Source organism: Quercus suber, unplaced genomic scaffold (genome assembly GCF_002906115.3).
Source record: "Quercus suber isolate HL8 unplaced genomic scaffold, Cork oak 2.0 scaffold_179, whole genome shotgun sequence".
Lineage (NCBI taxonomy): Eukaryota > Viridiplantae > Streptophyta > Magnoliopsida > Fagales > Fagaceae > Quercus > Quercus suber.
In genome coordinates, this window is record NW_027069638.1 from 441,314 (window position 1) to 495,394 (window position 54,081).

At 35.1% G+C, this 54,081-nt stretch overlaps 3 protein-coding genes and 3 long non-coding RNA genes across 6 annotated transcripts; 2 read left to right on the plus strand and 4 right to left on the minus strand.

The window, feature by feature from the left end:
* Positions 1 to 1,760: 1,760 nt before the first annotated feature.
* Positions 1,761 to 3,929, minus strand: LOC112016764 (uncharacterized). The gene has a single exon (XM_024049255.2). The coding sequence runs from the start codon at positions 3,927 to 3,929 to the stop codon at positions 1,761 to 1,763; it is 2,169 nt and encodes a 722-aa protein (XP_023905023.2).
* A 2,835-nt stretch (positions 3,930 to 6,764) lies between these two features.
* On the minus strand, positions 6,765 to 8,528 carry LOC112022270 (probable aquaporin NIP-type). Its single transcript, XM_065778310.1, has 4 exons — positions 8,316 to 8,528; positions 7,831 to 8,052; positions 6,938 to 7,135; positions 6,765 to 6,846 (listed from the first exon to the last, which is right to left on the minus strand). Exons 1-4 carry the CDS (start codon positions 8,427 to 8,429, stop codon positions 6,781 to 6,783), a joined length of 600 nt encoding a protein of 199 aa, XP_065634382.1. The 5' UTR covers positions 8,430 to 8,528; the 3' UTR covers positions 6,765 to 6,780.
* Positions 8,529 to 10,102: 1,574 nt separating this feature from the next.
* On the plus strand, positions 10,103 to 32,797 carry LOC136069603 (uncharacterized). Its single transcript, XR_010630821.1, has 3 exons — positions 10,103 to 10,834; positions 11,939 to 12,067; positions 32,241 to 32,797. It is a non-coding gene; the product is annotated as an uncharacterized LOC136069603 (long non-coding RNA).
* On the minus strand, positions 14,546 to 15,514 carry LOC136069604 (uncharacterized). The gene is made up of 2 exons (XR_010630823.1): positions 15,256 to 15,514; positions 14,546 to 14,765 (listed from the first exon to the last, which is right to left on the minus strand). It is a non-coding gene; the product is annotated as an uncharacterized LOC136069604 (long non-coding RNA).
* LOC112029827 (uncharacterized) lies at positions 18,596 to 22,059 on the plus strand. Its single transcript, XR_010630822.1, has 2 exons — positions 18,596 to 19,257; positions 19,342 to 22,059. It is a non-coding gene; the product is annotated as an uncharacterized LOC112029827 (long non-coding RNA).
* Positions 32,798 to 45,861: 13,064 nt separating the features above from the next.
* Positions 45,862 to 49,946, minus strand: LOC112022266 (auxin efflux carrier component 3). Its single transcript, XM_024054834.2, has 6 exons — positions 48,238 to 49,946; positions 47,756 to 48,059; positions 47,587 to 47,672; positions 46,893 to 47,050; positions 46,737 to 46,813; positions 45,862 to 46,636 (listed from the first exon to the last, which is right to left on the minus strand). Exons 1-6 carry the CDS (start codon positions 49,511 to 49,513, stop codon positions 46,570 to 46,572), a joined length of 1,968 nt encoding a protein of 655 aa, XP_023910602.1. The 5' UTR covers positions 49,514 to 49,946; the 3' UTR covers positions 45,862 to 46,569.
* Positions 49,947 to 54,081: the final 4,135 nt, after the last annotated feature.

Here is a 54,081-nt window from a genome sequence, read left to right on the forward strand (position 1 = left end):
AGTGTACTACTAATGGCGACCATGTGTTCGGCGGAGGCGGCTTTGGCCAAGCGGTCGGCTTGCTCGTTTTCGCCCCGGGGGATCTGCATAATTTTGACCTTCAGCTCGTTCATTCTCCTCCTTGCTTGTTCCAGATACTTCTTCATTCTTTCGCCTTTGCATTCATACTCCCCGCTTATCTGGTTAACTATGATTTGGGAGTCACAGTAAACGATCACTTTCTCGGCTCCTGCTGCTTTCACGAGGTCGAGCCCTTCTATCAGAGCTTCGTACTCCGCCTCGTTGTTGGTAGTGGGGAATGCGAGGCGAACCATACATTCTACCGTGTCTCCTTCGGGTGACTATAGTACGATGCTGGCTCTGCCGGCCTGTCTGTTGGAGGATCCATCCACATGTATGCTCCACTACGGGGATTCCTCTGCCCCCTTATCTTCGCCATTTGCGAATTCTGCTATGAAATCTGCCACGGCCTGTCCCTTGATAGCTATGCGCGGGCGATATCGGATGTCATATTCGCTCAATTCTATGGCCCAAAGTGTCAAGCGCCCGGCAGCATCTGGGTTGCTCATTGCCCGTCGCAAAGGCTTGTCGGTTAAGACAACAATTGAGTGAGCTTGAAAGTACGGCTTCAGTTTTCGTGCCGCTGTAACTAGCGTGAAAGCAAGTTTCTCCATGGGTGGATACCTTTCTTCAGCCCCGTGTAACGCCCGGCTGGTGTAATACACAGGTTTCTGTATTTTTCCTTCTTCTCTGATCAAGGCGGTGCTGACTGCGGCTGAAGAGACAGCAAGATATAGAAAGAGTTCTTCTCCTGGTTGTGAGGGACTCAGCAGTGGTGGGGAAGAGAGGTAAGCTTTCAATTCTTCAAACGCTTGCTGGCATTCATCGGCCCACTCGAAAGACCTTTTTAACGTGCGGAAGAATGGTAAGCACTTGTCTGTTGCTCTGGAGACGAACCTGTTTAGCGCTGTTATCTTGCCGTTGAGGCTTTGTACTTCCTTCACATTCTTTGGTGGTGCCATCTCCATTATAGCCCGGATCTTGTCCGGATTGGCCTCGATGCCTCTCTGGGACACCATGAATCCTAAGAATTTTCCTGCCGTCACCCCAAAGGCACATTTTCCCGGATTAAGCTTCATGTTGTAAGAGCGAAAGGTGTCGAATGTTTCCCTGAGGTCTTCTAAATGATCTTCTTCCCTTCGACTTTTGACTAACATGTCGTCGACATATACCTGGACGTTTCTCCCGATCTGCTGTGCGAACATCTTGTTCATAAGCCTTTGGTAAGTTGCACCTGCGTTTTTTAAACCAAACGGCATTACCTTGTAGCAGAATAGGCCTTGGCTGGTAACAAAGGACGTTTTTTCCTGATCATCATCGTGCATCTTGATTTGGTTGTAGCCAGAGAAAGCGTCCATGAAGCTTAACAGCTGGTGCTGAGCCGTAGAGTCTACCAGAGTGTCGACTCTCGGGAGGGGGTAGCTGTCTTTAGGACACGCTTTGTTTAGATCGGTGAAGTCTACACACATCCTCCATTTCCCGGAAGCTTTCTTGACCATTACCACATTTGCTAGCCAGTCGGGGTAGTATACTTCTCTAATGAATTTTGCCTCTCGTAGCTTGCGGACTTCTTCGGCTATGGCTTGATCCCGTCCTGGGGCGAAGACCCTCTTCTTCTGTCGGATGGGCGGAAAGGATGGTGATACATTCAGCCTATGTACCATGACGGAAGGATCTATTCCGGGCATATCCTCGTGACTCTAGGCGAATACGTCCCGATTCTCCTTGAGGAATGCTGCAAGCGTTCGCCGAGTGGTGGGACTCGCGAGGGTCCCAATCCTTGTTGTCTGGTCAGGTACGGAGTCATTCAGAGGTATCTCTTCAAGCCTCTCGGCTGGCTCCGTTGCGCTCCGGTGCTCTTCTATGTTTATGGTTTGGAGGTGATCGTTCATTTCCATCATGGCCACATAGCACTCTCGTGCGGCAATCTGGTTTCCACGTAGCTCTCCGACTCCGCATTCTGTTGGGAACTTAATCATTAAATGATAAGTTGAAGTGGCTGTCTTCCATGCGTTGAGGGTGGGCCGCCCTAGGATGGCATTATAGGCGGACGAATGGTCAACCACGAGGAATGTTACATCCTTCGTGATTTGTTGGGGGTAGTCGCCTGCTGTCACAGCCAACGTGACCGCGCCTAACGGAAACACCTTTGCACCCCCAAAACCGACAAGTGGGGCGTTCGTCGGGACCAGTTGTTCCTTGCTGATTTTCATCTGCTGATACGCTGGGTAGTATAAGATGTCTGCCAAGTTGCCATTGTCGATCAATACCCGATGCAAGTTGTAGTCCCCAACCCGTAGGCTGACAACAAGCGCGTCGTCGTGTGGATGGTGGATACATCGCGCGTCTTCTTCCGAGAACTCGATCACGGGGCTTTCCCTTTGGGCTACGTTTCGCACTGGATCCGCCACTTGGACGTTTTGGACCATTCGGAGGTACGTCTTTCGAGCCCTTTTTGACGGTCTGGTAGCCATCCCTCCTACGATCATTCGTATATCACCAATGGGAGGCCTGGGATGATCATGGTCTCGCCGGGGAGGGTGCTCCTGAGGTGCTGGGTCTGCCTTGTCCTTGTTCACAAATTTCTGTAACTTCCCTTGCCTTATCAGAGCCTCGATTTGTTGCTTCAAGTAGTAGCAGTCGGCTGTGTCATGACCGTGATCTCGGTGAAAGCGGCAGTACTTGTCTCTGGAACGCTTATTAGGATCCCCCTTCAGTTTTTCAAGGAAGGTCAGAGCCCCTTCGTCCTTAATTTGCATTAGGACTTGATCTATTGGGGCGGTCAGCGGGGTGAAGCTTGTGAATCTCCCTCCCGGAGGCTTAGAACGCCTTTCGTCTCTTCGATCTCCTGTTCTGGGCCTCTTTCTTCCTTGGTCTGGTCGCGCATCTTCTTGCCTTTCCCTTTTCCTCGGCATCTCTTCTCGGGCCTGCATCGCGCCCTCAGCATTCATATACTTAGGAGCCCTGTAGAGCACTTCCGACATGGTCTTCGGGTCATTCTTGTATAGAGAGAACAGAAACTTACCCTTCCGCAACCTATTGGTGAAGGCCGCTACAAGTATTTTGTCGTCGGCTTCGTCAACCGATAGTGCTTCCTTATTAAAGCGCGTTATGTAGGATCGTAACGTCTCATCTTCTCTTTGCTTGATACTCATTAGGCATGCTGTGGACTTCTTATACCTATGCCCTCCAATAAAGTGTGTAGTGAATTGGGCGCTTAGCTCCTTAAAGGTACTGATAGAGTTAGGCGTCAGCCGACTGAACCATATCCTTGCGGGGCCTTTGAGTGTTGTGGGAAAGGTCCTGCACATAATCTCATCTGCCACCCCCTGAAGATGTATCAGGGTTTTGAAAGTTTCTAGGTGATCCAAAGGATCCTTCACCCCGTTATAACTATCTATACTCGGCATGCGAAACTTGTGGGGTAGGGGGTAGGAGTTCACGGCCACAGTGAAGGGCGAGTCAGTACGATTGACCAGATCGTCAAGATCATTAGAGACTCGCCCCTTGAGGGCGTTCATCATGACCTCCATCTGTTCCTTCATTGCCTGCATCTCGGCGGCAATGTGTGGTGGAGTCGCATCCGTGATGGATGGTATGTTCACGTGCTGCCTCTCCGGTCCGCTTGGGGCGTGGCTGCCCTCAGGTCTCTCCTGATTCCTATTTGGAGCGCTAGTCCTTTCCTGATCTTCTGGTTGGTCATTTAGTGCTGCATTCTTCTGGCGTAGCTGTCCCTCCAAGTCGAGGTTTTGTTTGGTGAGACGCTCCACGGCGGCACTGAGGGTCTGAACTTGCCTTTCGAGGGCAGTTGTGGGTGGTTCCTCTCCTTGTGCGTCATTAGTAGTTGCCATTGAGCGAGTGAGTACCATGTAATCCTTCAGTCCGGGAAGCGATAGTGTGGCCTAATCCTTGAATCGCGAACTTTCCCACAGACGGCGCCAACTGATGATGCCGAAAATCTTACCAGTGAGTTGCACGATGCTTGTATGCTCAAAACAACACCTGCACAACAAAGAGAAATGACCTCACAGAGAGCACCGGTGTGGTGCCGGCCAAATACCCTCTGAAGGTCAAGTTAGAACTTCTTTCAAAAAAAAAAACTAAACTGAATCCACAAAAAACCCATTTAAAAAAAAAATTAAACTAAACTCAATCCATAAAAGATCATTCAAAACCATTGAAAATAAAATACATAAACAAACCTCAAAGAAAGCATTGTAAGGAGGAGCTTCACAATTCGAAATCTTCTATAAAACTTCCTGAGAATAGCAAAAACGACATAGGAAAGACTGACACTCCATAAATTGTGATATTAAGGAGCAGAATCTGGTGGTAGTAAGTAGCAAGCAATGGCAGAGAAGTGAGGTGAGAGAAAGAGAGAGGAGGTAGACATTTATGGGAGAGAGTGAGTTTGGGGCTTGGGCGGCTGATGAGAGAGTGAGGAGATAAGGGGGTGTTTGGTTTGAGACTATCTCATAACTCAAAAACAATAACTCAAAACTCATCACTCATTTTCATTACTCATATCTCAGCCAAAACTCAAAACTGAAAATTTTTGTTTGGATCATAACTCAAATCTGTGTATCTCATTTTTATTACTCAACTTTTTCACTTTTTGGTAGGGCTCACGGCCTGCACTTTCAGAACGGTCATGTGCTTCCTTATCTCCTTTCACCCAAAATTTGTCTTCCTTATCTCTCTCTCTTTCTCTCTCTCTCTCTCTCACACACACACCAAATGTTAGAAAAAAGTCAATCAGCTCTCTTCCACCTCCATATCCACAAGACCCATCTCCAGCAAACCCCAGTCTGAAATTTTTCAAAGCTCACTCTTGTCTTCGATTGCCCAGTTTCTACCAATGAGTTTCGTTCCTTTTTTCTTTTTCTTTTTTTTCAGTCCGTTTCAGCGCTAAGGCCTTTGTTCTGTCTTAGTTTCCCTTATTCCTCTACCCCGAAAGAACCCCAAAACACAAACCCACTTCTGCGGCTCCATCTTGCCATTTTCGGATTATCAATGATTCTATATATCTCCGGCGGCTCCAAGGAGGTATTTTTGGCCTCTACTCGGCCACCCTTCTTGAAATCTCCTCTTCCCTCTCTCTCTCTGATTCGGGATTTTGTGAATGATGGGTTATGGGGAAATTAAACAATGGATCATCCCTTATTTTCCCCACTTAATACTGTTTGTTGCCTATACTTGTTTAGAAACTTGGTCCTAGCAAATAATTTTGGTGGAAGTATAGTTATGGATCTAGAGAGAAGAGAGGAAAATAGAGAGGGGCTGTTGGTGTATGAAATGTGAAGCTAGAGGAATTTGGTTTCTTTAACATTAACCTTAAAAGCATGGAATAGTTTGGCTTGGTGTTTGCTGCCTGTGCTTGTTTAGAAACTTGGTCCTAGCAAACAATTTTGGTGGAAGTGTAGTTATGGATGTAGAGAGAAGAAAGGAAAAAAAAGAGGGGTTGGTGGTTTCTGTAAGGTGAAGCTGGAGCAAAAGTGAAGAAGATGAAAAAGCTTAAACGGGACTGATATTTGATGTGACAAGTCACTGTAGTAGGGACCACATTGGTTTACTAATTTACGAGAATGCCATGAAACTCATTTTCTGAAAATTGAAAACACCTCTTCACCTGTTCTCAATTTTCATTCTCATAACTCAAAATTTTGAGATATGAGTTATGAAAACAAAAACTGAAAACTCAACCAAACAAAATTTATCTCAGTAGGACCCACGGTTTTTGAGTTTTGAGTTATGAGTTTTGAGTTATATAACTCAAAACTCTTCAAACCAAACACCCCCTAAGTATCTAAGGCCATGTTTGGTTTTTTTTTTTTATCACTCTTAACTCTTCACTCAATTTTCATCACTCATCATTTATCACTCATCACTCATCACTCATCACTTAAAATTTCCCAATTTTCCCAATTTTCCCAACCCCACCGTTTGGCACATATTTTCAGCTTCTTATAACTCAAAATTTTCTACTATTTGTGGGACCCACTGCCTGAGCACATGTCAGTGAGTATGGTTGGCTACCCGCCTCCCTCAACTCTTTCATTTCATTTTCTCCTTCAGTCACCATTGACCTGTTTACTCTCCCAACACAGACCCGAACCCAGCTAAGATAGAAGACGATCGGTGTTGATCTGGCCTGCAACAAAATCGAGTAACAAATGTCAACAAATTTTGTAGGACTGATGTTTAAAAAAATAAATAAATAAATAAATTCTAAAAGTTTCCAAGGGCCCTTTTTTTTTTTTGGCAATAATAAAATGAATGGAATGGAACCCTGCAATTATAATATTACATGCCACCAACTAAGTGTCTATTTAGTTTTGGTTTAAAAATTTTAAGGGTTAGACAATTGTTAATAAATTATTTTAAGAAAATTTTGATACAATTTTTATGAAAAATATAAAAAAAACAGTAAAAACAATTAGTAGTTTTTTTTTTTTCAATAGAAAATTTATAAAAATATGTCCTAAAAGCTAAAACAATGCTTTTTAAAGTACCGTTAACTTTTTTTCATTTTATAATCATAAATGAGAATATATATAGTTTTTTTATAACTTGACTTTTCCTTCATTTTTTAAGTTATAGCTGTATTTTTGTAAAACTAATTTTTTAAGTAAAGTAAATCAATGAAAATAAACTTATACGAAATAAACAACGAGAGTGGAACAATAGTTGAGCTATAATCGACAATTTTCTAATAAGAAATTACCCGGCAACAAGGACGTTTAGAAGTATTGTCATTCCAACAGCAATTCCTGCCAATTCTCCAATCTACAAGGAAAGAAATTGTTTCAAACTTAACCAAAGGAAAAAATAAACTCATTGGATGGGAAATTTTGAAAGCTTTATATATGCTACTAACTGCTCTATTGTCTGTGGCAACGCCGCAAATAACAAACATCAAAAGAAAGGAGATGATGATCTCGATAACAAGAGATTGCAAATTGGATCCAGTCGGCACTGTTCCAAAGAAATTCTCTTTATGCACAGTAAAAATACCACATAACGTGGCGCTAGCAAGAATTGATCCTAGACACTGCGCCAAGATATATAGAGGCACCTGCAAACCAAAAACTAACCAAATTTAGCGACCATATATCTATGTGCATGGCTGTATATATATATATATATATATAGATGGACTAATGGAAAGTGTCTTTGGTGTTGTGTAACGGGTACAAGTTTGAGAATCAATCTCTTCAAAATTAAAGTTTAGCGATAAGGCTATCTACTATTTACCATTTCCAGACTTCACAAAAAATGTGTATTGAATACAATATTTTATATAGAGTTTTTGTAGATGTTTATGTCAAGTGCTTTCTTTAAGAATCCTCAAGAAATATTGGCATAATTGAAACAAATTGTGGAAAGAGGGCATGCGTTGGAGCCATTAATGAACCCGCGAAGGTCCTGATGACCACTATGGTATGGAGAAGGATTTTTTTTTTTTTTTTTTTTTTTTTTTTTTTTTTTTTTCAGTTGAGATAATTGGAATGGACAAAAATGACGAATATTAGACAAGGGAGGAAGAGAATGAGTGGTAGGGGAAGATTTAGGGGTGAGTTGATGGTAGAAGTGTATGAAGGGGAGTTGGAACTTGGAAGTCATGAGGGTTGAAAAGGCTCTGATACCAAATTAAAAGAAGATAGTGTTTTGATTTTATTAACACTCACCCACATTGTTGAGTATTGTATGTATAGTATTTATATAATTTCTTGGAGACTTGAGTATTATGGTGTGGATTTGAAAACCTGCCTGTTTGAGAGGGAAACGTCTAAAGATTGAATGAGTTATAGTCACTGCTGGATTAAAGTGAGCCCCGGATATGTGGCCAAGAGAATAAATCATGACCATGACAATCAAACCCCATACTACACAAATCCCTGGAAATGTTACTGAACCATATATCTTATTGACAACAACCGAACCACACCCAGCAAAGATTAACATGTATGTACCAATGACTTCAGCAATAACCTGAAGGAAAAAAAATCAAAAAATTAAAAAAATTAAATTGAGAGGAATAATGAGTAAAATTTAGACAAATCTTTAAGTATGATACTTTAAGTTTTCCAATCAAATTTAACCATGTAGATGCATTGGTAAATGAACCATATGGTTAAATATGATTGTCACTCAAAAAGATAATATAGTTTTTGCTGAATTGGTCAATACAACTATGTAGTTGAACAAAATCGAATAATCTAAGGAATTGTACATAAGTTTAACCCTTTGCTAACCTTTTGAATGAGCTGAACCATCTCCGATGAAGAGCATATCCTATCGGTTGCGCTGCCACCGGCTTTGCTTGAGGTGCTACCTCCTTCTATCTTTGTTATTTCATGTAAAGACATTCTCTTCCTATAATATCAAATACTTCTTCTTCTCTTGTATGATATAATCTTTTTTTTTAAGCAGCGGATAGAATCTTGGTTTTGGCTTAAGAAATAAATTTATATACAATTATATATATATATGTCAAGTAAAGTCAGGATTGGTGGTTTACCTGTTTTGAGGAGTGGTTTGCGGCTGTATATATGTGCTTCTGCTTTCTCATACAATCTCGACCTTAAAACTGAAATAACTGCCAGAACTGTGAAGTTTTGTTTCTTTTTATATTAACCATTAAGCAGCTAAAAGATAGGTTTTCTTTCCCATTTTAGAAAAAAACTTAAGATAGGTTTTCTTTCCCATTTTATAATTAGAAAACACTTATTAGGTTTTATTTCCCATTTTATAGATCACGTGGCAAAAAATAAGAGAAGAGAACAAAAGACACAGAAAACATACTAGCAACCTCGTTGCAATTTGAATACATTAATTAAACACATCACTTGAAAGCAATAAACAATTGAGAAGATTTTGCAGAAGAATAAAGAAGCTGGCCAGTGCTATTATTGTGCCTCTAGCGAGTATCTTTCCATTTTGATTCCCACCCAAAAAAAAAAAAAAAAACTATNCGGTGTAGCGGCGGCGCCAATCGGTGTCGATCCTCCACTTGTAGCGGCGGCGCCGATCGGTCTTGATCTCCCACCTTCTCAACCCAGTGCCGATCTCCTTTTTTTTTCCTTTTTTTTTTTTCTTTCCCTTCGTCTTTCTCTAGAACAGCTGCGGCAAGGGAGGTCAGCTCGTGAAATCGTGAAGCAGTGGCGGCGAGGATCTCCCACCTTTTCAACCCAGTGCCGATCTCCTTTTTTTTTTTTTTCTTTCCCTTCGTCTTTCTCTGGAACAGCTGCGGCGAGGGAGGTCGAGCTCATGAAATCGTGAAGCAGCGGCGGCGAGGGAGAGGGTGGCAGCCATGGAGGATGTTTGTGGGTTTGTGAAATCTTGAAGCAGCGGCGGCTATGGAAATCGGTACCCATGTGTTTTTTTTTTTTAATAAATTATATTTGGTGTTTTTGTGAAGAAGAAAAGAAAGAAAAAAAATGAAGAGGAAGAAAAAAATGTTGTTGGAGTGAGTCTGTGAAGAAGAAAGAAAGAAAGAAAAAGAAAGAAAGAAGAAGAAAATACTACCATTGGAGCATCTGTTGCTGCAGTGACGGAACAACTCTCTGCTCCGTGGGACCCAATTGTGCCGTATATTACGGAAAATACCACTGAGTTAACATAACTCAAAACTCAAAAAAATAAAAACAGCCCAAAAGGAGTTTCCAAAACTGATAACTCATATCCCACAATTCTCAGATATGTTAACTGAGTTCACCTCTAGAAAAAAAGCCAAACAAACTTTGTGCTTATGGGGCCCACGAATTTTGAGATATGAGTTAACAAAACTCAGTTTTTTTGAGATATGAGATATGAGTTTGGCAAAATCCAAACAACACCTAAGTAATTTTTAGGTTTAAAATTGTGATGATGCTATCGTTTTGTCTTTTTTTTTTTTTTTTTTTTAGCTAATACCAAAACGACGTAGTTTTGGAACTAATATTAAACTTAATGTCAGCTCCAAAACACGTCGTTTTGGTATCAGAGTATATATATATATATATATATATATATAAATATATAAAAAACCCTAAAGCTATTTCTCTACAAGCCGTATATCTCTTTTTTCTTTGCCTTTCTCAAACCCAGTCTCTTGCCGGTCGGATCCTGAACACCCTTGCGCTCTATTGCTTTGTCTTTATCTTGTTATTGTTTTATTTGGGCTTATCATTGTTTTAATTGGGCTTACATGGGCTTAATTAAATGAAAATCACATAACCCACTTCTACATCTTTTCTCTATCTCTTATAGTTGATCAACAGATTTTGCCTAGGGGTGTGCAAATTATCACCGGAGCCGACAACACCGACTGGCACCGACCCTCCCGCAGCGCCATTGGCACCGACCGACGGAGCCGATGCTGGCGATCGGAACGATAATGGAGCTCCGATGCCGGTGCGGTGAGGACATCGGAGACGCAAATCACGCACCGAGTAGAGCCGAACCGAACCGATACAAACACAGAGCAATATTTTCAGTTCAGATTAGGGGTACGGCGTCGTTTGGGTGTGTATCTATTTTAAATTACTTTAGTAAAACGGCATCGTATTGGGTTATTAAAAAAAAAAAAAAAAACCACAAAACGGCACCGTTTATGTAGGTTTTCAGACACATACCTCAGTAACCTCACTATAAATTCATCCTATTCACACACATGGGACCCTTAACTCTCTCTCGCTCTCGCCCCAGTCGCCTAGCCTCTTGCCTCTCGCTCGCGGTCTCACCGGCCTGAGTCGCGCCTCACAGCAGCAGCAGCTCCCCGCGGCAAACCACGGTAAGCCATCAGCTCAGCCCCTTTCTTTTGGTTTTAATGGAAATGGAGTGAGAGAGATTGTGTTTGACTGTTTGTAGTTGTGCGCGTGAGTGTGACTATGTGAGTTGTTGACTTCTTGGGTTCTTGTTGTTCAATGTTCATTGTTCAGTAGAGAAGTGAGTTAGAGACTTAGAGTTAGAGTTAGAGATGGAGATTGGAAAAGGCGTGCGTGTGATGTGAGTGTGTTGACTGACTGACTCAGTCAGTTCATTTATTTAGTTATTTATGTGTGTGAGTGTGAGTTGTGCGTGTGACGGTGTGAGTGTGAGTTGTGCGTGTGACGGTGTGAGTGTGAGTTGTTTGTAGTTATTTATTTATTGAGTTTTTATTTAGTTAGTTTTTATTTAGTTATTTATTTATTTATGGGTTTGTCACGTTTGTGTTTCTACTTTCTTGTTGTCCTGGGTTTGTGTTTCACTGTTTCTTGTTATTTTACTTACATGCTACAAGCTTTGTATTGTACTCTGTTTTAACTTTTATGAGAAAACACGTTGTTGGTCCAACGTGTCTAATAGAGTTAAATGGACCCAACAAATATTAAGTGTTAAAAATATTAAGTGTCTAATAGACCCAGCAAAGAACTGTTAAAAATCAAAATGACCCACTTAATTAGCTGAATTTGTGGTTTATTTGGCAGGTGCAGACAGTTTCAACTTTCAATTGTTATCTCTCTAAGGTTCTCATCTTAAAATTTTAACAAATGAATTTTCGGATGAAGAAGATGTCACGGTTGTTGTTTTTTGTTTTTAGTGTATTGTATTGGAGGCATGATTTCTGAATAAAAAGTATCCTATCAACATAGGAAGATCTGACTGCAAATGATGAGACCCATAAATGTTTTTGTTTCTGGTTTTGTTTTTTTCCTATTGTTACTGTGAATTTCTAGGAGTTTTTAAATTGTTCAATTCTAATTTGGATTTTCAAGATCTTTTTTTTTTTTTTTTTTAGAAATACAATTTTGCCAAGTGATAATAGACCTTCGCATCCACCGTTCACAAAATTGCCTCTTATATATATATATATATATTTAATTAATTGTTCTCTTGAATGATATCGTTGATTTAGTTGTATCCGAAGAAAGGCCAACACACGGCTGTCTATCTGGTACATTCCACGCCCATGCTTTGCTTTCGAATATAAACAAAGTAACAACAACCTCGGTTGAATTTCCAAACACATTCGGTTCTACTTCTGGTACACTCTCATTTCATTTCTCTGCTTCTTTATATCAATAATAGCTCAATTGCTAGAGATCCATTGACCAGACCTTAATCTCTTCCTAATTCTCTTAATACTTCTTCTTTTTTCTGTTTCTATGTTTATGTTACAATCCAAAGATTGTAACTCTTTTATAGTTTAATATAATTGCCATTGTAGTTCAGACTACACTACTGTTTGTGTCGGATTATTAGCAGAGAATAAAGGATCATTTTTCACTATAATTTTCCCCTGTTTGTATAATAATATATTGGGATTTACAATAAAAATTTTGTTGGTAACTTATATAATATTATATGATACATGGTGTTGTCTAATAAAAATGCGTTTTTTATTAGATGGGTTTTTGAGTATAGTCTTAGATTTTTACGTTTTCTGAAGTTTGACCATGAAAGATGTGGTTGGATTACTTGATAGGTGATTAATGTGTGGTTAAAAAAAAAATTGTAATTACATTCCATAGACAATTTACTCTTAATAGAGGTGATTTTCGAGTCTTTCACTTTGTAGGTGTGTGAAAATTTGTGTTGCTAATTTCAGAGTTATTGATTGGGTAATGCAAATTGTGTTGCTCCTATTGGAGGAGATTACTGTTTAACCTTAAACAGAGTTCTTTGCTCCATCTGGGGATTACCTTTCTCTGTTCTTCAATCCAAAAGCAATCTATAACCCCATGGTAGTTGGTGAAGTTAGTGGATACTGTGAAAAAAAAAAAGTGTAGTCTTAGCTCTTAGAACTGAAAAATGAGTCGTGAGTTAGATATTGTTTTCTTCTATTGCATATTTGTTAGTTGAGTTGATTGTGTTGGAATTGTCTGTTGAGCCATGTTTTGAACTGTAGTGTAACTGTTTGTTTTGAGGGGCTTTTTTTTTTTTTTTTTTTTTTTTTTTAACAAAATCTTACTGATTTATCAAAAAAGAAAAGTTTTTTTTTTCCTTTGAAATGGATTTTTTTACAATCCAAAAGCAATCTATAACCCCATGGTAGTTGGTGAAGTTAGTGTATACTGTGAAAAAAAGTGTAGTCTCAGCTCTTACAACTGAAAAATGAGTCGTGAGTTGCATATTGTTTTCTTCTGTTGCATATTTGTTAGTTGAGTTGATTGTGTTGGAATTGCCTGTTGAGCCATGTCTTGAACTGTAGTGGAACTGTTTTTTTTGAGTGCTTTTTTTTTTTTTTTAATGAAATCTTACTAATTTATCAAAAAAGAAAAGTTTTTTGTTTTCCTTTGGAATGGAGTTTTTTTCATGTTGTTTAAGAGATGGGCATTGGCATTGGATGCATATGCCAGATGTTGATAGAGTTTGGAAGGGAAACCTTCTTTTGGGTCTGATTACCTTGCCTATACCCTTGGGTGGAAGCAATTAGAAGAGAAGTGATTAAGCATAATATAGTTTTGACAATAGGTCAACAAATGAAGGGAATTCAGTAGCACAGGCAGAAATGCATAACATGAGGTGATGGCTTCCATGATATGGCACTTTATTTTGGATAGAGGGGGGAGGGAGGGAAAGTACTCTAATTCTTGATGTGTATAACATACTCAAGTGCCAAGCACTGAACAGTTTGTTTTTTTCTTTGTTTTTGAGGCCTTAGTAGAATTCTAATGGTAGTTGGAACTTTGAATGCAGTTAGAAAAACATTCATAGATGCAGATGGATTGAGATGGGTACTTACACTTTATTCTTTCCTCCTTTAGTTTTATTAACTAAATCTTACAATACATTAATTTACCACCCAAAAAAAAAAAAAAAAACTATTTGTGTTTGGCTAACTTAATAATTAGTAGGTTCTAAGATTTTAATTTTGTAAATTGAAGTCCAAAATTTTTGTAATCGTTTCAATTCAAAGTCTCTATCAATATTCGTTATTTCTTTCTTTCATTATGAATAGCAATAAAACAGACTATGTATTAAATATTGTATTTCACCTAGGGTTTGTTTTATAAATCACTTTGACAGTCATTGAACAAAGAGTTAAAAAAAGCTCAATTTAGGGAGAGAAAGCTTCACTTAGAGTGAGAAAGTTGTTGCCAAAAAACAACAATTGATTAGCCCTGTGAAACACAATATTTTATCATTAGTCCCCACCTACCCTTTTGAGTCTTTGTTGCTACTTAGAATAATGAAAATAACATGAGCTTCAAATTGAGATGGTTAAGCTTAGGACTTCAATTGATTATATTAAATATCTAGATCTAATTTCAAACAAAGTATATAATCTTTGAGTCTTTATAAGTAATTTACCTTGTAATATATATATATATATATATATCTATTAGCTATATAAAAAGCGGCTATGCCGCTATAGTGCTTTAGCACTGTGCATTCAGTGTTAAAACACTGTTCATCTATAGTGCAATTTTGGTGAGTTCCTCTATTTTGTTCGTTTGTGGAGTGCCAAATGATGCGTTTTGGCTGCACTTTGGTTTTTTGAGTCCTAATTTTTTGTCCGTTTGTGGAGGGCTAAACAATGCGTTTTGGCTAAATATATGAAACAATGAAAGGGAGAGAGGCCAAAGGGGATCTGGAACTCTCCGGATATCTTCTTTCTCTCTCTCTTTCTCTCTTTTCTCTCTAGAAGAACTCTCTGTATCTCATCTCTATCTTTTCTCTCTATCATTTCAAGATGAGAGGACTAGATCGGCTTAGGAATTTCCAAATTTCGTCAACCACTGCCCAAAATCAAACACAATGTAGTTAACAATTCAAACCCCATCATAATCATTCAAAAAGCCAAATATATCATAAAAAGAAAAAAGAAACAAAAGAAAACACACAAACACAAACAAATTCACAATCTTTCTCTAAAAAATATCTTATTTCAAATCACAAAAAAATCCATTTAAAAAAAAAAACTAAACCAAATCCATATCTATTAACTATATAAAAATCTGGTTTCGTTGATCACTAGCCAAAATCAAACACAACGTAGTTAACAACTCAAACCCCATCATAATCATTCAAAAAGCCAAATATACCATAAAAAGAAAAAAGAAACAAAAGAAAACACACAAACACAAACAAATTCACAATCTTCCTCTCAAAAATATCTTATTTCAAATCACCTTTTTTTTTTTTTTTTACCCATTAAAAAAAAAAAAAACTAAAATGAATCCATAAAAGATCATTCAAAACCATTGAAAATAAAATACATAAACAAACCTCAAAGAGAGCATTGTAAGAAGGAGCATCAAAATTCGAAATCTTCTATAAAACTTTCTGAGAATAGTGAAAACAACATAGGAAAGAGTGACACTCCAAGAATTGTGATATTAAGGGGCAGAATACGGTGGCAGCAAGTAGCAAGCAGTGGAGGTGGAAGCAGAGAAGTGAGGAGAGAGAAAGAGATAGGAGGTAGACATTTATGGGAGAGGGAGAGTTTGGGGCTTGGGCGGCTGATAAGAGAGTGAAGAGGTGGGTATCTAAGTAATTCTAGGGTTTAAAATTGTGATGCTGTTGTTTTGTTTGTTTTGTTTGTTTTTGTTTTTGCTTTTTTTTTTTTTTTAATTTTTTATAAGCTAATACCAAAACGACGTAGTTTTGGAACTAATATTAAACTTAATGTTAGATCCAAAACACATCGTTTTGGTATCAGAGTATATATATATATATATATAATCTATAAAAAACCCCAACGCTCTTAAGATTTCTCTAGCGCCGTATATGTCTTTCTTCCTTGCCTCTCTTAAACCCACTCTCCTGCCAGTCGGATCCTGAACAGCCCTACACTCTATTACTTTGTCTTTATCTTATCATTGTTTTATTTGGGCTTATCATTGTTTTAATTGGGCTTATATGGGCTTAATTAAAAGAAAAGCACATAACCCACGACCACATCTCTTCTATATCTCTTATAGTTCACCAAACGATTTTGCCTGGGAAAGAAAAACAAGTCTAGCGGGCAAAAGTGGAAAAAAATATGTTCTTCTGGCAAACTCTGACAGAGAGATAAGCTTAGCTGAGTACGTGTATGGTTCTGTTGCAATCTGTACATATTTGGGGAGATAAGGCTCAAAGACAGAGGGCTGTAGGTTTGTAAGGGTAGAGGATTGTGTGGTTTAAAGGATGGCCATGGGTTATATGCTTTTCTTGAAAGTTCAAATTGTTGGTGGAGATTGTCAATGTGTATGGGTTTCTTAGAAGTTGAGAGGGAGGAGTGGAAGATCACATAAAACTTTTTATTGTTCTATGGTTCAGCATTCTCAACTAATCACAATACATGTATCTCTCTCTAAAGTTCTCTTCTCTATGATTTGATTGATTTTTTTAAGGCTGATTTATCATTCTTTTTTTGTTCCGTTCTCTTCTCTATGGGTTGATTGATTTTTAAAAGATTGATTATCATTTTATTTTAGTTCAATTAAACATTTGATGAAGAAATATGGAGTGGTTGTTGAATATTTATTTTTATACATGCATGTTATTAAAGTTAGCTTTGTTTTCTGATAGTGTTTGCTTTGGAATTTGGGATGTAGAGCGACCAAATTGGGATGAGTAAAACCAATAGTATATATTCATCATACTTTGTTTTCCCCTTCTTTTATTAATCTGGAGCCTACAACATATTAATTCATTTTTTAACAATATTAAAAAATTAGTGACCTTTGGTATTTTCTATCTCTCTTCCGTTTAATTTTGTTTTCAATTTGGTGATATTTTTTTTTTTAAAACAAATATTTTATATTATTGTTTCATATTTTTTTTTTTATTTGGTATGATAGCTAGTTAAAGGATGTCAGTCTAATTGCAGCTCAACCTGTTGAATTAGGAAATCTTGCTCATTTGTGAAAAATGTAAGAGAAATATGCATGTTTTGCTCAATTATAAAAGTCATAAACTATCATGTTATTATTTTGCTCAATAGTTCTTAAAGATTATTAATTTTTGGCAGCTGTTAATGAGTAATCCATACAAACTCCATTGTTTAAGTCTATGAAAATTGTCTATACATATGATTTGTGTGTGATAGTTTTCTATTGTGTGTAAGTTCTATAAATAGCTTTCTACAACTGTTATTGTATTCTTGGTGTTAATTGTGTAGTGTGTGAGATTAGTCTTTGTTGTAATTAACTTAATTTGGACAAACTTTGACTGTATGTGTATCTCTTGGTTTGTCTTAATTGCATGTGTTTTGATTCATAATTTTTTTTTTTAAATGCCAACCTAGTAGCATTCTTTGTGAAATAGGTAGTGTATATGGAGAATGATGATTTAATATATTAAGAAAACAACCTATGGCACAATAGCAACATTTAAGCATAAATTACAAAATAGCTCTTTCATTTGCACTTTGTATGGCTAATTTTAGAGGTTTGATTGTTTTAGTTTGTAAATGGTCGAATATTGTTTTTCTATTGTTCTTGTGAATTTTTCAGAGTTTTCAGAGGTAATAAAGTTAAATTGTTCAATTCTGATTTATATTTTCAAGATTTTTTTTAATAAGTACAATTTTGCCAAGTGTCTAATTTTTATACTTTGTATCACTTATTGGTTCATTCTAGGTCTTTGTGTGATTATTTATTTATTTTTTTCCTTTGTAGATTTGTAGAAAGTTTAATTCTTGATATGTATAATATAGATTAGCTACCAGTAGAATTTTCAATACAATTTGTGATAATATTGTCGTGCTTTCACTTGCTATGCCTTGTAAACAAGGTACATAATTGGCTATACCTTAGAAATTTAATGGGAACGTTAATAGTAATTGTATGGAGTTACAAATTTTTTTTTTTTTTTGGCTTAAGCTCAAATGGCCAATATTAATGTATTTATCAGTATAGAAAATAAGTTTTGATTATGTCATTTGCAATCTAATTCATGAAATTTGACTACCTTCTCAATTTCACCATTAGTGGTTTTATTGAAACTAGTTCAAAATGCTCTACTCACTACACAAAAAACATAGTATATCTTTAGCTTGTGTTTTATAGAGATAGAGAATCAAGAAACTTTGAATCATTTATTTTGCTTGATCAATTTTCAATTGCCAGAGCAATGAGGTTTGCTTGTAGTATCAAGGTTTGATTTGTTGCAACCTCAATAACTTTTTAGCGATTACCAATTATTTTGAACATGATTTTAATAATTACTTCTCTGTAGTTTTGATGAAATGTGTCTTATTCCTTGCCTTATTTTGATTATTTGGTTTTTTAGAAACAAAGCTGTGTTTGAAAGATAATCTATATTACCTAAAGAGATGGTTGAATATGGCATATGGTGGACTTATACATGTAAAGAAATGCTTGTTGTTGAAGTTAATCTAAAAAATGATGCAAGCCTTTTGTGAAGAAATATAATTAGTTTTTAAATGATGCATTTTTCTGGTTTTTATGTTTTGTTTATCCTTTGTTTATGTGTGTGTGCTTTTTTATTTTATTTTATTTTATTTTATTTGTAAGTTCACGATGTTATCTTCATAAATGTTGCCTCTTGTGTTGCAGTTCATCTGGTACTTTACTCTCTAGATTGTAATAGTACTTGATCTCCAAAGCAACAAGTAAGTACAATTAATGCTTCAAATTACATGAAATTGTTCTCAATTTGTGAACTTTCTATTTGGATAATGATTCTATTGTTTATCGTTTACTATTATATGTTATGTTTTTTCTCTTTGTATATTGCTTTTTTCTTTTCTAATTCAAAATTTGTGGATATTTGTTTTATCTTTGTCATTGATTTTGTTGTTATTGTTTGTTCCCAACTTTGTTATCATTTATTGCCCTCTTAATTTCCACGTTTTTCTTTTGAATCAAAACATGGTAGCCTAGAATTACATGGAGAGTGAAGAGTTAGATGATACCTCAATTAAGAGGAATACCTATCGTTCTAGCCAAAAAAGGAAAAGCAAATCAACATCTGATGAAGTGATAAACTATAACAATAATGATACAATCATTAGAAATCCAGCAGATCTCTTGTTACTACTTCAAAAAAAAGGTAAGTTTAAGTATATGAAAACAATAGTCTTTTAGATTGAATTTTAAACATTGTGCTAATTTTTTGTCACCTTTTATAAATATAAAGGTCTTAGAAAAGGTCCTAAGAGAAAAAAATATTGGTATGGTACATTATCTGTCGAACAAAAAAAAGATTTACGCAATAAAAGGAGAGAAGCATATGCACAAAAGAAAGCTCTTGCAAAAGAAGCAATCACAAACAATCAATGTAAGTTTATATATGTAAAACAGTACACTTTTCATCTGATCTAGACATGTGGTGTTAATTTGTTGTTACCTAATATGAATAAAGGTGTTAGAGGACAACAAAAGAGAGCAGAGTATTGATATTCGTATAGTGCATTATCGGAGGAGAGAAAAAGAGAAATTTTAAAGATAAGGAAGGATGCATATGCACAAAGAACAACTCTTGCAAAAGAAGCTATTAAGAATGTTGAAATCAATTCGATTGCAAGTATGGAAACTTCTAAAGAAGTTGATGGTCCTATAATGCATATTTTAGTAGAAGAAGATATCAGTAAATGGGGATGTAGGATGAAAAGAAAGCAATGTGTTGCAACAATTGATGATAGAAATGAACAAATGCTTAAGAAAAAATCTAAGATATGTGTTGTTGAAAGTCATAGTTGTAGAAAGTTTGTCCCGGTTAGCAATCATGGTATACTGATCAATGATGATTCTTAAACGAATATAGGTAAGAATTGGCTACTAAAAATATTATTCTAGCCACAGATGTGGCATCTTAATATCCTAAAATACCAACTATTCCCCTGATTTGGACTTTTATAAAACTGACGTTGCCACATGACTATGCAAAATTTATCTGATAGAGGAAAGAAGCAAATTAGTGAGTATAGCATCTTTGAAGTTGGTAAGTGTTAGTCAAATAGTTTAAGTCTTTCCATATTTCTATGAGATTTGCATTAAAGTTTTGAATAATAAAATGTCATTCAAAATAGGATCATGCTCTAATGGAGTAACCAGTTCGATTCCAACAAAATTAGTGCAAAGCTGCACAAGTACGATACCTCATAGATAAAAAATACTACCCCTACTAGGCTATACATTTTAGATACTCGTCCTTCCAAAAAATTTTAGATTTCTATTAGTTTACGGCTAAACTTGAATTAATAGGTTCTTATTACTCTTGGTGTCTATCTTCTTTGTTCTGTAATTAGAAAAATTTGAAGTTGCAAAAATCTTAGATATGTCTTGCAAAGTATACTCTTCCAAGCAGATACTTTGTTACCCATATCAGCATGTATGCATTGTCAAGCAAAAAGGTTCTATCATGAGCCTAAAGGGTTTTGCTGTTTTGATGGAGAGATTTGCTTGGTCTCCAATGGTGCTCCTGATGATCTTTATAGGCTATTCACTTCTAATTTAGAAGAGTTAATAGAGTTCATCAAATATATTCGCACTTACAATAACACATTTGCATGCACATCCTTTGGTGTCAAATATGACCAATTTTTTTGTAACAAGGGCATATACACATTTAGGGTTCAAAGCCAAGTGTACCCTTATATAAATAACTTGCTATCATTAGATGATCATCCTTCATACTTGCAACTATATTTTTATGATAATGAACATGAAGTACAAAACAGACTATATAATTCAGATCGATTAAACCCATCCATTTTGACCCAAATAATAGATATATTAAAAGTAAACCCATATTGTGCATTCTTTCGTTCTCTTAAGAATATACCAACTTTGAAAGATCTCCATATTCATATAAGATTAGATGCTGTATTAGACCAACGTGTCCAGGGACGGAACCAGGATTCGAATCTGAGGGGGGCAAAGCTTAAAACAATTTTTTTTTTTTATGAAAATAAAAACTAACATTTATTTCATATTCAACAAAATACTACATATAAAATAAGTGTTTCTTAAACATTTGATATTATAAAAATGTCGACAATCTTGCATCATCAGCTATGACTTCAGAATTATTTGAATTTTTTCTTTTTAAAAAATTTAATATTGTAGTGAACTTACACATGATCTACCAAAAAAAAAAAGTTTCATTATTTCCATATTTCGTAGTTCTATACACACCAACTAAAACAAAGGGACTTCTCAAAAAAAAAAAAAAAATCTAAAACCAAAATAATCACAAACAGATAAGCATTAGTTTATATATATTACTAATATTAATCACATCACACAAAGTGAAAAAAATAATTTTTGATAAAACCATAACATAAAAACAATCAAACTAATGACTTCGGTTAATTGATCTAACTAAAAAATCTCTTATGACTCATCAAAAGACTGTCTTACAGATTCAAATTCACTATCACAATTCTATCAACTCAGCACTCAAGTCCTACTCCTAGAGTCCTAGTGGTCCCAGTTTACTTCTTTATAGATAAAACCAAAACAAACAAAGAAAAAAACGTTACAAACAGTTGAAAGACTAAACACATGTGACCACACAAAATGCCTCAATTACACATTACTCAATATAAAGCCACAACCACGAACTAGTCTACGGTCCACACATGACCCAATACACCAGTGACCAGTCCATAAAAACTAAAACGCCACAATCACAAACACAACAGGTCATAAAAAAAAACGCAGAGGGCAGAGAACCGGCTAAGGCAGAGCAAGACAAAAAACAAAAAAATAAAACAAAAAAACAAAAATATGAACTTGAGAGAGGAGAGAAATTTCTTGGATTTACCAGACTTGTGTGTGACTGTGATCAAGGATCTGAGGAGGAGCAGCAGCAGCAACACCGGATCTGATCTGAGAAAAAGAGCAGCAGCAGCAACGCCCAAATCTGATCTGAGGAAAAGAACAGCAGCAGCAGTGATGGAGGCGTTGATGAGGTTGAATGGATAAAGAGTGAGGCTATGAATGGATAAAGAGTGAGGCAATTTGAGCATTGTAATTTAGGTTCAATCCATATTTATTTTTTATTTTGTAGTTTTAATTTGTCGGTTATTATTATTATTATTTTTTGGATGAGTTAGTCCGTTATTTTTTTAGATTACATTCATATACCAGTGTTTTTTTTTTTTTTTTTAAATGGGAGGGGGTGGGGGGGGGGCTATTAGGACGAAAATAAAAAATTTCAACACACAGACATATATATATATATATATATACTAGCTATTTTTTTTTTGGGGGGGGGGGGGGGGGCAATGGCCCCCCCCTGCCCTACTGTAGGTCCGTCGCTGAACGTGTCTATAATACTCCTTCAGCTTCACAATTAGCTGCAATATGGGTTGAAGATAATAGTTCAAGAGACTATAGTAGTCGGGACATTATTGTTTATAGTCATTCTGGGAGTAGTCATAGGCTACAATACTACTTTGGTTGTTATGACCCTTTACAATATCCTTTGTTATTCCCCTATGGAGATACTAGTTGGTATCAAGGAATACAAAGAGTTGAAAAGGGAAAGAAACATTTGCCTTCTCAAGTTGAAGTACTCCCTCCGTCCCATTTTTTTTGTCCTCTATTTCATTTTGAGATGTCCCAAAATATTGTCCTGTTTCTAAAAATAAAAGTCATCAATTTACTAATGTTCCTATTATACCCCTATTAATTTACTAATTCAATTTTTTAATAAATTTTTTTAAGGGTAGTTTTGGTAACTTATACATTTTTAAAAGGTAGACAAGATAATAAATAATGTTCCCTTAAAAAGTTTGACTTTTCAAATAAGACAAAAATATTGGGACGGAGGGAGTATTAATTAATCCATGCGAATCAAGCTAAGGAAATGAAAGGTAAACATTATCTTAAATATTAATGTTGTTGCTTATAACGTAACATATAGGATTATTTAGCTTCTAACATTATACAACTATATTTTCAGTACTAGAGAAGAAGAAGAAAAGAGGTGTGGTCTCATGTCGTGAATATTATTGTTATAAATTACAAATAAGAGTTTTCATCAAATCAATCTTATTGCATTCAGGTCAGCTCTTTCAACAATATGTTGTTGACATGTATATCAAAATTGAAACAGCAAGATTAGATTACTTTCGAAACAAGCAAGATGATATTCGAGTTGAGACCTATCAAGGCATTATTGATAGCATTCATGTGGGTGAAACGCGTGGTTCCAAAGTTGGACGTAGAATAATTTTGCCAGCTTCATTTATAGGTGGACCAAGGGATATGTGAAAGAGGTACATGGATGCAATGGCATTGGTGCAGCGCTTTGGAAAACCAAATATTTTTCTCACTATGACATGCAACCCAAATAGGCCAGAAATTAAATAAGAATTACGATTAGGAGAAAAAGCACATAATCGACATGATTTGATTACCCGGGTCTTTAGAGCAAAATTAGAGGAGCTGAAAATTGAATTATTTAAGTGCAGCATATGTATATGTAATTGAGAATAAAAAAAAGAGGACTTCCATATGCACATTACTTAATCATATTAAAGAAAGATCGGAAAATTATTGCGCCTGAAACATTTGATGATATTGTATCAGCAGAACTTCCAAACAAAGATAAAAACCCACATTTATATTCAACTGTTATGAAGCACATGATGCATGGTCCTTGTGGTACTCTTAATTCGGAGAACATATGTATGAAAAAAACTGGTTGGTGCAAGAACTATTATTCAAGAGATTTTTATGAGCAAACTATTGTAGGCAATGATTCATTCCCTAAATATAGACGCCGAGATGATGGTGCAAGCATTAAGGATAGGGGAAAAGATTTAGATAACCGTTGAGTTGTAACATATAATGCTTACCTACTTGCAAGATTTGATTGCCATATAAATGTAGAGATATGTTCAACAATCAAAGCGGTTAAATATCTATACAAATATATATATATATATATAAGGGGCATGATTGTGTTGCTTTCCATGTTACTCTAGAAGATAATTCACAAGATATAGATGAAATTGAAAGATTTCAATCAGCATGTTAGATAACTCCCCCCGAAGCAATGTGGAGAATTTACAGTTTCGAATTAAATGAGATGTATCCCTCAGTCTATATTTTACAATTACATCTTGAAGACCAACACTCTATTACTTGTAGAAAATATGATGATCTTAGTCGTATTTTAAGAGATGATTCCTCTTCAAGATCAATGCTGACTGAATTTTTTTGTAAAAATAAGATAGATGAAAATGCACGTAAGCTATTGTATAAAGAATTTCCTAAGCAATTTGCATGGAATCAACGAGATAAAATATGGACTCCAAGAAAAAAGAAAAATGTGATTAGTAGAATTGTTGCAGTAAATCCTGTTGAAAGTGAAAGATATTATTTGCGATTATTGTTGAATCACATGAGAGGACCAACATCATTTGAAGACTTAAAAACTATTGGTGGTGTCGTACCTTCAACATTTCGTGAAGTTGCTTTGCTATATGGACTACTAGAAGCTGACAATAGTATAGACAAATGCTTAGAAGAAGCATCTGTGTATCAAATGCCATATAGTTTGAGGTGTTTGTTTGCTATAATATTAGTCTACTGTAATCCAAGCAACCCTAAATTATTATGGAACAAGTTTGAACAAGTGATGTTTGAGGACTTTAGACAACTCAATGGTGTTGTACTCAATGTTAGAACAAAAGTCTTGCAAAGTATTGCTTCCACACTTGAATCAATGGGAAAAGATATAAATAGTTATAATTTGGTTGATTTTAAGGTTACTTTTGATGAAGATCAAATGGGATCAAGGGAGATTCATGATGAACTAAAGATAACAATTTCAAAAGAAGATCTACTTGTAGTTGAGTCACTAAATGCAAAACTGAAATAAGCATATGAAAGAATATTACAAAAGGTTTTCTCAAATACACCTAGGGCATTTTTCATTGATGGGCCTGGTGGAACAGGAAAGATTTTTCTTTATAGAGCTCTTCTTGCCACGATAAGATCAAAACACCTTATGGCTCTTGCAACTCCATCATCAGGAGTGGCTGTTTTCATACTACCTGGGGGTCGAATAGCACATTCATGATTTAAGATTCCTCTCGACGATGAGAACAGTATAACTTGTTGTGTTAGCAAGCAAAGTGGACTAGCTAAACTTCTACAAGTTTCAAAGTTAATTATATGGGATGAAGCACCAATGTCAAGAAGGCAAACAATAGAAGTTCTAGATAAGATGCTACAAGATATAAATGAATTTGAGTTACCATTTGAGGGCAAAGTAGTTGTATTTGGAGGTGACTTCCGTCAGGTCTTACTTGTTATTCCAAAAGCATCAAGACAAGAAACAATTGATGCTAGCTTAGTCAAGTAATATTTATGGCCTACATTAGAAAAGATCAAATTAACTAAAAACATGAGAGCACAATTAGATCCTGCCTTTTCAGATTACTTGTTACGAGTAGAAAATGGAATAGAACAAATAGTTACTGATGATACAATAAATCTCCCAACTACCATGATTATACCGTACATAGATGACATGACTTCTTTTATTGCTTTGATAGATGCTATATTTTTAAATGTAAATGATTATCTAAGAAATTTACACCTTATGATTAATAGAGCTATTTTAACACCTAAAAATGATTGTGTTGATGAGATAAATAACTTACTAATAAAAAAGCTTTCAGGTGAGGTTACCCGATATTATAGCTTTGATGAGACCATAGATAGAACTGAACAAGGTCTACAAGAAGACTTCTTAAATAGCTTAACACCAAGTGGACTCCCTCCACATGAATTAATGCTTAAACCAAATTGCCCTATCATATTGCTTAGAAACATTGATCCCTCTTAAGGATTATGCAATGGAACACGATTGATTTGTTGTCAATTTAAACCAAATGTAATTGATGCAGAAATTGTTGTAGGTCATTATCGTGGTAAAAGAGTTTTTTTGCCAAAAATTCCATTTTTGCCTCTTCAAAATGAAAAGCAACCATTTCCTTTCAAAAGAACCCAGTTTTCCATTAGAATAAGTTTTGCTATGACAATAAATAAAACCCAGGGAAAAACGCTAGATTATGTGGGAATATATTTACCTCAACTAGTTTTTTCTCATGACCAACTCTATGTAGCATTATCTAAAGCAAAAACTGCAAATTCTATGAAAGTTCTTATTCGACCAACTTCTATTGATGATTCTAATGACACTTGCACAAAGAACATTGTTTATAGAGAATTATTAGTGCTGGTAAATTGATTTTCATATTTGAAAGCTATTTCAAATAAACCAAGTAATTTGCTTAGCTTCTCTCTCCCCTTAATTTGCTTTTATAACATTTGCATCTCCTTATATGTTTTTGCTTGGTACTTATCATTTTGATCAACGTCTAGATCATTCTTATTAAATATTGTACTATTAATTTTAGCTAACGATTGTTTTTCTTATTTCCATTTTTAACTCAATAAGATGCGCAAACTATATAATTCTATTAAAGACATTAATTCAAAACTAGAAATTGGAAGGTGAAAGTTGTTGTTACTGAAAAGACAATGGCACGTACATCAATGCAAAGCCCAACCAAATATATGAAGCTCATATTGGCTAATAGCCAGATAAATTAACAATCTATTTTTTAAATTTTATGTAATAGTGCTTATAAGATAGATGCTGATTTTCACCCTCTCACATCTAACAATTCTACTTATATAGGGAAATAAAGTACAGGCTGTTATCTTTAATCAATATGAGATTGACATGTTTGACCATCTGTTACACATAACAAAGACATACTACATCCATAATGTAGTCGTCAAACCAGTTAAACTAGAGCATTGAATTGTTGATAATGTTTATCAATGGACAATTAATTCAACTACTTTGATTGAAGAAATATCAAATGATGATTCATCACTTCCTGCACCTTCCCTTAACTTTGTTCCTTTTGCCGAGTTCCATAAACATATGGATTGCTCTGCACTTGTCAGTAAGAATTGGAATATTAATTTAATTTACTTATCAAAAAAAATAATTGCAAGATTAATTCTCATACCTCTTCTTTAGTTTAATATTAACCAACAATAATATAACATTTATTTATTTTAGATGTTATTGCTGTTGCAATTGATGTGTGCCTAGCTCGACAACTACAAACTAGAAATGGCTTATCAACGATCCAGGAAGTCATTCTAATTGACCAATTGTAAGATTTAATAATTTCTTCTATCTTTTATCACAATGGATTTCTTTTTGATTCAATTCTTTATACCTAGCCAATCTAAATCAGCTACTACTGTTATTAATAAAAAGATATGTATAAACCAACACTTTTAAACTGTTCTTTCACATAATAACAAAATAAAATGCGTTCAAGAACTTTAAATTTATTTTAAGGGTTTTAATATACCTCTGATTGAGGAATTTATAAAAAATATATATATATACCTCCGGTTAAGTTTGAAAGATACTTTGTGTATGGGTCCACCAAGCGTTTGAGGAAATGTTCTGCTATCACAATTTGCTTGGGAATTAGCATTTTCAAAATGTGTTTACTAAGTACTCACTGGTCTTCTGTATTTGCAGTGTCGAATACCATTATTTTTATGCTATAACTTTTAAATCAAAGAACTTATTAATATGAATCAAAAGAAAGCAAAAACTTATAATCACAAATTTTTCAAAAGTATGTGCCTTTTGTAATTCATGGGTTATGTAAGATGTTGAATTAGAGAATTCATTAATGACATATGATGATTTAGGAGTAAGTTGAAAAGCGCAACTAAAATGTACGTACTTTTCTTTTTGATAAGTAACTGAAAGCCAAAGTACTTTATTATTTGAAAATTATGAATTACATGTATAATCTTATTTAATAGGTAAAAAAACCATGACATTGTTAGAATTTATTTTCCTTCTTGGTGGACATTGTTTGTATGGAGATTTATGTTGTTTTGGTTTTCCAACAATTGCAATATATGCAATTTCAGACAATGTTATTTATACTAATAAATAGTTTTTTTAGGGGAACGTGGATGACAACAAAAAATTATTTTATATGGAAATATACGGATTAATTAAGACTCAGATTGATAAATGGAGGATTGTTTGTGAGTTTTTTCAAGATTGATAAATGAAGGAATAAGAATTTTCTCACTCAACACAATAGAGAATAAAAGGGAATGTTTCTGGCTCTTGGTGTTTTCTTTTGCACATGGAGCTATGCTAAGTTTCAAGATTTTTCCTAGAAAGGTTTATCATGATGTGAATAAAGAAAATAACAGAAGTTTCATTTTAGTTGCATGCAACATGGTTTGCTAATGTAGCGCTACTTCCACCAAATTATCTACATACAAACACACACAAAGGAAAGATAAGGAAAGAAAAAGTGTTAGATAGAGCCACAAAATAGCGATTCATGATTCAAAGATGGAAGCTTTTTTGACAACATGTATACTTAGCTTTGTGATGTACCTTTTAAAGCAAATGTATGCATCTAAACTATAAGAATTCAAGTGATAGCTCAATGGTAATAATATATTTTGTATTGATCCTGTCTATGGTTCAAAACTTGCCTTCTCCTCTCTTGCTATCTATCTATTAAAAAAAGTATATATTTGAGATACATTATAATGTTCATATTATATCAATTCAAATATTCTGTCTCACTTTTTATTTGCATTTTATACTTCACTAATCATGGTATATCATGTGTATAATTTTATTCCATTTAAAATTTTGATTATTTTATAAGGAAAAAGAAATTTTTGACTGCTATCAATTGGTGTATACATTACAGGCTAAAACCAATAATTCTAACAATGTGGGATCAATTTGTTACCAATGAATTAGCTGCCATTGCACATATTATCACTACTAGACATGTTATTATGGCAATCAAATTAAAAGTTGTTTCCCACAATGGTAAAGTCTTTTCAAAAAATAAGAAAATAATGGCTTAGTAATTGCTCATTACCCTAACATTTTTATCTATCACAAGTTTGTCTCTCTCAACAAGATCATCAAGTTCCTTCATCATTGATCCACGCATTCCTGAAGCAACTGCATTACAAACCTAGTACATTATGCATCTCTTTTAAATTCTTTACCACTTCATATAAGTGATTAATATCCACTTTTTAAAGCATTGAGCAAAATGACTTCAATTCAATTTATAAATGCATTAGTCTTTAACAAACTTTAGGACTGATGTGCATCAAAAATCTACTAAAACAAATAGACTCCTTTTTTCCCTTTTTATTTTTTACCTCTATACACAACCAAACACCTTGTGTATATCACACTTTTAAAAATCTTCAACTAATTGAAAATCATCATTCCATTATGTTATATATTGGCTTTACTTTATTTGTTTTTTTGCATTTATAAGCCTATCTTAAATCATTCCTAATTATATAATGTTGCTCTAACTTCACATGACAGTTAAAGGCCATGAGGCTTATCTGTAATACTAATGCAAACCTTCTATATAAAAATATTAATCAATATAAAAATATTAATCAATATAAAAATATTATATCTTTACCTTTATTGTTATTGTGAATTTCTTGGAGTTTTCAGAGGTAATGAAGTCAAATTGTTCAATTTTGATTTATATTTTCAAGATTTTTTTAAAAATAAATACAATTTTGCCCAAGTGTCTAATTTTTATGCTTTGTATTGCTTATTGGTTCATTCTAGATCTTTGTATGATTTTTTTTTCCTTTATGGATTTGTAAAAATTTTAATTCTTGATGTGTATAATGTAAATTAGCTACCTGTCGAATTTTCAATACAATTTGTCATAATATTGCTATGCTTTTACCTGCTATACCTTATAAACAAGGTGCATAATTGGCTATACCTTAGAAATTTAATGGGAACGTTAATAGTAATTTTATGGAGTTACAAAATTATTTATTTTTTTGGCTTAAACTCGAATGGCCAATGTTAATGTATTTATCAGTATAGAAAATAAGTTTTGATTATGCTGTTTGTAATCTAATTCATGAAATTTAACTACCTTCTTAATTTCACCATAAGCGGTCTTGTTGAAATTGGTTCAAAATGCTCTACTCACTACACAAAAGACAAAGTATATCTTCAGCTTCTATTTTATAGGGATAAAGAATCAAGAAACTTTGAATCATTTATTTTTGCTTGCTCAATTTTCAATTGCCAGAGCAATGTGATTTGCTTGTAGCATCAAGGTTTCAATTGCCAGAGCAATGATGTAAGCCTTTTGTGAAGAAATATAATCAGTTTTTAGATGATGCATTTTTCTTGTTGTTATGTTTTGTTTATCCTTTGTTTATGTGTGTGTGCATTCTATTTATTTATTTTATACTTTATTTGTAAGTTCACAGTGTTATCTTCGTAAATGTTGCCTCTTGTGTTGCAGTTCATTTGATTACAACTTCTTCCTCTATATAGAATACAATGGAAATTAACATAAGAATTTAAAACATTTTAGTCATTGGAACAATATTATTCGTTTACTGTTATAATCCTTGCAATATATGCATTTTTATTTTTCATGGGGCCATTGAAAAGGAAAAGTAGCTAAATGAGATAATCACTGAAAAGCACTATCTCATAGCTTCATCAAGCTCCCTGGCACCAATAATAGAAAATATTACCGAGATTGCTTTAATAGCAATTTTGGTTCAAATAGTGATATCTATTTCTGCCTCTTATTATAGTTCTCCCTCGTCTAGATTAAAAAAAAAAAAAAAAAAAAAAAAAAAAAAAAAAAAAAAAAAAAACTATCAACTGAACAATGGAAATGTGTAACAATCAATTGATGCAACAATCCAACTTTTGGATAAATGCAACAATATCCATTACAAAGTTGGACCAACATTTTTGGTACATGGCTTGCAGTAAGTGTCACAAAGCCATTGGTGTATACTATAATGAAGAATTTTCATGCTAATATTGCAAAGAAAAGGCTGTTGCAAATCCACGGTATGTACACTACTAAAAACCCCTTTGTAACACTAATGATATGGATAAAAAAAAAATCAGTTAATCTTAAATTTATATATGTATCCAATTGATTATTAATTTTGTTGTCCAACTTCTAGATGTTGACTTGAAGTTAAGTTGGACGATGCAGCTGGACATTTAATGGCAACTCTATTTGGAGATGAGGTTGAAAAGTTTTTATCATGCTCAGCAATTAAGCTAATGAAGGAGATTACAGAGGTAATAAACAATCATAACTAATCTTTAAATAAATAGTTTATTCACTTTCGCATAAAAACAGGACAGAAAATTTAAAAACTAAATTTTTTATTTTTTATAACAAAATATGAAAAACTTCGTATTTTTGATATATGATTTGATCTTTTGGCTCTTTGTAAGAATAATAAATGTAATCCATACAAATTCCATTGTTTAATTCTATGAAAATTATCTATACATATGATTTGTGTGTGATAGCTTTCTATTGTGTGTAAGATCTATAAACAGCTTTCTACAACTGTTATTGTATTCTTGGTGTTAATGAGTAATCCATACAAATTCCATTATATAAGTCTATGAAAATTGTCTATACATATAATTGTATAGTGTGTGGGATTAGTCTTTGTTATAACCTTAATTTGACCAAACTTTGGCTGTATGGGTATTTCTTGGTTTGTCTTAATTGCAAACATTGTGATTCATACATTTTTTTTAGGTGCCAAACCAGTAGCATTCTTTGTGAAATAGGCAGTTTATATGGAGAATGATGGTTTAATATATCAAGAAAACAACCTATGACACAATAGAAACATTTAAGCATAAATTACAAAAAACTCTTTCATTTGCGCTTTGTATGGCTAATTTTAGGATTTTTTTTTTTAAATAACTATAAAAGCCGTCCTAGAATATTTTCTGTTGTGGGTTTGTGTTTTCTGGGTCTGTTAGTGTTTTTTGGGTTGATGTTCTAGGTTTTTTTCTTTTCTGGTTAGTCTGCTTGTGTTTTTTGGGTTACTATTCTGTGTTGTTTTAGGTTTCTATGTTGGTCTGTGTTGAGTTTTCTTTTTTGGGTTGCTGCATTTTCTGGTTTCTAGGTTGCTACACATTTTCTAGTTGTTGCATTCTGTGATTTCTTCCTGCATGTTGCTGCATTTTTTGGTTCTGGGTTGCTACATACTGTGATTTTTTCCTGCGTGTTGCTACATTTTCTGGTTGCTGCGCATTTTCTACTTGCATTTTCTGGTTGCTGCATTCTGTGATTTGTGGTGGAGAGAACACGAGTCTCTAAATTTAAGTTTGATCAAATCCTTATTTTAGTTTAATTAAGTGTACTTATTTTGTTATAGGATGGAATCAAAAATATTGAAAGATTTGTCAAGCTCTCCGCTGATAAGAACTTTCTCATCCAAGTGAGAGCAATAAAGCTGGACACCCCTGCAGAACCGCGCTATAAGTTCAACATTGTTGCCATTCATGATTCATCTCAAGAAAATCCATGAAAATGAAGTTCAAAAAGAGCTATGTAATGCAAGACATCTCCTTTTAGAACAGTGTTAAAAAAAAAAAATAGGCACATACAAAAGACAAATAGATACATTATTCATATATAATGTATCACTTTGTCTTTTCATATAACTAAATGAAGTCATCAAAACATTACCTCATTTTTGTTGCTCCATTATGTGCCTATTATTAGAAATCAACATTTTGGGTTTTTTTTTGCACATCATATATACTTATCATATGGCACTTTTCAAAGCACATGTATATATTTGAAGTATGTAAATCATATATATTTATGATATCATCCACATGTATATATTTGAAGTATACACAACCTATATACTTATACTATGGTGCATTTCAAAGCACATGTATATATTTGAACTTTGTTAATATATTATATTATATTATATTAGCTATTATAATCTTTGTATTTCTTTCGGATGCGATCAATTTAATATCCCTTTTGATGATAAAATACATATGCACTTTAAAAATTACTTTAAAAATCAATTGATTTATATTTTGCCTTAATGTTGAAAATATAATTAAAATTTAAACTTAATTACCTTTGTTTTTTTTACTAAAGCCAGCACGTGCGGCCCCACCCAGTACTCTTTCTTGAATGGGAATGGGGAGTCTCAAGTTTGTTTGTCCACAAAAGGTCCATGTTTTCACGTTGCAGCCAAGGAGGTCCAAGACATGGCCCAACAAGGCCTAAAGATATTAAAATTGAGAGAGCCCAACAATGGTTATTTAGAACCAGCCCATTATCAAAGTCCCAAGCGAATCATGTTTTGTTAAACCTGATAAGGCAGAATATCGATCTAGACTCAGTAATCAGGAGCCCAACATGCACTTAATATAAAAGGCTCAAAAGAGAACTAAATATAATCTCAAAAGGAAATAGTAGACGTTAGAATTTGGGTTTTTAAGATGACTAGATGGGCTCCCATATTGATCAAGCCCTGAAATGTCACCCTTACTGCATTAAATTAACTCAGTTGAGGTAGAAACCCTACAAATGCTTAATAAGAATCTGAGGCCCACAGTCACGTGAGTTTCTTCACTATTCCTGTATATTTAATTGACAAATGCGGATTTTACTTCTTCAACAATGCTACCATTACAATCATTTCCCCAGCTTACTGATTTATGCAATTGTAAATAAGAATTTGAGGCCCACAGTCATGTGCGTTTCTTCACTATTATCCCTGTTTTATTTGCTGACAAACGAGGATTTTACTTTTTCAACAATACTAGCGTCACAACTATTCTCACAACTTATTGATTTATGTAATTGTAAATAGCCGACGAAAAGTAGTGAGTTGTATGTACAAGTTAGTAATAAGAAAAAAAAAATGTTCAATCCTCATAATCACATTAGTTAACAAGATGTAAAATTAGATATGTTATTAAGGGTGTTTTTAAATTTATTCTTAATTATGAGTTGTGAAGCTACAAATGGGAAAACTTCACTAATGTCCTGTTGTCGATGAATCATGGTTTTTATTACCTATAACATTTCAAAAAAGAACGAAAGAAAAAAGTGTACTTTTTTTTGCATAATATGCAATGGGGGGACCAATGGGTGATTCATATTTGCATTTTTGTGACCCATGTGAGCAGGTCTATCAGTGTACATCTTCATGATTCTCAGTACACACATACATGCTTCGAGGTAGGGGCTGAACTGCTTTATGGACCCTCCCCCCAAAAAGCTAAGAACATTTTCTGTCCTTACCAATGTAATTTGATTTGTATTTCACCTTCGGTTCATTCCAAGTTGATTCTGATGAATCTGATCGAGCCCACCAAGGAGTAAGGACCCACCAAAGAAAAGACAAATTACTAGAAAAAAAAAAAATATATATATATATATATATAAGATATAGAATTCTCTAAACTTAAAAAATTATGGGAAGAACAGAGGATACCGTACATTTTATAAAATGAGCAATTAAAATATAAATTTTTAAACAGAAAACAAAATGAAGTAAGTTATTAAACAGCAATTAATAAGAGTTTATATTACTTATTTTTATTGGTTTTTTCTTCAAAGAATAATTTGAACATAAAGTAAGCTATACTTAACAAAAATAAGACTCTAAAAAGTTTTATATGATCAAATGAATTAAACAATACCAAACAAGAAAAAAAAAAGAAAAGGTTAGTATAGTGATTGTGTGTATTGGACTACTTTTAGAAAGGCAAAGGCATTTATGAGCCACACAAGATCCAGCCTAGAGGTCAAAAAAGCATGTTAATGGCTAACCCATTCAAAGCTTCGTCCAGCTGCAACTAATGCAACGCCAATAATAAGTTGAAGCCCACACAAGTCCCACATTTTTAACGGTCAGCGTTGTCTCAGCTAGTTCCATTTTATTAGCATATATAGAGAAAGTCTATTAAAACAACAAAAAAAATTTAATAACAAATTTAACACTTGTTAATATAGTAAATTATTATTGATAAGTAAAAAAATAATGTTAGTAGTGAGATTAGATAAGAATTAATATAGACTTACTAACTCACATGAAGTAAAAAATGTTGTCAATTTTTTTTAACGTATTGTAGAATTGTTTAAGAAATTAATAATCTCAATGATAAACACAAAAGGGGCAAAAAAGAGGTTCAATCAAAGGGGACATGGGTCTTTGACAAGATGTGTAATCCTTTCTTAAAATGTTTGATAAAACTAAGTGTGTGTACGTGTTGTCATGGTTTAGTTTGTAAAAGGAACTTCTTTTGTACTCTCTCTTTCTCTCTCTCGCTCTCAACCCACTTAATTCAATCAATGGTCCCTCCTTGTGCTTTGGTCCACACCCCAAGCTCATGTCCGTGGTTTAGCCTACACTGACCGTGACCCCTCTCTCTCTCAGCATCAGTGCCTTGATTAATTTTTGTATACTTGTATTTATTCTCATCTGAACCACAGCTTAAATGATTTTTGGTCCAATCCCCCCACTTGCACTAAATTTAATATCCTCATCAAAATTATCTTATCTGAAACACGATCGAGTTTGATATTTATGTTTCTGAAAATTTTTTCACCTGAATAAATTGTCATAATAAAATTTCATTCGACACGCGATCAAGTTTTATATTCAATCAAAGCCCAAGCCTCTTAGTTCACATCTTGTGTACGATAAGTGTTTTAAATTGAGTTTGTGTTGATCTTGTATGTCATCTAATACACTAGAGCCAAATGTTTGAAAATAGTCTTATGTTAATCTTCGATCTGTTTTGTCTAATAAATATTAAACGTAAGTCTTACCTTGTTACGATTACGACACCAGCCACTTCCACATTACCATTTGATTCTGGTTTAGTCATGCAGTCTAATCATAAAATCGCAATTGTTAACGAACGCCAATAATATTGAAAGTGTCTTCTTTTTTTTTTTTTGGGTTTTTGGCTTTTTGAAAATTGATTTGAATGACTTGGAGCTACCGTTAATTTAGATGCAAGGTCCCCCATGTATGCTGAGTAATGAAGCCACGCGTACGAGGACAGTACCATCTGCTCTTTCAAGTTTCAACTGGCCTAATCATCATTTTTTTGCCCAACATATGTTCCATTATTATTATTATTATTATTATTATTATTATTATTATTATTATTTATACATTAACAATTGAAGATGGATGATTTGAATTATAGAGGTCTTTATTAGATACATCAAAAAATGCCGGTTAAATTGTAAGGCTCTTGGTCATTATTTATTATATTTGGGTGAAGTTAATATATATTTTTTGGGTTGATTATTTTGCTTATTCATTTCTTTGTGTTTACATCTATTTACATGTTGATGAGAAATATATACACACACAAGTTCAATAGTTATACTAGGATGGTAAATTTGAATTCTGAATGTTTATGTTGAAAATATCAGAAGGTGCTGATGAGTTGACTTTTAATTTGAACCATTCAAACTTATTAGACCTAATAACCCAAAAAAAAAATGATGATAATATAAGTTTATTTTAGTTCACATGCAAAGAGGGGATATCCTTGCATGATACTTGAGAGTCATGATTAGTTAAGATTCAGGGTTATGACATCAAAAAATATCTTACTTTAATTATTAGCCTAATGCTGATTTATATATATATATATATTTGGTTTCTCTCTTTATTGTCAATTTCACACTCATAAATTTCAGCAAAAAAAAAAATCACACTCATAAATAGTCGTGTCTTGTTACAGTACTCCACAACTCAGAACTCCTACGTACACATAAAATCTCATATTACTCTACTAGATGACTGCACCTTTTCTGAGGGAAAAGATTTTCTTTGAACTATGTGATGGAAGGCACAAAAAGATATTTGCAATACTCTCTCTCTCTCTCTCTCTCTCTCTCTTCCTTCTTGTATCCTTCATTTTAACTACATTAAATTGGTGGGGAATGAACCCTGCAGGACCTTTTTGACTGGGAAGATAAGTAGGTGACAACTAAGTTGATCTAACCTAGGGCTTATTGGCCACTGGATTTGGGTTGTGGGCATAAAAGTTTGATAGACGCATCTTCTCCCCCATATGTTATTAAAAGAAACAAATGATCTATCATTTACTAGAAGATTGGTTGCGATTTTTTTAGTGTCAAACTTTTTTTTTTTTTTTGGCTTAAAACAGGTGGGGGAGGGGGATCACGGTTTTAAAGCTCTCAGCATTGTGGGGACTGTTTTGCAGCTTTTCAAATTATCATCCATTGAAGACCTTTGCAGCATATAGAGTGGAAAATTGTATCCATGTATTAAACCAGTTATTGTCATTCACATAGGGTCCCATTCCTTTGTACTCAAAGAAAAATTGTGAGTGAATGACTCCAAAGTCCACAGCCTCTATCAAACTTTAAACTTTAATTTTCGAAGAAGTCCCTACCTTAGTTGGATCCTATCCTCTCCAATCTTCTTCTCTCCCACCTGCAATAATAATACAAACCTTTGTTTGGCTTCAATCACTGTTTGAAACCCTAGCACCACATGACAAGGGTATGGGCATCCACATGAGTATCATCCAATGTTTCTGCCATGTGTCCTTGAAAAGTATGATTAAACAGTGCCCTCTAGTCTATGTGAAACCATGCACACATCTGTTGTAGTATATAGATATAATAACTACTGAATGTAATTAAGCTTCGTGGTCCATGATCTTTATCAATTGGTCAAGTTCACTTCTCTAGCTATGATGTGGATTGTGGTCTACACTAATAATAATAAATTTTTGATATATGATCGCCATTGAAAGTCCCTAGCTGAACATTATTTTTCTTCATTTAAAACAAATTCATGAAGTAAAATCTAATTAAGGATGTATTATGTCATTTAGAAGTTTGAATGAAGTAATGGTTTCTATATACATTATTAGATTCAGAAAATAAAATCTTAACTATGAAATAGACTTAAGATCCTATTCCCATTTGTATTATAGTGTATTATGGAGAAACATTTCAAACTTTCTCCTTTTTTGGAACTCTTTTTACATGAAAAATTATTTGAAAAGAGAGATATGACTACATATATTGCATATCAATAACTCATTATTTGTAAACACTAGTTATATTGTCCTTTAAAGATGCATAAGATAATAAAAGTACAATCATGAGCTAGCAAGAGGGAACATGGTGTCTAGGGGGCACCGTAACAAACAAAATCTGTCCAAAACAGGCAAATCAAGAGCTTATCTAGCTCGATTATTATCATGATCAATGTTGGAAATTTGAATGAACAGAGAGTTGGACACATCACTGCATGCATGAAAAATGAGAATGGATTTTCTTAGTTGTTTTGACGTAATAATTAACATGCCCTACCCCCAAAGAAAATTACAACAGGAATTCCATCAGTAATTCTATTCGTGGCTAGAATGATATCAAGAAATTAAGTTAGTTGCTTTTATGAGTACACGTACGAAACATAGATGAAGTTGCTCATAGCCTAGAAAGCTGACTTGACCTTGTTTGTTCGAGCATGCCTGTTTGTTAGTGGAAATTATATGATTCTGAGATCGATAACATTAATTTTTGTGGCCATATAATTAGTAAGCCTCCTTAATGTTATATTTCTCTCTCTCTCTCTCTCTCTCTCATTATTCATTTTTTTTTTTCGCTTTTTAAACTAGGATGAAAAGAATATATGACCAATTCCAATTAATTTATTGAGAATTTATATTTAACTCTAAAATTTTGAGACTAAGGCTTTATTTGCTATTGTTGTTTAAGATGAAGTGAGCCGTAATTGTATTATGAGGCTTAACAGGAAATGACCAAAACACTAAATATAGTATGAGAGAAAGTAATAGTGAATGATAAAGATTGAAAGTTTTTCGATATGAAAATGGTTGCATGGCTTGGTCTGAGAGTTTTAAGAGTTGTTTTCTGTGAGGACTAGCTGAAGTTGCCAAGCATACTATTTACAGTTTCAATGGCCATCCATTAGGATCCACCTGATGGGCCAAAATCTGATGTTCACATTATCTAATCAGGGCAGCTAATCCCGGGGTCGTAGAAAACTTGGGCCTTTAGGCCCATTCCTGGACACCCCCTGGCCCCTGGTGAAAAAAGAGGGTGGGGTTTGGGTGAGGCTAAAATTATCAACAAATAAATGTGTTTGTGATCGGTGACACAGATTATATAATAACTTTAGCATAACAAGGTCAATCACATATAGTAAATATTTTTGGTTGACATTTTGTATTTTCATTTGGTCACAAAATACGAAGATAAAAACAGATGCAGATGAGCCAATTTTAAATACTCTGAAGTCAATTTTTTCTCTCTCTCTTTTTTATTTTTTTAATTAAAAACAAGAAAACAAGAAAACCAATGAAATCAACTACAGTACAAATGTGTTGACTTAGATGTTATTTTGAAGACAAGATTAATCCTAAATATGTGACTGAATTAGAAGATTCCGCGAATCAGCGAAATAATAGTGGAATTGTGCAAAATTTTCAACTAATTAAGACGTGAACAGGTCACTAATTAGTGTTGATGGCTTCAATTTTCCTGCGAATGACTTCAGTCACATAGGAAAATGTAATGATCATTCAGCGCACGTGGGGTATGAAAACCTTTTGTTGGTTTCTCCCTACAAAACCATGTGAGATCGTACCCTCCACGATGACTTGGTGTCGTAATTCACAAAGACCCATCGTTTTCTACTTGAGCATGTTGGTCTTGCCTGATTTAATGGCCGTCCAACTCTTTCCCAAGTATATATTCACTGCCCATTTGCAATGCATTTGTCCCTAATATAGTAATAAATAGCCCCTTGAATTTTGTGGAAAAAATATATTACTATGACTTGAAAAAAGGCTACGTTTTCGAGGCTAGTTTGCATTTTGCACTGCGTGTGTTCCCCTCCAATGCTACATCTTAGTAATGAATCGAAATCTTGGGGTTGACAATTAGCCCACTAAAATGGGGTATGTGATTGATGAGATGCTATTCTTGGGCGGATGAAATGGGTCAATTAGGGCCTAAATAGTCATTTCAACCACACCACAAGTCAATTAGGGGCTTAATAGTTAATAGTCATCCAAGGTTGTTGAATTTGAACTTAAATTGGGGGGTAATGAATATAGTTTTCATACTCAAAACATTTAACTGGGAAGTTGAGTTGAGTTAAGTCAGGTATTAACTTGTTCAAGTTTGGACTGGTTTTATTATATTAAAGTTTGGTTCACAAATATCAAGGTTGAACAAAATCTATTAAATGATCAATTAATATTATTATGGTTTTACTAAAAAAATTTATGTTCCTGACCTGTTTGGGTATATTGACAGTTGATATGGATATACTCAAACTCATTCTATATCATCCACTTAGCTCAATCAAATCTTATCATCATGTCATCTACTCATTTTGGCCATGAATTCACCAAATCGAGTAAGCTCAACTAAAAAAAAAAAAAAAAAAAATCAATAAGAATGAACAAGAACTCAATTCTACTCGGAGAAATTACACTTTATCATTCTAAATTATACTTCATGTCTCACTTTGCACCATAATATTTTCGAATGCATGTTTTGCACTTTAAACTATGACCTCCTATTACACTTTACTTACACCCTATTGTTAAGTTTGCTGTTAACTTGGATGAAAATTCAAAATTTATGGTGCAAAGTGTAATAAGGGGTATAGTTTAGGGTGATAAAGTATAATTTATCTTTTGTTTTTAAAGCATTGAAAAGAGGGGCAATAAGGTCTTTTCACATAGTGTCATATTTTTCATCCAAGTTAACAGAAAACTTAATGTCGGGATGTAAAGTGTAACAAGAGTCATAATTTAGAGTGCATTCGAAAAGTTTATGGTGAAAAAAGTGCACTCAAAAAGTTTATAGTGTAGTGCAACATGAACTATAGTTTAAGGTGCATGGTAGAGTATAATTTTCCCCTCTACTTACCTAGAAAGTAAAAATTGATAAATTTAAAAATAGTAATTAGTTCATAGAATCACATTAATAGTTATAGTCGTTGTGAGGACGAGGATGCACCTCGGACCTTGGGGACGAGAACTAGTTATGTGAGATGCATAAAGTTAAAACATCAAGAAGGAAAGAAGGCAGACTTGGCACGGAATACGGGAAGTATGAAGAAAGAAGGGTATAGAAGTCATCCCCTCCACATTAAATACAAGATAACCACTCATCTGCCACATTAATGAGGAAATGACTGTGAATAATGATGGCACAACTAATATTGCAAAGTAGAGCTTATTAGTATGTTCTAGATGAGACAAGAGTTCAAGGATGAGGTTATCAAGTGTGGGAAGCGTATTTATGTTCTTCTCTGCTTCTAGAGAGGCAAAATGGAGATAAGGGCCTCACGTTTCTCTATATATAGGCTGGGGAAAAAGGAGTGGTAATCTTCCCGCCCCTTTTGATGACAAATTTTGAGCCATTCGATCATGATCTCACTATCAAACGTGGGAAATAGCAGGCTACTTGTTGCATTTATTACAAAGTTGGGAATTCTGAAGCATCAAGAGCGAGTCATAGTCAGTTGAAAAGACGAGCTCACATGGGAACTTATTTACTAGTATGCCCTTGTCAACAACTTTTATTAGCCAAAACCTTACTTTTCTTGGTCAGGAATGAAAAATAAGGTTCTGGGGGGCTATTGTGAGGACGGGGATGCACCTCAAACCTCAGGGGTGAGCACTAGCTATGTGAGATACATAAAGATAAAACATCAAGAAGGTAAGAAAGCAAACTTGGCACAGAATATGAGAAGTATGAAGAAAAAAAGGTGTAGAAGCCATCCCTTCCGTATTAAATGCAAGACAACCACTCCTCTGGCCGCATTAATGAGGAAATGACTGTGAACAGTTGTGGCATAGCTAATATTGCAAGGTAGAGCTTATTAGTATGTTCTGGATGAGACAGAAGTCATAGGAGTACAATCTCAGCCCTTCAAATGTAAGATTAAGATGATCTGGTGTTGGATATAAAAGGGAGAAAAAAAAAATCTTTGTAGGGAGGGACTGAAACATTTGTATAAGTCAGAAAGAAACACATATATATCAATATATACCTTCATTGGGCTTGATTGATGAGTGTTTTTCCTTTCAAACTTGCTTGTCTTAATCATTTTCTTTGCTCTCTATCTCATTGTGATTAACATTTAGCTCATTGAACGTTCGCTATCCAATTTATTCTCTAACAAATCTATTGTTGTGGGCGTATTGAGCCATTGTCCAAATCTCTTTTGGGCCGTGGATCAAATTAGGTCCTTACAATCGTTATTCCACATTTACTACCCAAAAAAAAAAAAAAACTCAAAAATGATAATCCATCTAAAGGCAAAGCGTGGGATCAAGGTATGCATTATGATGACCAAAATATAGCTTAGCTTTTCTTTTTGTCCAAAATATAGCCTAGCGTTTCTTTTTGTCCAAAATAAATATTCTTTGACTTTGGCATCGGAGTATTTATGGCTAGCACCACATTGGTATTCTTCCTTTTTATTTTTTTAAAAATATTTTTGTTGAGAACAACATTGGTATTCTTCTAATTGTCTTTGTAAGGTTGAATTTAATCAACCATTTAATTGGTTTTATTCCGTGACCAATTTGCTTGTAATTTAGTACTTAGCAACTCTGTATTTAGGTGGGAAAATTGTAAGGGTAGTGTATGAGAAGATGTGAAGAAAAGCTCAAGAGTGTGCAAGTAAAACAGAGGCTCGCGGCTAGGGCTCGCGGGTGGATCGCGACTGGCAAGCCGCGAAATGCTGGCACGTGAGAGGCACACTGGGAAGCTGAAGGGTCGCGCCAGCTGTCACGCTACAGGACAAAAGTTCCAGTCTGGCCAGGCCGTTACGTCGCGACTTGAATTTGCGACTTGGTCAAGCCGCGAGATCAAGTCGCCAACTTGCCCTGTTTGGCAAAAACTGACGTTTTGCATTCCCTTCTCACCTTACTATATATACACCCTTATACCCATCATATTGAGAGAGCTTCTAGAGAGAATTTTTGTGAGAGAAACCTTAGAGAAAAACAAGATTGCCTCATCCCTAATCTTTACCTTAGAGTCTCTACAAATTCCTCTACTCTCTTCCTCTCCATTGATAAATCCTTGAGAGGCTATTGACCAAATTCTTTTCTCACCATACCCATATCTGTGAGAAGGTTTATTTGATGCTTTGGGAAGCAGTTAGGAAGGGACCAATTCATATTGGTTGATGCTATGGGCTATAGCGGAATCCGGTAAGCTAGAGAAGAAAAAGGTTCGGCGCAATCTCGTTGGACCAAGAAGCTTGGAGGACTTAGGTACCTGGGTAGATTAGGCTTGGAGGGTCTATTGCTGTTCATGTATCCCAACTACATTTTCTAGTGGATTATTGACCGCTTGGAGGGCGGCGGAGAGGTTTTACGCCGAGGACTTCGGTTTCCTCTTCGATAACACATCGTGTGTTGTCCGTGTGTTTGCATCTTCCTTCCCTTTATCTTTGCCTTATATTTACTGCTGTGGATATGTTTATATTTGACCTAGATTGTTTATCAATTCTGTTATAAGCTTGTTATCATGTTCCGCACATTAATTGTTTGATATAAAGCTTGAATTGGTATTTTTGTAATTTGGAGTCTAAACGTTCAAGGGTATTTCATACCCATTTTGAACTTTCAGTCTTTTTTTTTTTTTTTTTGATAGGTCTATTGTCTTTTTAGCAGAAATCTTTTGCCCATGTTGACCGTGCAATAAAGTAGTTTATCAGGAGCCAAACTTTAGGCTAAAATTCAATAATAATTTCATTTATACTTTACTATCTTTAGTATTCACGTACATATTAAACTGAATTTGACTTGTTGAAGTTTTCTTAAGTAATTAATAAAATAAACTTAAACTTAAGCTTGGTTCATTTAGTTGGAATAATCAGCTTAAAACAAGCACCTTAAGTAGCCAACTCAAGTTTTTCTCAACAAAAAATAAAATAAATAAATAGCAAACTCAAGTTGGTCAAGAGTAGTTTGGTTTGTTTTATATGACTAGCTTATGTTATGATTTTACCCCTAAAGTTGACTAGACCCAACCACTGGAATCAAAATCCTGTGCATGTCGCAATATATACGATCGGTTCTGTGTTTTATTTATCGTAGTTTCATGCCATTCTATTAAAAAAACAATCAAAGTTGAAAAAAAAAAAAAAAATCACGCGTTGTATAAAGTGGAACATTCTTAATGGGCAATATAATTTTTGTTTATTGCCAATATACCTCAAGAGTGCATACCCCACTAGATTAGATTATTAATTGGAATTGATTCTAAAGAGAGAGAGAAAAAAAAAAAAAAAAGTAGTGGAATTAATCTGAAGGCTAACACCTAAACACACAAACTCAAATCAGAGTAAAGGTTGTGTAAATAACTTTGTTTGACATTCTTTTTTCCTTTCAATATGATTATCAAGCCAAGGGTTTATCTATTCCATGGCTATAAAATTACTGCTCATACCTGGAAATTAGGCAACTGTTCAAAAAACAAGCATGCCAGTACAAAGTACTTTGAATGTTTTTGATGGGTTTGGAGTTTGCTTATGTATCACATTCTCCGTTCCTCATTTTATAGTACCATTCTAATTTAAGTTATTATTTATACAAAACTTTCAAAATTATTAATAAAAGGCAAAGGAAGGTTTCGAGGAATCAAAGAAATACAAATGGAAGTACAAAACTAAACTTAATTGTGTAATTGAAAACTCAACATTGCTGCTAGATGAATTACAAACCCTTATAAAATCACCTTGCTATTCTCATAAAATTTCTAACCAGTTTCTCAAATTAGTTTTAGAAAAAAAAAAAAATACTAATATTTCTCATTGCCTCTTATTGCTAAAATTATATCTACATGAAATTTCGGGAGGAAAGAAAGGTCAAAGTAAGGAAGTGTATTTAATTAATTTTATTCTTTTTCTTTTTATTTGTCTGCTAACAAGCAGTCTTTCTATTTTATATAAAGAATGTGACATAAACAGGATATTAATCAATCAGGAAGTTATCATGACAATCTATCTAGCTAATTATGCGACAATTGAAACTTGAATGGAATATTTTCAATCTCTCTCTCTCTCTCTCAATTACTGCTTTTTGAGTCCCATGAATAAACCTTCAACAGTACGTACTCACCTTCTTTACCAACTTCAAGCATTGTCGCTTAGTGTTTGTGAGTGTTTGTTCTCAATTTGCGGAGTTTCAATAATGTAGTTAGCCTTGAGTGACCTTTTCATATAGAGAGAAGAAGGAAAACATTGTAAAATGGTACTACTACTTCTTCCATTTTGAAATAAATTGTTGTGCTTTTCCCACCCACCTAGCCACTTTTTAAGAACAAAGTTGAGAATGAACAAAAATAGCTCATCCCATTCGATTATACCAAGGAACCAGCAAGTAGGATTTGCATTCATCATATAACCGTTTGTTTCTCTTTACAGATGCAATGTTTGCCATCATGATGACCCTAATTGGCACCATGCTTTTGTGAGTTTGGAGTGATGATCACATCAACTTTTGAGAGGTGTGATGTCTTGTGATCATTATGAATGAATGAGATAAAATTCGTTCAATCACGTGCCATCATTTTACAGCTAAAAAAAAGAAAAGAAAAGTAGGAAATAGCTGAACAGTCCAGCCCACAAGGGCCACCACCCTAGTTAGCAGTTTTAGAGTGACGAAGAGTCCTCCTCTAGTAGGGTAGGGGTTAGGCTTGTGGCCGCATCAATGACCAAACGCCTATGGCAAAAGTAAGCATGCTGCTTTTGACTCTGCCTTTTTTGCTTTCTTATCTCATTACTTTACTTCTCTCTCAGTACTCAACCCTCTCAAAAAGCCCTTAAAAAATGAGGTTCTAAGCAAAAAGTACAAAACCCACTCAGCAGAAAGACCATGTGCTTTCAAGATTTTTCTTTAGCCTCACCCTACTCTTTTTTTTTTTTTCCTTCTCATTTTACTTTCTTTGCGTGAAAGTTTAAAGGAAAATATGTCTTTGTCTTAATGCAAAATACATCATCTTTCTATTAACAAAATGACTAATGACCCCTTTTTGATCGATAAAATTCCTAAACTAAATTACAAACCAAGAAAGAAACGACAATCTGAAATAATTGCCGGATCCACGGACAATCAAAACCAACACTAACAACAAAACTAATAAAAAAATTAAAAAGAAAATTATTCCCTCCTACTCTTTCTCCTCAATTCAGTAATCAACTTTGTCACTTTTATATGATAGAGGGGATTTTTGAAATCGAACTTTACACGCACAACTGAATGGGAGAGAATCAGATATAATTGACCACCTTCTTGTTTTTCAATATTTTTTTTTGGGATTACAACTTTCTTTCCGGGATTTTCTCGCTAATGTTCCCATTTGGCTAGACGGGGCATTCCTTGTTCTTCTCAAACTTTTGGAAATTAGATGAAACTTCAGGTGTTAATGGAGGCAGTGACCCTCATATCAAGGCTTCCACCAGAGTCAGATATATCTTGTCTTTGATCCAAAAATTTTGGAACTTTAGCGTACTCTTTGCCCTACCATTGATTTCTGCCAGAAAATCCTCATGCAATAACAACATATTCTGGTGTGGCCAATGCTCACATGTAAAGACATAATCACATCTAGAATTTTCTTCTAAAACTCCTCCTATTTTTTGCTACTACTGTAAAGTGTAAACTTCACAAACCAAGAAGAATGTAGTAGACAAGAGTAATAGGTAATGCTATCAACATCCCAAAGATAACCCTGCAATATTAAAACTTGAAAATTATAAAAACGTTACTTTTAAGTTTTAATCAATTAGTATTTTAATACATCAGTAAACTTCAAATAGAAAATTACTTACGCAGTGCTAAGAATGGCTGGATGAACATTGTATTCTTTAGCAAACACAAAAGGAACAATTCCTTGTGGAAGTGCAGCCTGTTGGACCACAATTTTCATGTTAGTGAATAAAACATTTTTACCCCATGGTTAAAATAGGCATCAGTGTTTGAATTACCTGAACAATTGCTATGTGTAGCAGCCTACCGCGCAAGCCAACGGCAATGGAAGCCGCGGCCATTACCGCGGGGCCGGTGAGAAATCTTACTGCCATAGCAAAAGAAGCAACCGAATTCCCACAAGCTATTATCTTGGGTTGAAGAGCCATAAACAGACCTTTCAAAGTAACAACAATTACAACCAAATCAGTACATACCAATACCATAGCATCCCCACACACACAAATTAAATGAAAATAAAAATCCATAGACGTATCAATCATGGTCTTTAATCTCACAAAAATCAACTACCTTCACTAATAATATGGCCCCCCCGGTAATGGGCATCTATCACAACGAATGGCCACCGACCCTGGTCCCCGAAAACGACTTCCCCGTATTGGGTCCCATATGTCGGCCGGTCAATCTCATTTATTGTACATAGATAAAATCCAAAAACTAAATTAAAGTCATAGCAGAAAAAAAAATATTGGTCCTAGTCCATACAGTAGTAGTAATCCAAATCTTCACAGACGGACAGGGTTAAACGTCACTAACAACCATCGTGCCCACCCCGACCATAATCTATGGTGCCCAAATCGCCACGGCTCCTAAAAATCTTATATTGTCGCAATTTTAATCTTAAACAACAAATATTCACAAGTCTATGTATGGAAAAAAAAAAAATTATATGGTAAAATAACGACTACTCACCTAAGCTAAACATAGCCATTCCAAGCCCAGCATCGGATAGTATGGAGATTGACTTCTCTATTATTTTTGGCATAGCCACATGCCACCTTCAAAATCAAGATGAAATTCAATCAGCACACTAAAATATTTTAGTGTAAATTGTATAATGTGACTGTAAAATTTAACTTACCGATAAGCGACGAGTGACCAGACAAGACCAATGAGACTGGAATAGGTGTTTGGGTTGCGGATAAGTTTACGCCACACCATGATTAATATGAGACGAGTCATAACGCTAGCTGGAGGCATTTGTTTTCCTGTAATGGTCTCTGGAGCTCCTGCAACAGATTTCGGGTGAAGCTCAGCTGTTGAACTGGACCCAAACTTGTTGAGTCCAATGGGACCCTCTTTTTCTCTCTCTTCCTCTTCTTCCTCTTCCCTCCCTGCAAAGGTGAACTCCTCCGCACCCAATCTCCCCTCACTTTCCCCAATCCCTTCACACAAAAAAACAAGAAAAAAAAAAAAGTGATTAAATGAACAATTATTGAATTTGCTTAATTATTTTTTGGCACTGATTATTGCATTCTCGTTAGCATACGTCATAGATATGACACTTGTCTCAGGCGTTAAATGTGAACGTTAAATTATGATTTGTATTTATGGAGTGTATACCTTTGTTGCTTTCCGCATTGTGCGGGTGATCAGCAGCAACCAACATGCGGATCTCCTTGGCGCCTTGATCGGACCGTCCCGATTGCTCCGAGGTTCCGAAGTCGGTCCCACCGAACACGTGGAGCCCACCGCCTTCGGAAACTGGAGACGCGCTGGAGCTCCACACGAACATGTGGAGCTCCTTGGCATCATGACTCGCCTTGGTATTAGCAGTACCGTTATTCGGACCTTGTGGTGGAGCTTGCTGCTGAATTTTCGTGTTTTTAGTAATAGTTGATGAGAACTCAGGGTTAGGAGCTGGATACGATGCCGTTACGGGTTGAGCTGGATAAAATCCAAATCTCGGAGAAGCAACGGTCTGAGCCGCAGCTGGAGTACAATTCTCTTCGAAGTTCGAAGTTCTCGGAGTCGGACCTCGTGAGGACTGTACGGAATACACGTCAGCGGGACCGAAACTCGAATGCCTCGGCGCCGGCGGGAAGCCTTGGCATCCCATCATGGAGTAGAAATCGGAGTTGTTGAAGTTGGAGCCTCGCGGCGTCGGATTCCGAGACGAACTCAGGCTGTAAATCTCGGCGCCGGTGAGATTTGACGGTCGAGGCGTCAATGCCGGAAGCGAACACGGACCGAGCGATCGTCTCGACGCGTTCGATTTCCTCACCGTGACGTGGAGCTTCCCGTCGTCGCCGATTTCGGCGTCGGTCTCGAGGAAATCTCGGCCGTCCAACGACATGACGTCGGAGTCGACTTTGAACGACACGATCGAAGCTGCCGTTTCGGGAAACTGCTCCATGATGAGCATCTTTGCGCCGCGGTACTCGAACAAAAAGAGAAGCAGAGTGTACCAAATGATACACTGCAAAACCACGACCTGAACCATGAGAGAACCAGAGTCTTTACCGTACATAGCTATGAGCAATGGAATTCCCATAACCAAGGTGTTTGGCAACGTGGAAAGCGAGAAAATCGTTATCATCCACTCTAAGCTACCGTTCTTGGTGAAGTTGGTCCAAAAGGTCAAAACGACGAGCATGATGATCTTCTGAAGCGTATCGGCGGCGATGAACCGGAAATTCATGGAGTACGGATCGTTGGTGGAGATGAAGTGGAAAGAGAGGAGAGGTACGGCGAAGATGGCGACGAAGCGGTTGATACCGGAGCACTGGTCCGGCGAGAAAATCTTCCACCACCGGACGGAACCGTAGGCTAAGATCATCGCCACGTATAGTGGAATCACAGCCGTTAAAACTGTGTACAAGTCTTTCCAGGTGATCATCTTTAAAGCGTTTTTTGCCTTTTGTTTGGATTTGTTGTTTGCAGATCTAGTGTTTGAAGGTGAGTGGCATTGGAGGTGTGAATTTGAGAAGAGTGGAAGGGCAAAATGGGAAGAGAGAGGAAAAAACCGTTAGTAGTAACTGACTCCCTTTCTGTAGATAGTTCTAAGTTGTACTCTCAGCTCTGCAGCTTTCTGCAGTATTGCTTGCTTTGTTTTGTGGAAACTGAAAATCTCTCTACACAGAGAGAGAGAGAGATACTACGAGGAGTGTAACTTTGAGAGAATGTATATATAGGAGAGAGAGAGAGGGAGATAAATATGAGTTGAGTGTGTACTGACTACGGAGTGTGAAGACGAGTTAGGAAGTAAGCGTCTGATATGGTTAGGTTAACCCAAATTGGGTTAAGTTGTGCACGTGGCATTTGTCACGTGGGATGGGGTTTTCAGTGACGTGGGTACCTTTAAATATATTTTTTTTCTTTTTCATTGTTGTGTCTACGTTGAGGACCTCTATGCCGATTTTGTGGGATGGCAATGGCTTTTTTTTACAAGCTTTATTTATTTATTTTTAAATATATATATAAAAAAATAAGATTTTATAGAAATAAAAGAACATATATTCTAGCACTATGATATAGAAGAATTATGACAGGTACATGAACTTAACCCGTCAGCTTCTGTTCTAGCTGACGGGTTAAGTTGTGACGAAAGATAAAAGTAATAAGATGCACTAAGAGCAAGGCAAAACTGACGGGCTGAAGTCCCCAAGTTCAACTGACGGCAGTCTGAAGCCCCTAGGCTACTGAACGCATGAAGACTGACGCTAACTTAGCTGAAGGGAAGTACAGGCTGACGGCTGAAAGGCTGACGGTTCCATGAAGACCATAACTTGAACATCACGCATGGGTCTTAGAAAAATTGCTTGTATTCCACGCCCAGTATCAGAGTCCTATAAGGAAAGGATCCCGCAATCTACGCGCATAAGGATTCCTATAAGGAAAAGACTTCTATTCCAAGGAAGAAAAGTCCACCCTCTACTACTATAAAAGCCCCAATACCCTCATAAGCCGAGGTACGCATAATTAACCCCTCTCTAGCACTCTAGAGTTGTAAAGAAGTTCTAACTTGACCTTCGGAGGGTATTTGGCCGGCACCACACCGGTGCTCTCTGTGAGGCCCTTTCCTTTTTGTTGTGCAGGTTTTGTTTTGAGCGTACCAGCGTCGTGCAACTCACTGGTGAAGTTCACGGCATCATCACACTATTATATGTATAATATATGAAGTGTTTAAAATTGAAAATATATGAGATAGATAGGTCCACATGAATGGTGATGCATGATTAAGGTACATGCTAAGTTTTGACCAACTGAAAAAAAAAAAGAAAAAAAAAAGAGCAGAAACTGCCGAGTGATGGCCCAAATTTTCTCTTTTTTCCCTTTCAACCTTTGAAGGCTGATCTATGAGCCGCACCAATATAATCCCCACTCTTTTAATCTTTTCTTCATGGTCCTCCAGACATGTGACTCTGATACAAATCTTGGTTCACTTTATCCCAGTTTGGGTCCGTGAAGAAAATAATTTCAACCACCATTGAACAAATTTTTTGTACATATATACAGATATACTATATGTGGCGTCTCACCATAAAATTGGGTGAATTGATCAGTTCATTCTTAGATAGAGGAGTGCGTGATTTCTGGTAGGGTATGTATGGTAATTATAACGCACTATAAATAGAATTTTGTGGAGACAATAAGTGAGTGTAACGGTAGAAACTAAAAAGAGTTTAAATGATATTTTTGTTGCGAAGTTGGCATAGGCCTTCTTGGAGTAACAAGTGCGTCAGAAATCATAGTACAAAATTAAGGGGATGCTAGTAAAGACCATTAGGGCAACAATGATGGAATTGCATGAAATTTAACAGGTTAAAGGAAAACGACATTCTAATCCAGACTCGAACTTTTGAGTGTTGCTTAAATTTAAACAAATTCCTTCATTAAGATCTCGAAAGTAGTATTTTTTCTATTTATAGTAATATTTATTTTTTTAATAACTTTTAATTTAAAAGTCAAAATAAGATCTTGTCTTTTTTGGGCCGTCTTTTAGGGACAATATTTTTAATTTTCACAATTTTCTAATTTTTTTTATTATTTTTGGGAAAAATTTCTATTTTACCACCTAATTAAGTGATTAACATGAATTAGGGTTCTAGGTGTTTTCCTAACCGTCCTAGATTTTCTTTTTACTATTCAAACATATTATAACCTTTAAAACAGTCCAGTTTTCAGATTTATAAAAAATACAAACTTTGTCTATTTTTCTCTAGTGATTTCTAGAACCTTATCATCTTGTGGATTTAAGGGACCTCTCGTAGATTCGGGATTTTCATTTAGAAGCTAGCATTTTTAGGTTCTTTTCCAATTCAGAAAGTAACACGTTTGTTTTCTTGTAGCTTCCGCGACATCAGAAGTTCTTGCCAAAAAACTTTATTTGTGAGAGAGAGAGAGAGAGAGAGAGAGAGAGAATTAATTACCAAAAGGAAAAAACATTTTGAGAACACCTCTAATCCAATAAGAAAAATACACCATATGGAAAAACGTTTTACAATCTAGTTCATAGCCATGATTGTCAACTTCGTAGATAAACTTATTGATACGATCCCACATTAGTTACTTTCTATATGAAACCCTTCTATCACGAACCTCGTCCGTAATCATGATTAGACCTTCTAACCGACTCTAGGGAACCTCATTGAAAGTTTGATCTCTGCAACAATAGCACCAGGATGTAACTTTTGTGGTTTCAAACTCATTGAATAGATACAACCTATAGGAATATATCTTTTTGTATTGGCAGGTTCATTAAGATGGAGGGTCGGACATTCTCTCTAAATAGCACATGGTTTCTAACTTGTCAACCACTTTAAAAGTCATACATATAAGAGTCTTTATATATATAGTAGATTTGATAGGGTTTAAAGAGCAAATTATAAATTTAATTAAAAATACACCACAATACCAAATCCCCAATTTTCGATCGAGTAGTGACCAAAGAGTTGTCGAAAATCCTATTTCAATTGAAAGCGTAAGTCGAAATCTTGAGTTCAATTGATCGACAATTGATCGAATGGTAGTTGAAACATGACATATTGTCTTCTTGAATTGATTCTAAACAAACTAATCTTGGATATTTCAATTACAAATACAGACTCAATGATTATTATATTTTCACGGAATTTGTTAATCTAAAACTTAACAAAATTCAAAATAATTCAAATTAATAATCAACTTATTTTCAAATTTCTTAAGTCCCATTGTAAATGTACGGCTTTGTTATGATGTATTGTCAAAAGTAAATAAAAGGTGCAATCCTTTATATTTTTGGTTCTGTGGATATAGGTTTTAGTCACCAAACCACATTAATCTCTTTCAGTTTTCCTTTTTCATCTTTTTCTTGATGTTCCATAATATTTTAAATTTTCACTACACACCAAAAGAAGATTAGGGTGTTGAAAGTGATGGTTAGCAATCCTTGGGTAGCCTTCCATTTTATTTGTCCTAAATACATCACAAACTAAACAAATTTTATTTCTCATATACTATCTATTTATATTTCATGACTAAAAGTTTTATCTAATCAATATTTTTGTATCTTCCTTCCTTTCAATATTCTCTCACTCTTTTGAATAGGCAAGAATCATTCTCGAATCCCTTATCATTAACAAAATACTTTATCAACTGAGCTTGTGCGCACCGTAAGTGAGATCACTGGGCTGGGCTAGGACTCACTTAGGCTAACAACTTATTTGTATAGTGGGCTTGGATTTCCTACACTAGGTTGTTCTCAACACTGAGACCCAATGAGATCACTTTTCTCTCTTCCGCTGCTTGAATCACTCCTAACCTTTTTCTTCCTTTCTCTTACTCCTTCACTCTTTTTAGCTTTCTCTCCGTGAACCTTCAACAACATTTTTTCATTCCTGTGTTTCTCATATTTATAGCTCAAATTTCGTGGAGAGTCTATGATTATCTTCAGGTTTAGTGCAACAAGCGATCCAATGTTGTCACTCATAAGTGAGTGGTTAGGTGGGAGTGGGAGGTGGTGTGAGTGGTCTGGGAACTTGTTTTCCCCCTCCTGTAGGTACCCTCGGCAGAGGCGCTGTCTGAGGAACTGCCGAATATGTAAAGGATGGGGCGTTTGAAAGTCGGTCCTTCATCAATGCTCGGGGAATAGACTTGCCAAACAACGTTGAAGTGGCACAGTTTGAGCCCGCAGCTTGTGTGGCTTTGGGATGGGCTGCTGGGCAGAAAGAAATCGATTCTTATGGGCTATTCATCCATACCGGATTCCCAGGCCCAAATGGGCCCTGGCGCAGAGTGCCATACAGAGCTAATTTTCATCCATTACTTATTATAATATCTACAGACAATTTCTAGAGACCATACATAAGAGGAATAATAACAAATTAGGTCCCATTTCACTCTTCTTTTCTTCTTCTTCTTCTTCTTCTTCTTCTTCTTTTTTTTTTTTTTTTTTTTTTTTTTTTTTTTTTTTTTTTTTTTTTTTTT

What these genes read in the sequence shown, in the direction of transcription:
- LOC112016764 (XM_024049255.2), bottom strand. Translation starts at nt 3,929, where the DNA reads ATGGTACTCACTCGCTCAATGGCAACTACTAATGACGCACAAGGAGAG.
- LOC112022266 (XM_024054834.2), bottom strand. Translation starts at nt 49,513, where the DNA reads ATGATCACCTGGAAAGACTTGTACACAGTTTTAACGGCTGTGATTCCA. An exon ending in CAATGCGGAAAGCAACAAAG is followed by an intron (nt 48,060 to 48,237) that starts GTATACACTCCA and finishes TTTTGTGTGAAG; the next exon opens with GGATTGGGGAAAGTGAGGGG. An exon ending in TGGTCACTCGTCGCTTATCG is followed by an intron (nt 47,673 to 47,755) that starts GTAAGTTAAATT and finishes TTGATTTTGAAG; the next exon opens with GTGGCATGTGGCTATGCCAA.
- LOC112022270 (XM_065778310.1), bottom strand. Translation starts at nt 8,429, where the DNA reads ATGTCTTTACATGAAATAACAAAGATAGAAGGAGGTAGCACCTCAAGC. An exon ending in TGGTTCAGCTCATTCAAAAG is followed by an intron (nt 8,053 to 8,315) that starts GTTAGCAAAGGG and finishes TTTTTCCTTCAG; the next exon opens with GTTATTGCTGAAGTCATTGG. An exon ending in TTGCCACAGACAATAGAGCA is followed by an intron (nt 6,847 to 6,937) that starts GTTAGTAGCATA and finishes CTTTCCTTGTAG; the next exon opens with ATTGGAGAATTGGCAGGAAT.